We start from the raw sequence: 72,089 nt of genomic DNA on the forward strand, positions 1-72,089 counted from the left end.
GCTAAGTCTTCCATAAAACATGCGTCCTGTGAGGCACGTCCTTCACCCGCCTTCATTTCTGACACTAGCCCATTAAAAAATTATAAATCCTCATTAGGAGACATTCATTGTAATTGAAAATGAAATTTCCAATTAAAACAGCAAGTTTTTGAGTTCATTTATTTTAGCCACTGACTCATTCGCTTCTCACCAAATTTATTTGTGTGTTTTCATGAAAGTTTTACGTTCTCACTGAGAATTTATTCCCATCTTGTGGAGGAGCGAAATTTTAAGAGAAGGAATTTTGGTTCCACAGAAGAAGAATATTTGTAGAAGGCGAAGTGTTGTCTTCGATGGGAGTGAGCTGGCCTGCGAGGTGGGGAGTTCCTTATTTCTGAAGCAGAGATTCAAACAACAGAATTGCGGAGTGCTGGCATGGAAAGGAGTCTAGGATTGGTTCTTTCCAGCGATGATTTCTCGATTCACTGGAGTCTGTCTCTGGGCTTGGTCTTCGGCTACGAGAGTAATTAACCCTTGAGGGGAAAGCACATCATTTAAGTAGAAATACAGTTTTTTCGTACGTGTGAACTCACTGCCATCCTCCATCATGCTCCCCCTGGCTCCCATCCTCTGTTGAACTGGAAATACTGGCAGCAGCCTATGGCCTGATACATCTCCAGAGTCAGGAGAATAATGCTGAACTTTTAGCACCAGAGATGTATGCGTCAAAATTGTCTCGGTCTCCAAACCTGCCTTATGACCCTTAACATGGAAGACCCAGTCCCTCGGCCTCAGGCCGCAGACAGGCTGGTCTGTGGGGTTCATCTCCAGACAGGCTTCCGTGATGCGCAGCGAGCCTCTGAGACGGGAAACACCCTCCCTGGGCGGATGCAGGGCCCACAAGGGAATTCCAGCCCAACAAACAGTCAGAATAAATGTTTCTTTTTAAGAGTCAAGTTGTACATGTTCACTGATAATTATTCATGATCTTTCATGTTCTTGAGTAATGAAAACGACCTCAAGAGTGCCGGGAGCTGTATTCAAAGTCTCTGTGCTGAGCGAGGTGCTAGAGGCATGGCTGGCCTGGGCCGTCCTGGATTATGCAGGGAGCCATCTCTGAAGTAAGGCCTCCCACCCCACCGTCAGATGGAGACCGGTCTACACCCACTCAACCTCCACTCAATTTCTGCTTGAGCACCAACCCCCAAGACACCTCACTGACTGATGTCAGGAGTGACTTGCCTTCTTATGCTAAAAACATGTAAATTGTACCTTATGAAAAAACTTGTGATAGGAGTTTCTTCTTTTGTGATTATAGGAGCAAATGTTACATTTCCTGAGAAAACCTGTCTTCTTCCCCTGGAAAAACAGGCTATTGACCCCTGCTCACAAAGACCTAACTCTTGCCTTTGCTATGCTAAAAACTTTGCATTGTATTTGAATGTTAAAGATCCCATCCTTCCCCAGTGATAAGCATCTAGTCACCTACTTCAATCTCTATTGGTAAAGGTTATGCAGGAGTCTTCTACCAATCTATGATCTGGGAAACTTTTACATGCCAAAGAATTTGTTATCAGAAATCATTGTCTAAGGCAATTGCAGCTTCTGTTTTGTACCCCATGCATGTTTTTGATAAATAAAGCTGACTCTCCAGTCAGTGCAGAGATGCCTGCCTGGTGAGCAGAAAGAAGCCAAGGCTCTCTGGCTCCCTTCCACCGACACCGTCCATCCTTCAGGTAGCCTTGCACCTGCTGGAGTAGGACTCAGTCCAGGCTGCAAGGAGACTAGCAGAGCAGAGAGAGTAGCAAGAGCCATCAGGTGTAGAAACAATCCAGTGACGCCAGTCTGATCACCACCTCTTGGTTCATTCCTGTTTCATCTATTTTCTTGAAAAGGCTTTGACTGTAGTCACTTTTCATGTGCTGGGCTCCTATGTCTTATTATTCAGCCTCATGTCTACTAGACTGATGATATTATTATCCTGACTATAGAAATTTTGCTAAACTGACCACGCCCCATCTATGTGTGGGATGGAAAAAGCAAGTATGTAGAAAAGGTGAAAGTCACTTTCATATCTACTTTTTCAACGGCTTCCTTCACTCGGAGGAGAGGAATGGGAGCTGTAACTTAGTGCATGATCTCTGTAGGAAGAATTTTCTGGGGCTATGCTGTCTCTGTTTAGAGCTGATTAATAACTTTCTTGTTTCCTTGTTTCTGGACACTACCTGCCCTGTCCCCTCAAGGGCACTGCTATTTGTCAAGCAAATTGTTCTATATTTTATTTTCAAATAAAAATTACCATTTTTGAAGGTGCTTTCTTTAGAAATCATGTTCTGCTGGTTGGGGGATGGATGAGGGTAAATCAATATTTTTGTCACATGTTGCCAAGGGCATTTCCTTAAGGGGATCTCAACGGGAGATTCTCAGCTATTTCGGGACATTTTCTTTTCTGTTCTGACCATTAGGAAGTTTCCTGGTTTCAGAACACTCTAACCACTGGGTTCAAAGCTACCCATGGTTGTTTTTCCAGGTCATACTTTTTTGCTTGCTTCCATTACTCATTGGTGTGAGGTCCTATTTCTGTTTCAGTTATGATTGCAAATCAATAAAAGGATTCTAGTGGTTCATGGAATCAAAGCAGAGACTGTTTAGAATATCTTCAGGGTGAATCTTTATTGTTTGCCTGGTGCCACAGATTGAGGCCCTCTGAAGGGGATTTGATATCGTCTCATCTTTAGCGACTTATAATATAGCTGGAAAGACCAAATATAAACCCACAGAAGCAAAGTAAGAACACTAGATTTAAATGGGAATTTTCAATAAAACATCCGATGTCACAGGGTGGGGTATGCTTAGTCTTTAATTGAATAGTGACGTGTGATCTTTCAGAGATCTGTGCTAGCCCAATAATCGCTACAGTGGATGGGTCACACTGGGTGGGCTGTGTCTTTTCCCCTTTGGCTACCTTCTTTACCTTTCCTCACCTCATGCACCCTCTCCAAATATCATATCCACTCACTGAACTCTGCTGTCCGGGACAGAGCAGGGCCAGTCTGCATGAGCATCAAGCAGTGAAAGTGTTCTCGTAAGAAAGCATAGGAGTCAGAATGGACGGGCAGGACTTAAGAAGGATGACCCCGGCGTCTGGCGCTCTATTAAAAATGGTAAAGTTTGCAAGGTGGGAGTGGAGGCTTAAAGCCATCAGAATGGAAAGGGAGAAGAAAGTCAGCGAAGCACTCTGGAAGCAGTCAGGTTACAAAGGGTAGGTTATGTGGGCAAGGACTTGGCAACAGAAACCCTCGACGTAATTGAGATAATGATTTAGGATTCGTCTGCCTAGAAGTGATGACTGATGTTGTAGGAATGAATTAGATCAACAGGGAAGAGAATGTAAAGAGAAAAGAGAAGAGGCCCACAGCTTAGAGAGAAGGGGGGAGAGGACCTCTGTGTGTTCAAGGGCAAAGCACCGCGTGCTACAGGGAGATCAACTAGATTGGAAATTGGCAATGGTTTCACCCAAATGCTATAAAAATCGATACTTTTCATTAACAAAGTGCCTTGAAATTTAATTTGATCTTATTTGCAGACAGTATTACTTATAAAGGGATATTTATGCTCCTAAGGTCAGACATAGAAACTAGCATTAATCAAAGATATTAGTTCATTTTAATTTTTCTTTGCTCCATTTATGTTTGAGCCAGTGAGACCATTTGGGGATATATCTATTTTATAAAAATCTATATATTGAGAGAATGAGAGAGAGATGCTGTATGGTAAAAAGAAAAAAAAGAAAAAAATCCTTTTTGGCAATTAAGTGGATGGTTGATTCCCTTAATATTCTAAGAGCAAACACAGCCATCGTTATGAATCACTATAGTTGATGAGACTAATTCTTTTTAGTGCCATTAGAGCAGATGCTCACATTTCAATCCTCCGCAGACAGATCAATCCTCGTCATCCCTCATGTGTGTCCCAGTAGCTACACTGGAGTCAGGACGGCTGCACTGGTGTGGGGTCGTCGGATCACATTCTTGGTGAACTCGCGAGGCAGCTACCAGGGAATCCAGAACAAAACGGTCCTGTTCTTTGCAGAACTGAGTGACCACAGTTGTCTGTGAACCTGGAGATTTGGGTGTGAATAGCCTCTGCTTGGCTAATTCTGGCTTTCTGAATTTTTGTGCCTAGAAAAGCAAGTTGAGATCTGATTACTAGTCTCTCTAAACAGGATGAAAACAGAAATACCAGTCATTCCAAGGGAAAAAGGTCTTTCCAATGTAGGGCATGGAAAATGGCTGTATTTTGTGATCTGGAAGGAAAACGCTATGCACGCACACGCACACACACCCCACATGCACACACACATACTAACACTCTTGATTCCTGATAATGCCACATGAGAGTTTGGAATAAAAGGTGGCAGAAACTGCCTCAGAAAAGAAAGTGTTTTGGTGTTTGCCTTTCTGTGCAAACACGGCCTCTTCTAACCTGATCCTTGAACAATTCAGAGAATTCCAGCTGCAGAAAGTCTTGCTATTCTTGTTTCCCGAGGTTAGATGCTTGACAAAGGGCCTGTGGCCGCTTCTGCTAGTTTCTGTGGCTGCCAGGAAAAGACTGGGCGGCTTAAACAGAAGTGTATTCTCACGGTTCTAGATGCCTGAAGTCCAAGATCAAGGTGACCACAAGTCGGTCCCTTCTGAGGCTGGGAGGGAGAATGTGTTCTGGGCCTCTCTCTTCTCCTCTGGCGGTTCGCTGGAGATCTTTGCCATTCCTTTACGTCTGCTGCTTCCTTCTGATGTCTGTCTTCTTATGAACGTGGCATTCTCCCTGCGTGCACGGCTGTGTCCATGCTTCTCCTTTTTATAAGGACAAAGCCTGCTCTTCTTCATATGACCTCATCTTAGCTAATTTTATCTGCCTTTGACCCTATTCCCAAGTAAGGCTATGTTCTGAGTCACTGAAGGTTCGGAATTTGGGGAGAAGCCCAATCCAGCCCAGAACACTTGCCCCCCAGAGTTCATGTCTTCTCACGTGTAGAGTGCATCACCCCCTCCCAACATCCCGCTTGTGACTAAAGATGGCCGTGCCTTATCTTCCACTGTGCCTATGTTTTGTAAGCAGACCTTGTCATTCTGCCTTAAAAGGTGGACTCCAGTTTAATGCCTTTGACTTTAGGCTGCTCCCAACCAGTTCCAATCAAGAGAAGGTGGTGGGAATGATGTTTTGTAGGTTCTGAGGCTGAGCCTTATGAGATCTAGAGCTTCTGTTTCTGCCTTCTAGAGTGTTCTTTACTGGAGCCCAGCCCCCATGGCAGCAGGAAGCTCAAGCTGCCCCAAGGAATAGCCTTTCTGGAAGAATACCACAGCCCCAGCCCCCAGCCCTTGGGGAACTGAGGCCAGTGATTGATGTCAATTACCAGCCACATGAGGGAGGACATTCTGGAAACTTCAGCCACTCCAGCACTCCCTAGGACACCAGGAAAAGCAGAACTCCTTGGTCATACAAAGAATGGTAGCATAGGGGCACCTTGGTGGTTCAGTCAGTTGAGCATCCGACTTCGGCTCAGATCATGATCTCACAGTTTGCAAGTTTGAGCCCCTCATTGGGCTCTGCGCTGACAGCTCAGAGCCTGAAGTCTGGTCTGGAGTCTGTATCTCCCTTTCTCTGCCCCTCCCTTGCTCCTGTTCTGTCTCTCTCAAAATTAAATAAACATTAAAAAAAAAAGAATGGTAGCATAATAAATTGCTTTTGTTTAAGCAACTGTTTTGAAGTGTTTTGTCAAACGGCAATAGAAGAATTGAAACATTCTTATATTAGCAGTGGAATGCTTCAGTGACAAAAGCCCAGAGCTGACGGCACTGGCTTTGATCAGAAGCTACCTGCAGGTCTTGCAAAGCTTGGTGCAGACTGGAAAGGCCTGAGAAGACACCCCTGAAGCCTGGAGAAATTGTGGCCTGTGCTCTGGGTTGCAGACCTTTCCGAAAACCGGTGTTTGCAGACACATAGAAGGTAGAACATTAGAGGCCCAGGCAGAAAGTTGGATGTCATGGCAGGCTCCTTTTAGCTCTCAGGGATAATGTGTGAGGAAAGGAGGGTTTGGAAAGAAGCTGGGTTTTAAGCAGAACTCAAGAGAAGTATTCCAACTACAGCCTTGCTAGGCTGGAAAATAAAATCTTTGTCATTTATTTTTTAGAAATATTTACTTATTTATTTGAGAAAGAGAGAGAGAACAAGAGCTGGGTAGAGGCAGAGAGAGGGGGAGAGAGAGAGAATCCAAAGCAGACTCCACACTCTTATCATGGAGCCTGATCTGGGGCTCGATCTCATGAACCATGAGATCGTGACCTGGACCAAAATCCAGAGTCAAGCGCTTCACCGACTGAGCCGTCCAGGTGCCCTGAGGTAATTGTTATTTCTGACTTGTCCAGTGGACAAATATTTCTCAAGATAAACGGTGACTCAGGCAAAGATCAAAGACATCTGCTTCCAGGAACACATGGGCTCCAGGTTAAAGTCAAAGATGTGAACTTGGAATACTTAAGATCTCAAAAAATTTAAGAGGTGCTTGTTTCTCCTCCTGCACTGGACAAATTTCTCCCAAGAAATGTAAAGGCTTTTCCCCACAGCTCCCCAACTCACAACCCATGTGTAGGGTGCTTAGTCTCAAAACCAACCAAACAAACAAAAAACATGTGGCCTCAATGTTTGGCCAATGGACTGAATTAATGATTTTATGCACTGGAATCCCACTGGATATTTTTGGCAGCTGTATTGGTTTGGGGCAAGGGGAAGAAAGTACAGAATGGAAAGAGGCATCCTTTTCCCCAAGGATTCTGAGGCGGTCAGAAGGCTACTCTGTTGCAATCATGGAGCATTTCCTATGGAAAAGGAAGCATCATTCAGAGAAAGGAAACCCATGGTTCAAAGGGAGAAGCCCAATGCTGGGGAGAAATCCTCCCCATGAGAAAGTCTGGGTCTTCTATGAACAAGGGAAACTGATTTGCTGGATTTCAGCATCACTATGTACATAATGTCCATTTGGCTCTTTCTGATTTTGAGTGTCTCTTACCATTGTTCTGTTGCCGTTTCCCTGTGCATTCTGTGTCTTCTGTCTGACTTGTCTTTGTAATCATAGGTCTCCCTACCTGGGGGGCCCTGTGGGAGAAGCCTTCTTGACACCTGTGTCAGACCCAGATGACAAGATCGTGGCCTTTGCACTGGAGCTTGACACCATCATGGGATGGCAGTTATGGGGTCCTTGGAGGGGTCAGTGTATTTCATGTGTCAGAGAACATAAATAATTTGTGGCCAGGGCAGGGTTTCTGCTGGATGATAGATGGCTGCAAATTCTTGCTCCTCCTCTGATTGAGAAGGAGGGTCTCCAGGCAGAGAGAAGGCTGTGGAAAGATGCTGTGTGGCCTTCACAGCTAGGCCATTGTCTTCTGCCACGGCTCTCCCTCTGGAGCCCTCTGCTGGGACCTGGCGGCCAAGCTGCTCCCCACTGCACACCCCCAACCCTCCAAGGTGACACATGTGAAGCCCTCGGACTGCAACTCTGTGACCCTAGCCAGCATCTCAGGGAGCAGGAGAAGCGCCAGGCTGGGTGCTGCCTGAATCTTGAGGCACAGAACTGTGAGGGCACAGGGATAAATCAAACAACCACTTAGAGGAGACAACACGCAATGGGCTTGGCACACAGCTTGGTCATTGCCCCTCTCAGTGGGTGAAATTTTCTGACACTCCCGGCACACTGGATGTGGTCAAAGGGTACATTTTTAAAGTACCCTTAATAGAATGGAGGGAAATGTTTTAATGTCATTGAACTTGAATGATTTGGCCTTTGTACATTGACCCATCAAGAACGGATCCATTTCCCCAATATTTTATCTTGGTTCGATTGAATCAGTCATTTGACAAAATCCATTAATCTGACTATATCATTTAACTTTGAACATATTTGATGAAAACAGACAGGTGGCCAACAGGAAGCCATGTCAAGATGGTGCATACAAAGTGCAGGAAGCTGGCTCACACCGTAGAAGGGGCAGCAGCCTGTGAGTCACCCAGCATCCCACATCTTCTTGTTTTTATTGGTCATCCCATTGGTTCTTTCACGGAACACAGCATTTAGTGCATGCTACAGATGGAAGTTTTGGAAAGAACCACAAAGTACAAAGAGAAAATGAGGAGACATTTAAAAAAATTTTTTTAATTCTTATGCTTTTTCTTTATTTTTGAGAGACAGAGAGAGATAGTGTGAGCAGGGGAGGGTCAGAGAGAGAGGGAGACACAGAATCTGAAGCAGGCTCCAGGCTCTGAGCTAGCTGTCATCACAGAGCCCGTTGCAGGGCTTGAACCCACAAACCATGAGATCATGACCTGAGCCGAAGCTGGACGCTCAACCGACCGAGCCACCCAGGCACCCCCTGAGGAGACATTTTAAACAAAGACACATGTAGAACCCCAAACTCTGAAATTTCCAATGGTCTTCCCTCATTCAAAACCCATAAGCTGTAAATTAGGAACCACCTGATGCGTCAGGATTTTATCCAAGTGTTTTGCTGATCCCAGACTTTCTTTCTCTTTGCACGTCCCCTGATTTTCACTGAGGGAGCTGTGAGCGATACCCACAGTTGTTACCAAAATCGATTTGGGGTCTGCACCAAAAGCACTCCCCACTACTTTTCTGAGGAAGATGGAATATATACTTATCAAAATGTCCTGTCCGAATAAGAGATTAAGTAAAAGCCAAGAAAAACAATGTATTGGAATTCTTAAGTGACAGGAGCATTCTTCTAGTTCAAAATCTCCCCTGACCACCCCCACGTAGGGACAGGCCCGTCACAGGTCTGGTCGGCCCTCAAAGGAAGCAGGTGGCGAAAGGACTCATGGCTAGGAAGGTTGTCTGAAGAGGCAGGTACACCTGTAAGATGTAACGGGTGTGCTGTTGGACTCTCTATGGATAATTAGCTTACACGGACTCGTCATCTGTCAGACGTAAAATAATAAACAAGACTGTGGATGTGGTTGTCCGTTCGGATCAAATAGAGCCATCGGTGGATGTCAGTGGTTTCAGCGGGTTCTGTTAGAATCAGGCCTTTGCGCCAGCAGGCCCTCACTTCACGAAATCCTGCACAAGCAAGCACTTTCTCCCTCTCCACCATATTAATTAAATTACATAAAGCTGGCAGTGTTTAAATTCTGGCATCTGTATTGTCTCACTTAATTACGCCCCTGGACTCTTTTCAAAATTCTTTCATTTGCTACAGGGACATCTATCGGCGAAAGGGGAAGAAATCAGAGGCAAGCAAGCAAGTGCAATCCCGGGGTCCCCTGCCCCCCAGCCCAGGCCCACTCTTGTGGGACAAGCACTTTTCACTGGTCTGGAGCATTGCACCAGGTGCTGAGGGGCTGGGGCTAGACAGGAGATGGAAAATGCCAACGCGAGGGACACTCAGTGGGAATGAAGGGCATTTTAGTGTTGAGCCTCTTAAATAAAACACTTTTCAATATCCTTTCAACTTCTTTTGAATATGAGAAACCAGAAAGTGGACTGCAGTTTCCCATGCCCAAATTTTATGATTCATGAGCAGCCAAATAAGAGGCTCTTTAGAGTTTGGGCATGGGAGAATCTTCCAGAAGTTTGTAAGATGCGTCCTGCTCAGAGCAGTGCAGGAAGCCCAAGGGGGCGGGTTATCCCTGCCTTGGTGGGGGGTGTGGGAGGACAGGGAGAGGCTGAGCAGACAGAACACCCTGTTCCAGCAATAAAGAACTCCTGGCCGAAAAGGCAAAGATCAAAAAAAGCCCACAGATATTTTTGGACAGACTCTTTTCCTTTGTTTTAAAAAAAAAATTGATATGTTCCAAATTGAATTGGTTTCTCTTCCAGATCCACTTGTCTTATTGACCTTTTTTGAATCCTAATGAACATCCAGGATCCAAGCCAGAAATCTGGGCTCACTTTGACCTCTCTTCCTGTCCCTTATGCCTGACCCCTATTTCCGGCCTCTGCCTCTCCCTGGTCTGGCCGCCACCACTCTGGCTTGTCAAGTTCGCTCAGTGGGACTCTGTTCTCTAGATCAGGTCTCTTGGCTCTTTCCCCATGTCCTGAACCTGCCAGGATGATCTTTCTAAAATGTGAATTTTGCATGGCTGCTCCTCAGTGGCTCCAAATTACCTCCACCATAAAATCCAAACTGCTTAGCATAGAAATTGAGACCCTCCCTGATCCGGACCTTGATTCCCTCCTGGATCTCACTTCTCTCTCTATTAAATTGTTCACTGTCATTGAACCACCGAAATGGGGTCTATCGACTGAAGTTTTAAAAATGATGCTTATATTCTACTGAGAAAACAGTACTCAATCTGTTGGATTTATTTTGTTAAAGAAAAACAATGAAGAGAGAAAAATCGTAGGTTTGATTGGGAAACAATCTTTTGCTAGTTATCATGGGAATGTGATTTTTTTAAACTAACATGAATACATTCAGCAATTCAGAAAATACTGCTATGAATCAAACAGCGAAAAGTTTATCCATCTTTCTTTCATTTGTTCAGCAAATATTTAATAAATGCCAGCAATAAAGCACCGCCAGACACCTCCACGTGGAGATGAGACACCGTTGCAGATTTCCATGAGCTCAGGTGCTGTAAGAAAGGACAGATGAAATATGTGACAGAGTGTGGCAAGTGCTGGAGGAAGGTACTGGGCTTAGCCAACTTGATTAGTTAGATCTCCTTCTATTGTGGGTAGCAGAAAACTCAGACCAATCTCATTTGAACCGAGGTGGGAGGGGACAGGAGAGAAAACTTGTCATACGTAAAGGAAAATTTCAGAAACCGCTCACATCCAGTTATAGTTTGATTCAGGCACCTGCTAATGTTGCCAGACTCGTCGTGTTTGTGTTGGCTTTCTCATAACTGGCCTTCCCCATGTAGTGACAAGTACTGACATTAGAAACTCTAGGCTTACATTTTACTGGTTAATAGATTTTATAAAAATAAACAAACAAAACTTCTTTCCTTATTAATCCTATGGGACGACCTCAGATGACTGACAGTTCTAGGCCTTGCATGGGGCAGATGTCTACTCTTGACCCAAACACACGACTGAGAGAATAAAAAGCACTGTCTGAGGAGCATCATCCTTCCAACCTTGGTGTCGGAGCAAGCAGTAAGCTTCACTTGAACAGTGCAGGCGGCGGGTAAGAGAAGAGTCACTCCCGGAGGAATAATGACCCGAAGAAGGAGGAAGAGATGTTGCGTAGGACGGAAACAAGATATACTTGTCCTAATGCTTTGGCTGGATCTTGAATGATGAACAGGAGTTAGCCCACAGAAGTGTTAATGAAAACCATTCCAGGCAAAGGTGGCAGAAAAGGAAAAAGAGCTATCAGAAACATAGTACCTTTAGGTACCTCACAATGATTTCATCATGGTAGGAAACCTGTGAGCGTACGGCCTGTTAAAAGACCAGAGAGATGTTGAGTCAAAACATAATGAGCTGTGGAGTACTTAGATGTTGAGCAATCTTTCGGGAAAGTCTTAGCATGCCAGAAACATGAATACTTGTAACATTTCAGTAATGTTTGGAAACGGTTGTGTACAGCCCTGGTCTATGTCCACGGACCCATGTCTGAGCCCAGTTGAGATGACTTTGGCTACAGTCAAATGGACATGAAGGGGATTTCTGACCTGGAGACAAGCTGAGACATAACTTCTTTCCCAAGAAGTTCTCCTGTACGCAGGTAGTCATTTGTCACACCTGTCAGATCAATGTTCTAGAGGGAGAATCCACTCCTAAGTAGCAGATGGAGCAGTAAGGAAAGAGGGAATAGTTAAATTACCACCACGGCAGAAATTAGAGCCAGGAGGAACAGTAATGTAGTTACTAAGGCTGAGCCCTGCCTTGAGCCACCGTGTAGTTCTCCCCACGATATTCTGGTTTTTGTGAGAATAGGTGGTTTGGTGTGACTTTCCTTTGAGCTCAGCTGTGCAGATGATGTTGTTGTTTCTCATCATTAATCTTTACAATGAACTCCTTTCTTCTGGTGACCCTAGAAGGCTCCTGTGTCTTTCTACCTGAAGGAACTCCCATAGATAGATTCAATGCCTGGCACATGCCAGCCCATAGTCTTCATGTGAACATGAAGACACTGGAAACATTCTAAAGCAGTGTTGAAAAGTACATGTTAGCTTTGTGTTTTTCAACATATTAAACAGAGCACATCCTAAAACGGGGGTGGGAGCTGGCACACCAAATACTCAATGTCTTCCACTTACTAAGGAAGTTTTTCTACTCTCATCAAAACTTAATTTTCAGGCTCCCCAGTTGGTAAAAGTCAAAAAATTTCATAGCCAAATGTTGCTCTCGAGATCACAGCTCCCTGTCCAGGACATGCCATTTTGGTAGTCGGTTTTGCTGTTGTGATATGGACAATAGAGTTGAGGCATGTCTAAGCAGGAAAATAAATACGGCAAAATAAATACATAAAAATAAATTTTGTCTGAATAATGTCTATGAATGAACATGGGCAAGTCACAACCTCTAAATGATATTCAGTTCTTATTTGTATTATCATATTCTGTATATATTTTAGATCTGAAGCTTGAAATAGTCGGTGTGCCTTTGACTATACAAAGGTTAACAATTCTGACATTAAATCAGTGGATGAAAAAATTCTTGAAACTAATTGATATACTTTTGCTTTTGAGGATGCATTTTACAGAGAACCATGATCACTGCAAGATGAAAAACAAAACCAAAACGAAACCAAAAAAGCCTTGCTATCATTAATCACACCAAATAATTGTTCTTATAAAAGTAATTTCAACACACAAAAAAACCAAATACATTTTTCTTTCTTTGTTCTATGAAAGAGACCCAGTGAAACAGCCCACGAGAGACACCAAAGGGTGATGCTTCACAGATAATGGGGCACATTCTGGGTTTCTAATTGTGCAGCATCTCTCTGGCAGGTTATTATGATTAGGTTGAAACATTTTCATTCATATTTGTTATCTGGAAAAGATAATTAGATATTTCCACTGCAAAATAATTTACATTAATGGGCCATAACTTTCAATATGTAGTTTTAAACTGCACATTTAAATAATATAATATCTGTCTCCCTTAATTTTACTGTAATTGTCTCCATGTGGTGGCCTTATTTTTCTTTTCTTCAAAAAACACAGTTGGCTGAAGCAGCATACTGAATGTCTTTAATTTATTAGTCTGAAATTTTGGAATCAGTGACATAGAAAGTTTGTTCAGGATTTTACTAAATTCCTACTGTGGAAAGTGAAAGTGTTTTTAAACTGGAAAAACAAACAAACAAACAATGAAGGCTGGAGTCCTGGCTAAAGACAAGGATTACATAAGGAATGTGTTTGTCTAATGGGGGGGTGGGGAAGTGAATAACACATAATGAAGGATTTGTCATTTTTTAGTCATTTCTGCACATAAACCAAAATACGTATTATCTGTTAGAGGCAAAGCTTGCCTTATGTAATCATACACCTAAGCTTGTTCTCCATCCAGCATTTAGTCAACAATACTTTCTCTAGTGAATGATCAGTTTTTAATTGAATATTTTGTCTATTCACTCCTTCAACTACTCCCTCGGTTGCAATTCATGGGTTGAGAGTGTCATTCATGGGATAGAAAAAGGAAACCCCTAATGAATTCCATTTAGAAAATGAAACATCTACCTACATTCCACCTACGGATGGGCTTTCCTGGAGTAGATTATTACCAGCAACTTTACAATTATGAAATTGATTGCATTTGCCAAGGCTCCTCAAATATAAATGGAATGCTCTCACCTAGGCACCATCCGCTTGGTCTGAACCATTCTTTAATTAGAGGTAGATTGTGAGTGTTCTTATACTCAACTGATGTTGGGCATGATTAAACTATTAATTTTATACTTTCTTTTGATAATAATATAGAAAATACCAAGAGATTTCAATTTTCATGAGTTTAGATGGACAACGAAATATACATATGGGCCTTCAGAAATGCATATGAAAATATTTCAGGTTTTAGAGTTAGAAGTCATGATTTCTAGTTAGCTAGCTAGTTAAGTTAATAGAAAACCTGCCCTTTTTGAGTTACTTAACTTCTCAGAGTTTCAGTGACCTTGTTGATAAATGTATGGTATTATTGGTGACATTAAATGAACATTATATATCATTTTATATATATAAACAAATAAAGGTATAAACCCTGTAGAAATGCTTACATATTAACACTAAGAATGCAAAAAGAAAATAGTAGTAATAATAGAGAATCCCCATAAAAGGTCTTTGGAGGATGGTCAAAATAAGATGCTAATCACCCAAATCTGCAACTTTTCCCAGAGTCACATCCTTTGTAGCTTCTTTCCTATGATTTTTTTCTGAGTAATATAAACATTCTCTGAGCAAACTTGTTTATGCTACTAATTAGTCACATCTGGAATAAAGTATTTACAAAGACAAGAGTCAACACTCTGCTCTCCAAATTATGAGGTTTGTTTGTTTGTTTGTTTGGAATTTGTAGATCTAAAGAATGCGGTTTGATTCTATAGCAAATTACATGCATATTATTAACACATTAATGTCCACCATTTAAAACAAGAGGCACTGTATCATATTCTAAACAGCATCCAAATAAACAATCAGTACTTTATGTTTAATTTATTTTTATCACTCAAAAAATACCTGCAATGTCCCAATCCACTCTCTCCCAGGCTTCTCTGTTAATGGTTTCTTTGACAATGTGACCAGAAAACAACCTTGGAGATGATTTTGTTCCCAGAATATCTGTAGCATCCGCATTCTAGACCGAGCTCGAATAATTCATTGACTTTTATTTGTCAAATAATTGTGACTTTGGTCTCTCGTTCCTGCCGGCAGCACATGAGTAGCTACCACTGAAGCACCTTATCGGATAAGGAGACCATCAAAAGATGCAGTCTACTGATAGCAATTTCCGTTGTCACATGCACTTCCTTCACCGTGTACAAAGACTGTACTCATGTGATTCCAATACCCTTCAACTGGTCAAGTTCCATTGACTCATCCTTCAATTTAGAAACCAATCCTGGCCCTCCAATATAGGAAATGAGTTGAATTACATTGTCATTCATACAAACCGACATCACAATACGTTTTCATACCTCTGTATGAGTTTTCATATATTAATATGAGAAGTGCATGCTCTCTAATGTGACCTTGAACTAGTAAGTACATATTAGTGCATTTAGTGTGTGTGGCATACCCAGTGTTCCTCTAACACTGGGGATGCACAGGGGCTGGTCTCTTGGAGCAGTGTTCTTGAACGGTGAAACAGACAATACAAAGGTAAAAGTGTCAGTATCAGGTGAAGAAAATGACATGAAATAGAGATTAGTCAGTCTGGGGTTAATTGGACTGAGGAATACTCTTGGGGCACATACGCACACCCTGGGTAGTTCTAAAGAGAGGAACACTCAGATTAACTGCTTCCTCCAAGTGAGGAGGGGATCTTGGAAAGAAATGAGGTCTGGAAAGTAAGACCTCAGCCAGGATCAGAACTTTGGATTCGGTATAACCCAGAACACAGGTCTGCACATTGACTTGTGTTTTTCACAAATTCTCACATGTGTTTACATTGTGTAGGTTTTTCGTTGCTGAGTTATTTTATGCCCAAAGACAGTACTTCTCTCTGTACCACTGAAGAATATTCCAAAAGTGAACATTTTTTTTCAATAGCTTAACCTTATCAAGAAATTGTAGCATACGAAATCACTGTAAATAAAGGAAATATAACGGTGGTAAATATCTGGATGGCCGATTACAAAATTAGTAACTTCCTGGTTAATTCATATATACTTAACTTAGATGAATAATTCTTATTTTTAAGTGTTATTGGTCACTGATTGCAGAAGCAATAAATAAAAATCCATTTGTAAAGTTACAGTATTGAGAAGAGAATGGTGCTGAGGGGGAGTGCAGAAGCAGCAGTGAGATGTCTAGAACAAAGGCTTACAAAGCTGAATTCACAAAAAGCATGGAACGATATTCAACCTTACAGGTGATCAGGAAGATGGAAACCCGACCACAATGATGAGACATTCCGCGCTCATATTTGAAAAAAAAATCAAAACTCTGTGAGTAACCATTATTGTTGAAGATCACAAAGGGAACTTTGACTCATTGCATGTGCGATTGTATATCTGTGTAGGTACTTTGAAGAACAATGTGTGAATGTATTTAGTAAAGTGTAAGTAAGAAATGCATATCCTATAATTGAGTCACTTTACACATAGGTAGAAGGGAATGATCCAAGGAAGACACGAGTAAGAATGTTCACAGCTGCAACACTTTGGAAACAACACAAAATATTCACCCACAGGGGGTTATGTAAAAAAAAAAAACAAGTACTGTATTTATGCCATGGAACATGATACCACAGGGAAAGTCAACAAACTAACACTACATGTATCAACTTAGATGACTCGCAAACACAACACTGAATGAACAAACATAGTTGCCAAAGAATATATATGTTATGACTCAAGTTACCGAAAGCTGTAAAATATACAAAACAATAATGTATATTGCTCAAGGGTGTGTGTAAGTGGCATACGGCATGAAAATTATAACCATGCTATAACCAAACCATGCTTTGCTACAGAAAAGAATAAAATTACAACTTCTGTTTTTGAACCTTAACTTCTGCCAATTTGTCAATGTCTCTCAAATGATCTTTGCGTGTTCGTGTTCAACAGAGTAAAGCCAGATTCGCTCATTTATCTCCATGAATAGTTGAACAAGGAATACTCTTTATTGACCTTAATTTCAAAGTTTCTTTAACATGAAATAAGGGATATAGCAAAATTCTCTGAGATAGTAAATTTGGCAGAGATTCATAAAACCTCCATTACATCAAAATTTTTAAAAATGAAAATACTGGGTCTTTATTTCTTCAGATTTGATTCTTGAAGCTTTTAAATGTCTCTGGAGAAAAGAAAAAACCAAATGCATTAAAAAACTTTAGCAGAGAATGTATTATAAGTTACTCTCATTTTTTGTCAAAAATTCAAACATGACCTTTTGTCCAAAAATCAGAGAAGATAATGAAATGAAAGCAAATATTGCCAATATTTTATTTACTGCTTCATAAAGAATTATCTGTTTCTGGCTGAAAACAAAGGTATTGAAGCATTGACTAATTTATTTCTGGCCATTCAGACCAACAACTTTGGTCATTCCTTCGAGCATTCTTCAAAATTTGATTTTTTCCTTACTATGTATGTTCATTTCATTATATCTTATTGTGGCCACAGTTATTTGCTTTCTCTGTAATTTCAGTGCACTGAAGCTAACAAAACACCTAAACAAAATTGTGTTCCACTGTACCTTAATCCAGATTGATACTACTAAATTTCATTCAGTAATTCCACAATTTTCAATTCCTACATGTATTAACTAAAATTTATACTGACAAAACAAAAGTATTAGACCTCACAATTTGCATGGTTTTACTGTTTTACATTTTATATGCAATGAAGTCTAAAAGTGGGCACAGAATAAGAACTGGAGTAATTTGAATTGAATGTTTTCCCTAGTAGATTTGTGCTGTAATTTTCTATTCCACATCCACCGTTTAAACACATGTACATGGGGGTGCCTGGGTGGCTCAGTCGGTTAAGCCTCCGACTTCGGCTCAGGTCAGATCTCACATTCTTGGGTTTGAGGCCCGCGTCAGGCTCTGTGCTGACAGCTAGCTCAGAGCCTGGAACCTGCTTCAGATTCTGTGTCTCCTTCTCTCTCTGTCCCTCCCCCTCTCATGCTCTGTCTCTCTCTGTATCAAAAATAAATAAAATATTAAAAAAAATAAACACATGTACATGTGTTACCACAGGGTATGGAGACATGAAATCTACCCAAATGAGCTTAGATCTCCAAACTTTGCAGACTCACAAGCAGGAAGCTCAGTTCTCTGGAATAACTATCGTATAGAATGCAACTCACATTAAGAATATGTGATTTTAAAAATGCTCCGTTAGTACAACTTTGGCTCAGTTCATGATCTCCTAACTTGAGGGTTCGAGCCCCACTGACAGCTGACAGCTCAGAGCCTGGAGCTGATTTAGATTCTGTGTCTCCCTCTCTCTCAGCCCCTTCCACACTCATGCTCTATCTCTCTTCCTCAAAAATAAATAAACATTTAAAACATTTTATTAAATGCCCCTTTAAGGCTTACATGTAGAGATTAAAGTTTGACAGTAATAGAATTTAGACCAACACACTTTTTAAGAGAACAAGTATTTTATCACTAAAATAGTTTAACATTATACCCTTTTGGTGGTTGTAAAAAGCAACCAAGGGCATGGGGGAAATGGGTGAAGGTGGTCAAAGCTACAACTTTCCAGTTATAAGATGATAAGTTCTGGGGACCTAATATACAGCGTAATAACTAGAGTAGACAATGCTGCATTGTCTTTGAAAGATGCTGAGAGATTAATTCTTAAAAGTTCTCACCATGAACACAAAAAGATAACCATGTGAGGTGATGGAGATGGTAACTAATCAAAATCATTTTGAACGTAAAGATGGGAACAAGCTTTCCCATACAGACATTCTAAAACACTGTCTCTACTACACTCCACACTCAGGAGCTTAGTAAATTTGCCTTCAATTTTTAATAAACTTTTCATATTAAATATTATATTGGAACATTACAGGAACTATCACTGTATTTTCTACAATATTTAAAAAACCAAATTGTGTGCTTAAAGGACAGGAGTGAAGAGAGAAAGGACTTAATTTATAAGCCATTATATTCATGTGAAGTTGATAAGCCACAGGTTATTGGGCCAAAAATCACTCTGGAAAAGGCTCAGAATGCAGAGAGATTCTGACCTCACCAAAGAGATTCTGATCTCTGATACCTGCGTGCAGCAAGCATCAGAGACAATCCCACCACCAAGTCATCAGGTAATATTGATACAGGTGATCTTTGGACCCAAACTGGAAAACTTTGTCAGGGCAATTAATATTTTGTACTGAATGTAACAGTCTAAGGATCTTTGAACATTCCCTACTTGATCAAACTGACCCTGGATTTATGAAGCAAAAATATTGTTCAAGACCATTTAAGTGAGCAAATAAATATTAAATAAAATGATGTATCTGAAAATGTTTTATGCAACAGAATTCATAAGACTATAGCCAAACTAAATAAAGAAAAGAGAGAAAGGATGGGTATTACTAGTGTCAGAAATTAGAGAGGAGACATCACTACAGATTCCATGGACATTAAAAGAATAATCAAGGAATATAATGAACAACTGTATGCTCACAAATATAATAACCAAAGTGAAATGGACCAACTGCTTTAAAAACACGATCTGCCAAAACTCACACAAAAAGAAGCAGATGATATAAATAAGCTTGTGTTTATTAAAGAAAGCAAATAAGAAGTTAATAGCTTCCCAAGACAGAAAGTAACTGGCTAGATGAATTCAGTGGTGAATTGTACAAACACATAAGAAAAAAATTAGACTAGTTTTCTATAATCTCTTTGAGAAGATGGAAGTAGAGGGAATATTTCCTAACTAATTCTATGGAGCCAGTATCACCCTAATACTCAGGCCACATTACAAGGAAAGAAAATTACAAACCAATATTTTTCATGAACATAGATGCAAAATCCTCAACAAGATACTAACATCCTGGATAAAAAATAGATAAAAAGAATTATACACCGTAACTAAGGGGAACTTATCCAGGGTATGCAAAGCTGGTTCCACAACCGAATATCAAATGACGTAATCCATCCCATCAGCAACTAAAACATAAAAATAACATGATCATATCAGCAGATGGATCAATGGAACAGAAGAGAGAGCCCCAAAATAGGCCCTTATGAATAGTCAACTAATCCTTGATGAAGGAATAAAGGCAATACAGTGGAGCAAAGGTGGTCTTTTTCACATGCAAAAAAAAAAAAAAAAAAAGAGCTTTGACACAGGTCCCACATCCTTCACAAAAAATTAACTCAAAATGGATCACAGATCCAAATGTAAAATCCCAACTAAGACCCTGGAAGAGAACATAGGAGAAAACCTAGTTGGCCTGGGGTATGGCAATGCCTTCTTAGACACAACACCAAAGACAAAGTCCATGAAAGAAATTATTGATAAGCTGAACTTCATTAAAATTGAAAACTTCTACTCTGTGAAAGACATTCTCAAGACAATAGGAATACAAACCATAGACTGGGAGGAAATATTTGTAAAAGACACATCTAATAAAGAACTGTTATCCAAAATTTGCAAGGAAATATTAAAAGTCAGCAATAAGAAAACAAACAACCTGATTTTAAAAATGGGCCAATGACCTTAACAGACACATCACCAAAGGAGACACAAGGATGTCAAATGAGCCATGAAAAGATGCTCCGTGGCCAATGTCATTAGGAAAACGAAAACAAAAATGATGAGACACCATGACCCACCTATCGGAATGAGCGAAATCTGGACGGCTGACACCATGAAATGCTGGCAAGGAAATGAAGCAATAGAACCTCTCAGTCACTGTCAGTGGGAATCCAAAGTGATATAGTCCGTTTGGAAGAGAATTTTGTGTTTCTTACAAAACTAATGTACCCTTATCATATGATCCAGCAATCGTGTTCCTTGGTATTTACCTGAAGAAATTGAAAACTTATGCCCACACAAAAAATGGAACCTGGAAGCTGATGCAACTTTACTCATAATTTCCAAATCTTGAAAGCAGCCAAGTTGTCTCTCAGTAGATGAGTGAATGAATAAACTATGATACTTTCAGACATTGGAATAGTATTTAGTGGTATACAGAAATGACCTATCAAGTCTTGAGAAGACATGGAGGGATGTTAAATGCATATTACTAAGTGAAGGAAGCTGATTTGAAAAGTCTGCATACTACTTATTTTCAAGTATATGACACTCCAGAAAAATAAATTATGGAGTCAACAAAAAGATGAGTGGTTGTCAGGGTTGAGAGGAGGGATGGATGAATGGCAAAGCACAGACGACCTTCATGGTAGTGAGAATACGCTGCAGGATACTATGTATAGTGATGGATATGCGTCATTATGCTTTTGTGCAAGCCCAAAGAAGGTACAGTATCCAGGGTAAAGGCTACAGGAAAGTATAGATTTGGGGTGAGTATGATGTGTCAAAGCAGGTTCACTCTTCATAAAAAGTGTACCACTCTGTTGAGTGACATTGACAAGGGGTAAGTCTATGTGTGAATGGGCATAGGAGGCAGATGCGAAATCTCTTCTCAGTTTTGTTGTAAACCTAAATCTGCTCTACAACAGCAAGGTCTTTTAAAAAGAATAAAAAGAAAAGAGAATGTTTCATAAACTATTCAGCACCATGCAAACATAAGACTACTGTTTTCGCACTGAGGGTGGTGTTTGACAAAATATTTTGTAGGTCTGGGATTGAAGATTAAAGGTGGTGGTTAAAGCCAGGGGACCTGATTCCCAAGTGTAATTCTTAAAGGGATGGTTTCAATACATGTGTTTACACCAACTTGACAATGGTGTGAAACAAATGTGCGCCTAATCCTGGTATCTGAGACAGAGCTGAATTTTCTCAAGGTCCCCAAACAAGATCTTTTTTATATCTGCAAAAATGGCCTCAGAAAGTGGGAAGGAGAAATGAGATTTAGTTTTGCTTGTAAATAAGAAATATCCTGAATCCAAACACATATGCTCTATGCTAAACTCTCCTCAGATTAGCATAATCAAAAAGTGGAATTTGTTAATTCCAGATCAAGGAAGGAGTTGTAGCCCATCTGTTTCTTTGCAAAATTTGAAGACCTATTATAGTCTCAGTGAGAACAGAGCTCGGTGTTTATTGCCATTTTAATAATTTTGTCCTTCATGGAGCACCTCTCACCCAAAAGTCTTTTCACGTCACTGCAGGCAGGGAGGGTCCCCATTACCCAGTTTGTGGGGGAGAATGACATGTGACAGCTGTTTCCCATGCGATATTAAAGAACAATTCGAAATCCAAAGTGGAGAAGAATATTGCATTCACATTAGCAGTGTAGAGGAGATAAAGAACACAGTCGTCTCAAAAGATCCAGGACTAAAATTAATCCCTGACTAGTGGAAAGAGTAACAGGGGAGTGGGGACTGTTAACTGTGTCTTAAATCCAAGCAGCTTTTTTTTCCCTACCCGGCAGCTGTCTGCGGCTTCCAGGGCTGGATGTCCATTTGGCAGTGACCGTGAAGGACGAGCACCTGGCCCTGATTATCAGCAGCACCGGAGGACCTTCCCGCAAGGTCTCCTCTCCCACAAGCAAACAAGTTTCCTTTGCGGTTCGTGCAGGAGCCGGCAGGTCGGAGGTGCACGGAAATAATTGGCAAGTCAAAGGACACGGCGGCCCATGGAGAAGGCCACGGCTCCGAGGCTGAGCGTCCGTCCTGACGTTCCTTTAACAAGCCTCCTCTGCTCCACTTGAAGTCCTGATTAAATACCGTTCCTGATGAATGAGCCGGGACAGTGCGGCACTGGGGACATCATTTATTTCAGATGGGAGTCAGAAGGGCACGTTTAAGGGTATTACACAGGCCACTCCACAGCGAGGCCCACGGAAGAATGCGAACATCGGAGAGCCCTTCGCCTTTTCACCAGAAAATTCACTCTTTTTCCATTAAAAAGTGTTGTTGATTTTGTTTTTTTGTTTTTTGCTTTTTTCCAAATCTCCTTTCCTGATGGATGCTGTAGCCCACCTCTGGCCGTACATTTGTTTTAGCGTTCTGAATTACTGGCATCTGAAACCTCCTGGTCCACGCTTTATTTACTTAGAATTGGCAGGAAATGAACTTTTTTTTTTACATACGTTCCACGTGGCCATCAGACCTTACTCCCTGGGGTGGTAATATTAATGAAAAGATTATACTTCCTTTTCGCTTTCAAATCACCTGTGAAATATGGTTTAATAATCCCTTTATCACTCAGAGTTCTAACTCTGAGAATCAGTTTTTTGGCTCACCAGACAGCAATGCAAGGCGCCCCTGTGAAAACAGGGTTTTCGTAAGCTTTCTGGGCTCTCTACCTCCTGGCCCCTCTGGCCCAATCCTACCCTTGCTTCTATTCTTCTTCCCCTTTCCATCTTTAAGGTACTGCATGGCCACTTATTTTCAGAATGTGTATAGAGTAAGAGGAAATAACGGTCCTGTGTGAGCGTGGGAGAACTAATTGATCATAAAACCCATGACTGCAAGTCGTCTCTATGTATTAACTATAAGTACACAGTTATTGAAAGATAACTATCTTCCCTCCTAACCAGATTGATTTTTGAGCCAATAGTTAAGACTGCTGGTTACATCGCCCCCAAAAATGCAAAATGGGGCTGTATGATATTGCCTCTCAGTTTTGAGCTTATTGGTATAAACCCTTCTGAAACAGAACTGAGAACTATATATATTATATAAAGAGAACTGAATAATATATAATTATATATAATTTATACAATTATATATAATATTGTATATTTATATAACACTTTTATATAAAGAGAACTGAGTAATATATGTTATTATGTATGTGGAAAATGTATATGTATGTAGTATATATATTACTTGTAATGATGTAATAAAATATATTTGTACATATGTGTATATGCATGTATACTTGTAGTAATATGTATTATGATAATATATACTCTGTATTAATTTTAGTAGTGCATAGGCCTTATTTGACAGCAATATTGAAAATAAATACTAAACTAAAATTTTCAATTTCAAAAAAATACATCTATGAAAGAAGTGCTCAATGCGGTACCTCCATACACAGCAGCATAGTCTGGAATGGCAAGTGGCTAGAAACCACTTAACCGTCCCAAATAAGGGACAGTCTGAAGGGACAGTTGAACCACGGTTCATCTTTGTAAGGGAATAGTTAACAGCTGTAAAACAAATAAAAGCAAAAATTAAAAAAAAAAAAAAAAGGCAGGTGAGTCTTTTACGTAACCATATGGTATGACTTCTATACTGGAGAACGTAGGCCAACCCGCTGTAGAAACTAAGCGCACAGAACATCATCACGATCAAGGTCATTCTCACTCTCCTGGTTGGCAGGCACCTCTCGTCCACAAGGTATGCTTAACTGATCTTCACTGAGGTTACACGAAGACTTGACCTTGCCTTACATGGCCCCATGACACTCTAAAAGCTCCTAGTGTCTGCATCCCAGCAATAGAATGGAGTGGAACACGGTGGACACAGCTGCTTCTTAAAACTTCTGACCTGAAAGGGCGTGTGACTTCTCACACTCTCCATCCCATGGCCATACCTAGATCCTGGACAGTACAGGTCCTGACTGGGCAGCTCCTTGGAGCCGTACCTGCTGTTCTGGAAGGGGAGAATGTACTTTGCTGGACTCTTAGTCTCTCTGTGACCATCTCATTTACATATAATTACATGTAATGAGTAATGGAAGGAGGAATATACATTTGTATTTTCTTGTCACATGTATTGAAAAAACTAGTAACCATGGTTACCTATGGAAGAGGTTCTGGGAATTAGCAAATGCTAGCTAAGGCAGAAGGGAAGTTTCACTATATACCTTTATATACGTCTGATATTCTAACAATGTGAATGGAATTACCTATTCAGAAAAAAATGAGCTGAAGAAGAAGAAAACGGTAGAACGCTACTGATCTAGACAGAAGGTAAGAAACAAGACTTCTAGACGCACTGTAGACCCATCTGGCTCAGGGCCCTCTCATCCTACAGGCAGCGTAGGAGTGGCTGAGGCCATCTGGGAGCCCCGTGAGGAGCTGCAGTGTTGGAGACTGTGAGCAAAGTGTAGGCGAAAATGTACCAGAACTGATGTCATGATAGGAAACCGGCTTTTCTTTGCTCAAAGAAGAGGCAGAAGTTTATAGAGTGAATATCTCACTTCATACAATCTGTGAAATATACATAAGCAAAGCAGGTGTATTTTCATAGTTCTCCTTCCTTGCAACAAATATGTTTCTTACTGACCTCAGTGAATTAGAAGTATCTTTATCACAGAGAATGGAGCACTGATGTCACTTCAAGTGCAAATGTTCCCCAGAGCCTCTGGGTATGAATTTAGAAAGATTAGGGTGTCCATAGGCAGTATCTATAGGAGACTAGTGGGGTGTGGATAGGTAGCTGATGGAGGAGTAGTTACCTGGCTGCCTACCAACTACAAGGCAAGATGTCCAAAGGACGTTTCATCCTCATCTTCAAAATTTTTCCTGTAGGACTCCCAGGAGCATCAGGAATCTGCTATGAGGAAGGTTGTAAATGAGAAGGCTCCCTGAGACATGAACATGAACTTCACATACCATCAACTCATTACCTCCATGGTTTAATTAGTTACCCAGTCCCAATCACTAAATGAGTCAGTGGGTTTTCCTAGGAAAAAGAGGCAAGAAGGATCTGGAGAAGGGGCAGTGTCTCAGGAGGTTCACAGTTTGGGGACATGAGCTTTTAACAGGAGAGAACATACTTCACTTCTTAGCCAGGAATTGATTCTGCTGTTTAGTTTCAAAGTACAGTGTCTCTGCCATTCAATGACATGCAGTTATCCAAGTCAACAGAGAACTCTTTACCTTAGTTACTTATAAATAATACACTCTTTTTCTAACAACCCAATGTTCACCATTAGTTGGGTTATAATTTCCTAAATAAGCCAGCAGGAGAAAAGTTGTAGTGTCATTTCTTTGGAAATTTCCTTATTTTGCATTCCTGGTGTGCAAGCCTCCACTAAGATCTTGTAGGAACAGTTCACAATTTGCTTCCACAAGGGAAGAAAACTCATGGAGGAGACAAATACTGAAATTAATAGGATCAACTGTAATAAATATTATAATAAAAATATACACTTCTGGTTCCCAGATTTTTGGTTTCAGTAATCCATAAAATTAAAAATGCAATAAAATACAAAGCTGCCGTTATTTACTTTGCCAAAAAAAATCCTTTATAAAACTACCACTTAAAATCACCACCACTTCATAAAATAAAGGTTATTATAACACAAAAAACCCTGAAAGCTATGATATCAAGAGGAAATTAAGAAAAGTAAGTCCTTATATTTCAAAATTCAAATGCAATTTTTACCTTAAAATTTCTTGACATTATGATTTGTTTTTTGATACAAGTTTGTCATTCTGTTTTCAATTTGGGGACCTGTATTCTACAGTACAATGTGAAATGGAGCTTGAGTGTTCAATTTTTTTTCTAGTAGATATTTATCACAGCTATTTTGGAAAATTGATTCATGTAGGTATAATGATGGCAATTGAAGTAAAATTCTTAATGCTATTCACTGAATTCAGCTTACAAATGCCAAGTGAGTTGACATAAATCATAGCCTCATTTTTGTAACTACTTTTCCTCTAAAAAGCTAATGTCTTTTCATCAGGAAATGTAGGAAAGAGACTTCAGATGCTTGCATTTGGATGGTCACAACATCTGGGGCTGTGTAGCATGTGGGCTGTAATCTCCAATGTGAAGAATTCAGGGCTTTTTCTAAAAGGAATGCCACATATTGGTGAAAATGACCTGGGTCTACACAGGTCTACTCCCTGGCTTTGGGAAAAACTGGCATGAATATTCTTGAGTAGGAATCATGGATAAAAGTTGATTTCCTTAAAGCTGGAAAGAGTCTATGGTAGGCTGCATATATTTGGGTCTTGTTGTTTGTTTCTTGTTTTGTTTTGTTTTGTTTTGTTTTATAAATCCATCCAGCCATTCCACACCTTTTGTTTGGGAAATTTAATCCATTTACACTTAGAGTAATTATTACGGGTATGGACTTACTAATACCATCTTAACTGTTTCCTGGCTGTTTTGTAGTTTCCTTCCTTCTTTCTTCCTCTCTTGCTGCCTTCGTTTTTGAATTGATGTGTTTTAGGGGATTTTTGTGTTTTGTTTGTTTGTTTGTTTGTAGCAGTGTGCTTTGATTACTTTGTTTATCTTTGTTATCTTTCATGAATCTATTGTGGGTTTTTGTTTTGTGGTTGATTCAAGGCTTACCTAAACCACATTACAAATATAACTGTCTATTTTACAGTGATAACAACATAACTTTAATTGCATACCTTTTTGCTCCACTGCTTTTATATTTTTGATGTCACAATTTTCCCATCCCCTGGTTTATGGATGATTCATTATTCAGGAGGGGGCCAACAAGAAGTTAGCTTCTTTGGCAGCTCCCACACAACCGGGGAACTCAGTTGCTTGCTCATATGGTCTCTCTTTCCCCTGTGAGACCACAGACTGAAAAGATCTGTCCTCCCCCTAATGTGTGCCACCCTGAGGGAAGTGTGCTATTGGTAAAGTTAAACTGCACTTCCCCCACTTCCAATGCATCCAAACTCATTCTTTAATTTTGTCCCAGTGGAGTGTTGGAGCTTCCCCTTCTGCAAACCTGGACTTCCACAAAGGTTCTCTTGTCCATGAGTGATTGTCCAAGACAAGCTTTCTCCAAGAACTCTTGGATTATTCCCATTCCTGTCTGTGCATGGTCAGGTGAGAAAGCTCATTTGTCCCCTTCTGCCTTCTGTACCAGGTTTTGCTAATTTAGCCACTGAGGTCTTCCTTTTGAGAGTCTTGGCATTTGGCAAGTGTTTCTGAGTTGACCTCTGCACAACTCTGAGATAGGGGTTTATTAAAACTCATACCCTAAGTCAGTAGGATTGGCAAATCCTCTAGAACAAATTCTGGAGTCTTTTACCTCTATGATATCACTTTTCTTCAAGTGTCTAGTTCCTGAAAAAATTTCTACTTGTTTACATCTCAGTCATATGTATGGATTTAGGATATACCAGGAAAGGCTTCTCTAACCTTTGCCCCTCGAATAGTTACAGACTGAATCCTACATGTAGTCTTCACTCTGGAGTTTTTTAATCTTTGTCATGTCTTCAGGACCATCTGATTTTTATATAAACATATCTGTTCTCATTCTCATTGCTTACTACTTTGTTAATATACTGCTATCTTCAAGCTCTCTTTGCCAAATATATAAAGGTTCTTGAGTAGCCCAACCACTCATGTCTCTCTCCTTATTATCTTTCTTTCTCATTTATTCTTGAGACTGATGATACTTTATTTCAATCACTGTTTTGATTTTATCCTCAACTTTCATATGCATTTGGTAAGTATTCAACCCTTGATTAACATTCACTTTTTTGACCACTTAGCAACATGATAAGCAATCTTCTTCATTGGACACTGTTGGAAAAATTAAATCACTAAAGAAAATTGTTCCTCATGCCTCTATTTTTGTTCTTTCTATCCCTGTTTTCTCCCAGCCATATACCTCACTATGTTCTACTGCATTTTCAATGGATTACCTTACTTCTTGGTTCACACACAAAAAATAAAGATCATATGACATGGATTCTCTTAACTTCAAACCACCTTCACCATCTCCTCACCTATATATAATATTCCTCTGGTTCTTTTACATAATAAGAAAATAGGGAAAGAGTCCTATCGAAGACTAACCTCAATGCTTGTTCTCTGGTGTCCATATTATCACATCTTTTTTAGGGAATCTCAAATTCATTCATTCATTCATTCAAGAAACATCTCTTGCACCAGGGATTGTACTAGCCATGGACAATACACTGATATTCAATCCTTGATCCTAAAAAAATTAGTGTCCATTGAGAAGACGGGAACCTGTAATTGTCAATTATGATGCAATGACCTTGTAATAGCTACCAGAGATGCCTCACTCTCTGTTTATGCAAATTAACCCTTGTTTAAAAAAAAACAAATAAGTATGCTAATTTTCAAGGCACCAAATTATTGTAACAATCCTAAAATCTTTTTACTACCTCCTTTGTTCAGTTGTCATTGAGGTATCTGAGTACTCATAAGATAAAATTTGACTGGATTCTTATGGCCTCAGCTTAGAATTATTAGCAAAATGAGGAAGGAGAAAGTGTGAGAAATAAAGGTGTTAATGTTGCACACCCAGCACTTCAAGTAGTGTGGAAGACCAATACCCTCCCAAGTACCGAATTTAAAAACCTTCCTCCACCATCACTGCTGCCATTAATTTGGTTTCCATGCACTTCAGGTTTAAAGTGTGTTGTCAGAATGCCTCAAAAATGAAGTGATTAAGTAGCAACACCCTGAGTTGTTTGTCCAGCTTCTGCTTCCTGGTGAATGCTTAATGGGTTTGCACTGAAAGAACCATGATCTGCCTATTCTTGCCATTTTTACATATGTATGTGTGTATTGGTGTATACACACACACATGAATATGCACACATGTGCATGAATACACACACATACATACAATCGCAACACACATGCACCCATCCACACGCATGCATCCACACATATGCATCCACACATGTGTACATACATTTCTATTCTTGCCTTTATCAACTTGGACTTGAAGCCAAGAGTGATTTTTTTTTCTTGGTAAAAAGGATTCAGATTCCTCCAGTCATCACAGCATATGATGCCAAAAAGTGCACAGAACAAAGCTGAGAAAACAGGCTCAGAGGAACATAGTCAGCTATGAAACAAGTTGTGACATCACATGACCTTCCATTAACTACCAACCTGGATGTAATGGGCTGAATAGTGGTCCCCCAGAAAATATATGTTGACCTGGAGCCTCAGAATGTGGTCTTATCTGGAACAAGGGTTTATGTAGATCGTAAGGCAAAGATCTTGAGATGAGATCATCCTGCACTAGGATAGGCCTTAAATTCAGTGATAAGTGTCCATTAGAAGAGGCAGAAAAGGAGATACACACAGAGACAGGGAGGAACCCACGAGGAGATTGAGGCAGAGGTTGGATTGAAGACAAGCCCAAGACACCAAGGATTGCTAGCAGTCACCCTACTCTGCAGGAGGAGAGGAAGGACTTTCCCTAGAGTCTCAGGAGGGAATACGGCCAGGCAGCACCTTGGTTTTGTACTTCTTTCATCTAGAATTCGGAGAAAACCAATTTCTGTTCTTTTAAGACACTGTGTTGCTAGTAATGTGCTACAACCATCCCAGAAACCTCATATAAAAAGGCTGCCAGCATTTGCTACAAATATTCAGGGACTACAAGCTTCCCCCAGAGCCAATCAATCGACAAGGATTTAATACTCCGAGATTGTTCTGTGAGTAAAGAGTAAAAGCTTTACCAAGTCTTTCATGATAAGAATGTTGGAGCAGGAAGTGGACACACCTATATTCATGGCGTGAGATGATGGGACAAGACACAAAAAGCAAGTCTTCAGGTCAGGCAGAAGGACCATTTAGAGCATGACTCAAACATCAACCGTAATGAATGTCTTGTGTTCAGTGGGAAGGATTCATAGAGGGTGAGTCATGAAATGGTAAAAGTTTCTCAGGAAATGAGACGGCAGGAAGTTTCTCAGGAGAAGTGACTGGATTTCAATTAGTAAATTTAAGGGGTGCCTGGGCTGCTCAGTCGATTAAGCATTCGATTTTGGCTCAGGTCATGATCTCACGGATCCTGGGTTCAAGCCTTGCATTGGGCTCTGTGCTGACAGCTAGCTCAGAGCCTGGAGCCTGCTTTGGATTCTGTGTCTTCTTTTCTCTCTGACCCTCCCCTGCTCACACTGTCTCTCTCTGTCTCTCATAAATAAAAACAAACAAACAAAAAAACATATACTAGTAAATTCAAGGAAACAGTGGAGGTCAACTGACCTTAAGAAGAAGGAAAATAGACACCACAATGAGGGGCTTTGCTTATTTGTAACCAACGAAGGTGAAGCTACAGAGAACAGTGGGGACCCAGTCCAGTCAGGTCTCTCCTTTCCATGCTGTGTCTGTCTCTATCCTGTGCCTCCTGCAAACAGGACCTCCTCTTGGTTGTACTTGCATTGCAGTGAGGTCAGTATTCTTATTAGAGAAGGAGACATGCACTTAATTCACTCCACCTTATCACTTGAAGGAAGTCTGGGGAGGAATTTGGTAGAAGTTTGTGCCCCGAAGAAGGATATCATGAAGAGGAAGAACCTGTTTTGTACATAAAAGTTTAAAATGAGCCATAGTGAGAGAGAGACAGAGACAGAGAGACTGAGCTTCTGGTGACTGCACATCTCTTGCATTGTAGCAGAATTTGTTTTGAGGAGGGCATTATCTGTTCCCTTTATAGCCCCCATTTGTTCGGACATTAAAACCAGGAAGGAGACACCAGAGGTCTGAAATTTCCAAAGAGAAAAAAGTGGAGGAGCCGTTCCTGATACTTACATGAGATCTTGTAACATGATGTTGGACACAGCCAGCTTCTTGGTTGCCTCCTCTCCTTGCCACAGAGACATGGCATGATCATCAGCTACCATCAGTTCTGTCTTGGAGACAGGCACACACAGCCACTCCAGAGCCCTTATAAGCAGTTTGTCAATATGTACAACAAGAAGCATGCTGTTCTTACTCAGTCATCCTCAATGAATCATTTTGCTTCTCCCTGAAGTCCGCATAGATCACAGCAATTAGATTGTGCTATACTTATCCTTGATCGAGATGAACATCATCTGGCTATTAATAATAAGATGTTGATGCTCAGTGTGGGCAAAACCAGTTAAGTAGCCACCCCTCACGGAGCTCCATCCCACGTCGTGGGTGGGCATGAAGGAGACATTTCAAATCCACAGGGTGGACTCGAAAATGTAGCACGGGCTGTGAGGTCAGATAGACTCGCTTCCTGTTCTAATTAAACCTCCACCACCTGCTTATGATATCTTCTTAGAAACCAGTTCAGTTTCCTTATTTCTAAAGCTGGAACAGTACTTTGTGATATTGCTTTTCTTAAAATAAAATAATGACTATGAAGCACTCAGTGGGCACCCGAAATATACTAGTCTCCTTGGGTCCCTTTCTCCTTAGGTCAGTGCTGTTCATAACAGTGAAAAAGTATGAAATGCATCCCTGGAGCAAAGGGAGAGCACACACAGGCCCTTTCATCCTAGAGCAGGGAACCCACAGAATTAGCCACCTTTAAGTGACAAGCTCTTTCATGTCTCCTAACTTTACATGAAACATTCATATGCATTTTGTAACCCATTGCATTCTAGAAGCTCTGTCCTGAGGAGTGGGTTTCCCTGGGAGCCTTCCCCAGTGCAGGCTGATTTCTCTCCCAAACTTCACCCCAGTGCCTGGAGTAGAGGAAGATATGTGTTCAGCCATCGCTGCCAACTCCAGATCGTACCCCCTCCTCCCGCCACAGCCCAGGATATAGAACCTTCACCTGGGGCAGCCACAGAGCCCAGGTCACCCTCCACCATTACTTGAAGATTGTGACTTCCAGCTCATTGGTACTTTTTCCAGCATTCGCCATTATTATTACTATTTCAAGAATCACATAAAGCAGTGGCTCTCAAAATATCACTATAGAGACTTCCAGTAAATGTTCAGTAATCATAATTGGGTTATACACATGCACACACATACACATTTCAGAAATACTTTTTATTCATATTAGGCACAATGGACTCACGTATTTTCTTTTCTTGTATCATATAATATCATGTAGTATTCTCTTTTATTCTTACTCTATTCTCTCCTAGTTCAAAACAGATTTGACAATATCTATTCGATTTACAATGTAGCCCACTAGTGGTTATAAACTGAAATTGGAAAACACTCTCGCAGATGATACTTAAGATATTCTGGCCACTCAGTTCAATGCCTTTCCTTTTCAAAGATCTTGTGTTGCTTTCCTGTGAATTTTGGGGAAGGAATAATTTCCCTCGCCCTTCAGGGTCTTTTTCAGCTGGACTGAGAGTCAAGATATGAGACAGATCAACAAGAGAAAATAAAATTTAATAACATACATACAGAGAATCTCAAAGACATAGACACAGACAGGAAGTCCCAAGGTCAGTGAGGCCACAGGAGGCCTCTGTGAGCTAAGGAGATGGGGAGGGTCTGAGGATGCAAAGGGGAGGAAGGGCATTAGCTGGAAGGTAAAAAGGAGCTGTCTGGAGAACAAAGGTTGCCCTGTGGTGCAGAGAAGTTTCTTAGGTAAAGAGGAATCTCTGTGACCAGCTCTCTCTCCAAGACAGACAGTTGAGGTGGAGCTGAAGAGCTTTTCCTAAATCTGCTGATAAATGATGGCTCAGAACTTAAGACATGTTCATGCCAGGGTGATCCACTTTGGGCTGACCTGCCCTTGGCCCCTACATCATCAATATCTGCACCTCTATGATCTTAACTGCAGGCATTGCGTCCCCAGTAAAAATTCCTATTGGTCCAGCTGTGCCCTTGTATGACCTTGAGTCTAACAACGGGGGCTCTCTCTTAGTCCATCACTGTAATGAGGAAGCATCAGAAGCTAGTCTCGCAAGACACCAGTCCTGGTTAAATACAGTCTTGCCCCACACTTAAACCCATACATCCAACTGCAGCTGAGAGAAACACACAGCCAGGTTGGCCAGGCTTATTTTAAATTACCACTGACCTTAGTGCGTAGTATGAGACTTCTCACATCTCTGTAGGCCATTCAAGGCCCCCTCTCCTCCAGTCTCCTCAGACTTCCAACCTCCAACACTTCCAAAATCCCGATTGACATCTTTGCTTCACTGAGAAAGCTGAGAACTGCCATCTCCAATTTTCTTTCCACCTGGGTTCTGGGACTGCTCTCCTCTTATTCCACTTTTGCTCACTATGTGCTCTATCTGGCTCCGTGTCCACCTTCTCAACACTGAAGCACTCCAAGTCTCAAAGTTCAGATCCCTTTTGTAACTATGCCCCACCCTCCACCCCCCACTCCCCGGGATTGCATTCCACCAATGGCTTTCAACCAATAAATGCTATGTATTTATATTCCAATGACACTCAACTTTATCTCTTACCTTGATATTATTTCCTGAAATTGACTCTTGTATTTAATTACCAACCCAACGTATTTACCAGGGTTTTGGTTTCTTTTTTTAAAGCCAATTTAATGTGTTTTAAAAGTTTATTTATTTATTTTGAGAGAGAGGGAGGCAGCCAGGGAGGTGGGCAGAGAAAGAGGGAGAGAGAGAATCCCAGCAGGCTCCATGCTATCAGCATAGAGTCCAACATGGGGCTCGATCTCACCAACCATGAGATCATGATCTGAAATGAAATCAAGAGTTGGAGGCTTAAGGGACTGAGTCCCCCAGGCAGCCCTCTACTAGGGTTTTTAACAAGCATCTTACACATAATATGTTACAAAAGTAATCCTAGCCTCCTTCTTCTTTCAGCATTCCTGGGACCCTCCTGTCTTCTCCATTTTTGTTCAATGAAAGTCCATCCTCACTTTGGTCAAGGCCAAATCCTCAAAGTCACCTGTGATTCCTCCATGTCTCCCATGCCTAAAATGCCAGCTCACTCCAGTTGGCCAGGACTTCCTAATTTTCATGCTGCGAGTCCCAAATCCTTCAGTGCCAGATGGTTGTTCACAATATTCACTTCCCACATCCACATCCTCATAGTGTTCCAGATCACTCACCTTCTGAAGTATTATATATTTTCTTATTTATCTCTTTATTGTTCACCCCACCCCCCAACCTGCAATGAAAACAGGGTCTTTGTTGATTTAGTTCAAGCTGAATCCTCAGTGCCTGGGACATAGCAGCAACCTTAAATATGGGTGGAATAAATATATCCGTTGGCCTCTCTACAATACTGGTTCAAATATCCATCAGGTAAAGTTAATGTTCTATATTTTATTGATCTGGTGGCTTTGGCCACCTTAACCAGAGTCTTAGGTGTAAGGGGCATAAAAAAAGAACACTCTGTCGGGAGTTTCTATTGCCTTATGGCCTATGTAAGACTCTGGGATAGAAATTAAAGGAAGCTCTTACCTCGATCCCAGAGTTCCAGTTTGGAGTTGAAGGCTCAGCCTATTCTGAGCCCATTCCCATCTGGTCTCCCATCCTTTGTCAGAAGTGTGCATCTCTGTCTACTTTTACGTGTGTGTCTCCTTCTACTTCCTCTCCACTAGAAGATTTCTTTCTGTAAGGAGAAATGTTCTTTGTTAGTTACCCTAGGAAGCACCACGGAGCTTCGCAAGCAGCATTTCTTGAAATAAACACTATTCAATAATATTTTTGAAATGGAAATCCCAACAGTAGAGCAGCCGAGCTTCCTGGGAAATTGCTTCTGGGAATCAAGTGGGCATACAGTTGGTGCACACTGTGTAGTGTGAAGTCTGGCTGTTGGGAGGCCAGGGGAGCGTTGGTTGCTGGGTTTGCCCATTAGAGCTTAATTGACTGCATATCTCGTGCCTTTAGGCTCGTGCAAAGGGATGTTTGCAGCCCAATTAGCCTTCAGGTTCCTTGGATTTGGTTTTGTAGATATTTAGACCCATAATCTACAGTAGGGATGATGCATAATTAGTGAAGTAGCAGTGAGTCACTCTCCACAGAGGTGGATCTCAGCTTCCCACAAAGATTTCTAAGAATAGCTGCTGCAGACATGCTCTTAAAGAGAAAAAACGAAATGCTTTGTCTATAAAGATTCCTCTTGGTGTCTAACAAGGAAACCATGATAAAAATCAAGGAAAATCATTCCTCAGCAAGTGACCTATGTACCTGATATCCTGGAAAAGCAAAAGAGTCTATTCCTATAGTTACACTGAATTTTTTATGATAAAGAAACATTCTAGTTTGCTGTTCATTTCGTAGGCAGAAGGAAAAGAGTAGACAGTAAGTTTTACTTTTTCTACAACTTCCAAAAGATTGTTTGCAGGAGATGAAGGGAACCAAGGACAGGCCACTACTTATCTGTCAGTTAATTATAGACAAATACTCTATTTTTCTAATATATAATGCTTTTTTCATTTGTCCTGTATTCAATTAGTTAAGTCATTTCATAGATATTTTAAATGAAAATTATAATGTGTAAAGAAACTGTGAAGAATATAGACTTGGATAAAAACTGAGTTTCTGTTCTCTGGGGGTTTATAAGCAAGTGAAGGAGAAGATATAAATAAATGCAAGTAACTCCAACAGAAGGTAGGAAAATCAAACAATATCTAATCCAGGTCCTGGGAAGGTGTTTTTGTTTGTTTGTTTTTTGGGGGTTTCTTTACACTGAGCCTTCACTTTAAAAATTTAGTGCTCGGGGCACCTGGGTGGCTCAGTTAGTTAAGCGTTTGACTTCAGCTCAGGTCATGATCTCCTGTTTTGTGAGTTCCAAGTCCCACGTTGGGCTCCCTGCTGACAGCTCAGAGCCTGGAGCCTGCTTTGGATTCTGTGTCTCCCTCTTTCTATGCCCCTCCCCTGCTCATGATCCGTCTCTCAAAAATAAATAAATGTTAAAAAAATATTAAAGAACTTAGGACAAACTGGAAACAAAATCAAACCAAAAAACCCAAAAACACCTGAGGGGAAAGTATGTTTTAAATATGTATTTAAAACACTATAAAATGTTTAAAACTTGTTACAACATTATCTACCAATGTGGGCATATATTTTTAATCTTCGTTTTTTTAATCCTATATATTCAGTCACTAACTCAACAATGAGTATTAAGAATGATATATACATCATGTTCTGTGTGGGGTAACATGGACATAAAATACATCCATGGTCAAGAATCTCTCAGTGTAGCAGGAAGTGATGCACAGATATTGTTGAATACATACATGTTGAATAAGTACAGTTTCTTTAAAATAGAGGGGTTGGGGTGATACATGAGGAGAGATAAGACATTTAGGGAAATCTCTCCAGAGGAGGGAAGGCTTAAGCTGAGTCTAACAGAACAATGCATATACCATGTAATATTTACTGAATGATTTCTATGTGCCAGCAGAATTAGAGGCCTTCTGCTCATTAGAACTCTTTGAATTAAGTGGAATTATCCACATTTTGAAGGTGCTAAGGCTTAGGAAGGTTAATTGGTATGCCCAGATTGTAAGTGGGGAAATTGGGAATTAAGAGCAGATCAGACAGATCCTAAACGCTGTTCTCTTCATGGAGCTAAGCACATCCTGAAGCAGAGCAGCTTAGCCCCTGGTCATGAAGGACATGATCTCAGACCCAGAAGTGGGCACAGGCCCAGACCCAGGACATGGGCAGGCTGGGATGCTCCATAGGTATTCCCCCTGGCGAACGTGACCAGCCCACAGAGGTGTAGATGAGGGACCGGGGATGGTTGGTGCTGAGGTCCGAGGACCAGACTTGAAGGACATGTATGACATCAGGCTGAGGAGTTTCGTCTTCTTTTATCTTGGCAGTAATGGGTAGATGCTGGAAGATGTAGACTGATAGCATGATTAGACTTGGGTTTTTACAGAGAAAGATCACCCTGGCCCTGTGCCTCATGGACTGCTCCCCATTTGGGCCAAGGAGCCCTGAACAGGGGAAATTGCGGGACCCCAGGGGTCTGAGACTTCTGAGCTTTGGGGAGCCCAGATCTCATGTGTAAAATCACACTTTCACTTGGAATCTATAGGAACCCACACAGTTATTTAGACACTTCCTTCATTTTACAGATGAAAACAAGTCAAGCCCTTGATGATGATGTAAGATCCAGAGGCTGCTAAAAATTTTATTTTTTACTCTTTAAAGTTTATTTATTTATTTTGGGAGAAAGAGAGAGCTCACACATGTAAGTGGGGCAGGGGCAGAAAGAGAGAGAATCCTAAGCAGACTTTGTACGTTCAGTGTGCAGCTCCATGAGGGGCTTGAACCCACAGACCGTGAGATCATGACCTGAGCTGCAGTCAAGAGTCGGATGCTTAACTGACTGAGCCACCCAGCCGCCCTGAAGATTTTAGAGTGTAGAGATTTTCTGGCTTCAGGGAGTTGGAATCATTTAATTGCTCTGCTGTCCCGTGGCCCTGTCCAGGCCCCAGGAGCCCGGAGGAGGGCTGAGGGGCACGCCCGTGTGCAGCATCTTTCTGTCTCATTCATTCTCCCCGCTGCTGTTTGCCCAGTTGGGGTCCACGGGGTCTCAGCAAGCAAATAAGATTTCCTAACAAGGTTATTGAGCTATGCAATAATAAGTAAATTTTTCATTTTTACCCCATTAAACTTTTATAATAAAGTGTTCCATTTGTCTTTGTCACTGACAGGTGGTATCTCGTTCACATTTTAAATTCCTTTTCTGTATCAGATATTCAGGGCATACTGTATTGTATTTGGTGCAGCACAAAATACCTTTCCAGAAACGGTTGCCTCGGGGTTCACTCTGGTTAGGCCACTGTGCCTTGGGGAAAGAGCTCAGGGTCAGAGGCCCCAAGCCTGGGACTTAGGTCCTCAGAGAGCAGCCCACGGGCCAGGCTAACCACCTTGTCTGTCTCACGCTGTTTTTAACCTGTAAAAACCTGCCTTGCAGCCCTCTTCTCAGTTTTTGAGCATGAAATGAGATGATAATGAGATACGGTATATATAAGATAATCTGTTTACAATTTTTAAAAACAAATGTTAGGGAATAATATGTCTGGTGATGAAGCAAACCATCTTTGGGTGTAAGCAACTTGTAAAGTGGAGATATATGTATTGCTTCGTGTTGAGAGATACTAGAAGAAGTTAGCAAAATTCAACAGCAAACTGAAAAATAACCATTAGTGTTGACCAGGACACTTTCACAAATGTAGACATTTCGCACTGTCTTGGTTAAGCTCCGGGGGGTCGGGATATCTATGGATATTTAATGTGTTCCAACGGTTTAATGCATCCTCTGCTAAGAGATTGTCATGCATACGCAAGCTTAATGTCCACCAAGGTTGGTAGATAATAAATCTGGACAAATTAGCTCAATCCTATTCCTCAACACTCTCACAAATCAATTTTTAGATGCTAGATGCTTGGGAATATTCTGTTATCAATATCATATCCATGGCCCCCGCTGCTAACATTGTAAATGTAGATTAGGTTTAAAGCATACTAAAATGGACAAAGCAGAATTCCCAGTATTAATTCGGAATGCCCACAAGCACGTGGCGCGTGCGCACACGTACACCCCTTTAAATGACACCACAGTAACGTTATCTTAATGGGCAATGCTGTTTTCACTTCTGGATCTGCCCTGAGGGATGCTATTACTCTCCATTATTATGCTAAAGACCATCGTGGTCATCTCCTTCAGCAGTGTAATTGACAGCCGTTTCCCTACCTGGGAAGACCCCTTCTTGCCTAAATTATGCCGTGGTTCCCAGACTCACAGGCCAGTGTTGGATTTCAGAAGAAGCACTAAACAGCTGTTCTACCAGATGGATGATCTTTAGTTGTAAGGTTTATCCATTTGCAGGACCGGAAAACATCTGGGCAGTGGCAGTAAAGAAGGGCTCTTGTTTCTCTGCTCTGGTGACCAAAAAATATTTCTTTTAGAATATTTCCAAACACCTGAGAATTTTGGTCTAATTCAATTCCATAAATAACGGCCTACTTGCAAATTGGAAATCAAAATTTGCATTGTGTCATGTCTTTCAAATTAAGACAGAAAATGAACCCTGCTCACAAATGCAAATGCAGAACAGAGCAAAATCACCTTTGTCAATGTCTTCTACTTCCAAGGAAACGGTTTGATTGGAAAGACAGTTTCTTCCCCATCTTAAAATTGTTCTTGCTGATACGAGCATAGTCCCTGAGTCTGATGGCCGAATGTGGGGGCCTCTGGGCAACTCCCCTTGGAGCTGAAGGCTGGTTCCTCCTGTGAACAGTCTGCTCTCTGCCCTGCTGACTTATGGAAACCTCTCACACACTGTGTCCCTCGATCTTGGGTTTATTACAGTGAATATTGGATGTTCAGAAACTAAGAAGGATGAGAACTCCACCTCTAATAGTGTGTATTATTCAGATCCGATGGACTACTGATTCCTTTCACAAAATCTAGGTAAGCAGGTGATGTGGAAATGCATCAAATCCCAGGGTCTTTGCATTGGAAGGGAACCGACCTTGGTCTTCTCCGCAGTGATATCTATTGGGGAGGTCATGCAGTAAAGAGTCAACATTTTTAAGCAATGAGTTTAGATTTTAGAACAAAATAATTTCTTTTGAAAGTTTTAAAATGAGCATTCTTGGGTAATTGCTCCCTCCTACGTAGTATTTCTTTTATGTTAGTGATCTGTGCCTAACACATGCTTGGAGAGAGAAGAATGCATTTTTTTAAAGCACCATTTCCTTTGGATGACACATTTTCATTTCAAATATCTCCATGAAGTGATTGGGGAAACAGGGTGGATGTGTACGTGTCGGAGGGGATTCTATGTAGCACCGAACAAACTAACGGCTACACAAACCCTGGAAAGCAAGCATGCTGTCCTTGCATGAAAATGCTGATCTTCAGTCATTGCCATTCTTCTGTGCTCTTCCTTCCCCACACTGTCTGGTTTCTCTGTAAACCTGTGTTCTCTTTACATACCGATGTCAACATAATTCACTGGAACAGAAAACATTCTCATTACAACTCAGTGAATTGTCTATATGAGAAAAAAAAAAGCATGGAATCCAAACAGCTTGGACTTCAGGGATGAACCCCAACACGTGCTCCTCAACCCATCAGAGCTGGGGGCATCACAGCACTGGAGAAACAGAAGGACAGAGAGGGTGGAAGACATCTAATATGTTGACCTCTGATACCATCTCTATGTGATGCTTTCAGATCTAGTTAGTTACCTGGTGGTGTGTCTTGAAGCTCTCATGCAGAAGGCTGATAGAAGCTGAGTGGGCAAGTGCAGGGCAGGAGAAGAGTTTGGTTTCTCTCTCAAGTCTAGTGGAAACCTAGGGACAAGGAGAATGTTCCGGCGACCTCTTAGGGAATGCGGATCAAGGAAATAAGTCATCTAGAGGCATGTGCCGTCTACTCCAGTTCTGTTGCCCCTTCATTGTTGTTCCGTTTTATTTCCTTGGATAAATACATTGGAACATGTAGCAGGTGGGTGTTAGTGGTCTCTTGTTGCCCATTCACTTTCCCCCAGTAATGCTGCATGAAGATCCTGATCCTTATCCAAGCAGTGAAAGATGTTTTGGCAAAGATCGTTGATATTCTGGAAAGTAACATGTAGCTACCTCTGAGTAGCTGAATTATGATCCAGGTGTGTCTCAGAGGAAGTGAGAAATATTTGTCTCATTTGGGATTTTGATGAAAACAAATAATCTTTATGATTTCAGTAATTGAAGATATAATGTAAAAAATTCCATGAAAGTAACAAATACTGGGGACTAAACACAAATTGAAGGCACATTGGGAAAATAATTTTAAGTGGCCACAGATTGTAGGGTGGAAAGAAGAGGGGCCATCACTGGATTTATCCTGGCATAAGTTTGACCTCTTATGGTCACAGGGATGCCACAGCTATATAAATTCGGTTAAATATCTAAAGATTCTCACATACAGTTTTACGCCTAGAATGGATTTGACCAGAAACAAAAAACAGTACAATTCTAAACATCTTAGCATATGAAACAAGACTATCCTATGGAAAGGCTCTTACTTGTAAGCAGAGTGTCACCATTTAGGATAAATATCACAGGTTATGATAGGCAGGTGTGTGCCAGTAACAACAAGCTTTGAAAAGAAAGAGAATGCATACATATGGATCCATTCACATGTGCAAATTTATTATAAACTTTACTGATAACAGAGATGAGTAGCAAGTAATCTACAAATAACATATAATACCCTACTGTAAATTTCATATAGGAAATTGAATCTCATAGGCTGCTTTCATTGAGTTTTTAAAGTGTTTCCATAGTCAACCTACCATTTGAATTGACTACCCAGTGCAGTCATGACATGAAGGCTGGTTAAGATTTTCATTTACATAATGAGCAAGGTGAATGTGACACAACAAAAATGTGTGAAGACCTTTACTCATTCATCAATAATATAAGAGACCACCTTTCTCAATTGGAAAATACTTTTAAATTCTAGAACAACATTTCCTTAATTTTTTGTGCCATTTATAATGTAACAGCTACTTACACAAAGTGCTTTTAGGTTTAATCTGCTCTATTGATGTCTTCCCACACGTCCTTACATCTAGACAACCAACAAAACAGCAAGTCAAGCCCCAACTTGCAGCATCTGCTGATTTCAGTGGTGTGAATTCTTACTTGAGAGCTGATGTTAACCTGCCAACATGACTCTAGTACACACAGAAATGAATTATTACACAGATTAATTACACAGAGATTATGCAGAGATTAATTATTAATAAGTTTCTATTAAACAATAGTCTTTCCAAATTCCTGAAAATTCAACAACCTGCCCTTGAACTCTTCATAAGATGTTTTGCTTCTTGAATACCAAGATTATTGGTTTTGCAACTCTGAACATTAGAATGAAAATCTTGTTTCCTTTGGTCTTCACCAAGTAACCAATTTAAGATAAAGCTATCTTTTCTCTGAGATTTGGTGCTTACAACTTACTTACACCCATATCTGTGACAGTTATGATGCATTGCTGTAGTTTATGTTAAGGGTGAGTGAATGAAAGTTACTCAGTTGAAATCCTAAGAAACACCATTTGATATTCCTTTCAAGTTATTAGTTTCCTCAAAACAATGCTGATAAAGGATAGTGAAAGACATTTGTAAAAGTACACAAACTTTATGAAAATCCACAACTACATTATTTCTTCTAATTTAAAAAAATCACCGTGAATGTTCACAATTACATTGGGCTGGTCTCAAAACTCAGAAGAAGTGATTTGTTACATGCGTGCATTCATATATGCTTGTGCTCAGAAGAAGGAACGTTCAGATGTCCTAGAGAATACATCACAAAATGACAGGGAGGCAGGCGTACCAGGGACACCAGTGATCACAGTGGAGAGGACACATTCTTCATTCCACTGTAAACTAAGTATCTGACTTGGTTGAGCTTTGAATAAGACATCTGAGACCATTTGTTCTTTATGAGATTACTGAAGCTAGCTGATAGAGCAGGATGGGACCTTAACAACCATGTCATTTCATTTTTTTAATATTTATTTTTGAGAAAGAGAGAGAGAGCACCAGCAGGGGACAGAGGATCTGAGGTGGCACTGTGCTGATAGCAGCGAGCCTGATGTGAGGCTCGAACTCATGAACCCTGAGATCATGACCTGAGCTTGAGTGAGACACTCAACCAACTGAGCCACCCAAGTGCCCCATGTCATCTCACTGTTAAGTGCACTTGGGCTTTGAAGAGTGAGATTTCTATCAAAATCATTGATTGATATTTAAATTCTACATTGGCAGAGGCACCAAAAAAATCACAGATAGTTTCCCAAAAATACTAACACAAAAAAATCCCTTTTTGCCCACAACATTTACATGTTTGCCTCCTCTTAGACTAGCCAGAGCAATTACATCAGATTTCTTTCAGGAAAATTTACATAAAAACCTAACAAATGGAGACAGAGAAGGAACTGCATAGCAGACAGAATTATTTTAGCCTTACAAATAGGAGTATCAGCATATTTTCAAGTCTTGACTAAATCTCAGCATCTAAGAAGGAGTAGTGATGTGGAAGGGTTATTTACCTAATTTCTTGGCTTTTGGATACTTTTACAACTCTCTCTCAGGGCTGCTGCAGTCTTTTGTACCATATCCTGTGTAGACATGGTAATGGATTAACAGGTGAATCAAATATGCCTGAATAATTCAAGCAAAAGGTCTGTTATAGAGAGAGGCAACAAGGAAGTAGAAAAAAGGAGGGACCCTCTTGTTTTCCAAGTGAGTTGCCATTTTAAAATACACTGTAAGGTCAACAGATAAGGAAATTATTTCTATTGAAAGGGAATTTATTTCACATCCTTTCCTAAAGGACAGGTGCGTCATGTTGGCGGAGCCACAAGGGAAAGCTTCTCTGTAGGCACGAGGCAGAGGAGGGGTAAAGCTCTGGTTAAAAGCCTTTATTGTGGTTTCTTGAGAAGGAATGGGGAGACAAGGGAAGCAGGTCTAGGATTGCATAGTTTGAATAATTTCAGTGGGTTCTGGGGTAAAGGAGTGTCTGGAGTTGTCTGGGGGGACCAGGGCAGGGCCCGTGGGTGCAAACAGATGGAGCGATCACGATATGGACTTCTGATTGATCAGTTTGTGTTTGAAAAGCACTTTCAGGAGGAGGACTTCCTGGGAGGTGGGTCCTGAGGGAGGAAGGAGGTCAAGGCAAGGAGGCTTAAGCTTCTGTCGGATGCATGGAGTCACACGAAGGTATCATTAGGAACGTTTCAGACGCTAGAAACATGGTTGATACAGTCACCGAGAGTCCAAATGTTTTCAATAGCGTTCTCACCTTCTGTTGAGTGATTGCAACTTTTAGGTTGTCCATCAGTAGATTTGGGTGAGAATTGAACATGTATACCTTATGTGAGATTAAAAGAGAACTCATGAAGCAGCAGCTTGTATTAAACTCTAAGAGCCGTAGGGTAAAAAGTGCAAAACAGACTCAGTGCTTAAAATAGCAACAGCATGCAACCAGCATAGACGCATGGCCGAGGTTAATTCCATAAGCCAAAAAGCTAATGTTTTGAGTGAAAAGGGGGGGAATCATACATTTGTACTTGCCATTGTAAACAAGAAGGCATGCTGGGTAGGCAGCCTGAAGCCAGCTGAATTAGAAAAATCCTTTCTGAGACTTTCCTTTCCATTATTTATAAGTAGAGACGATTCATTGTTTGCAAAGCAACAGGGGCGGCTCTTTTTCTACATCCATTGACACAGAAAAATCTTCATGGAGGATTTATTTGAAGTCCTGGAGTGATTTTTTTTCCTCTCGTACCTGGACATTTTGAATATAAGAAAGTCAAATAAACACTACACTTGGTACCAAATCAACACTGAAAGGAACTGCTCTTCTGGACAGGGTGAGTAAGGTCAGGAAAGCGAAAGAAAGAATTTTCAGTAATACATAGAAAGTCTAATTAGTGGAAAATGATTTACGTAATACTTTAAAATAGTGTGTTTTTGTTGTTGTTGTTTTGGTTTTGCTGACGTCAAATGTCAGTATTGCCAAGAACGTGTTTATTCATTTTTCACGTGGGATGCCTGCCGAGGTGAAGCTGATCTTATTTTGTTTCTTTAAGTTTATCTTATTTACTTCAAGAGAGGAAGTGAATGTGAGCAGGGGTGGGGCAGAGAGAGAGGGAGAGAGAAAGAGAATCCTAAGCACTGATAGTGAGGAACTCAAGATGGCGCTTGAACCCACACACCATGAGATCATGACCTAAGCCGGAATCAAGAGTAGGATGCTTAACTGACTGAACCACTCAGGTCTCCTGGTGAGGCTGATTTTCGAAGAACATAGAAAGTTAGAGTTCTAGAATTCAAAGTGTACCCAACTCGTGTGACAGGATATACCTTTGGCTGTTGATCCCTCAAAAAGTGTAATTTCTCTAGGAATCTCCAAGCCTAGGTTCTGTCCCAGAAGAAATTTCTCATAGTGGGTTGCTGCTGATTTGCTGATGGAAAATCTTATAGGAAAATCTCCTAATTACTCCTAATGATTGCCAAATTCAATTTGAAGACCATGAAATGAATCCCCAGTCCATAACCAAAATAAATGTCATTACTTCAGAAAGATCCATAGAAAAATTTCTAACTATTGTCCCAAGTTCTAATGATTTTTCCCCCCAACTTGATACCTTTTGTTTGAAAAGGTCAGAAACATCCCTGTATTGTTGTGAACCAAAGCTGACGATAAAGTGGACAGACCTCAGGACAAAATCAGGGAATCCTAGGTGACCACAGTTCATCTTTGCCTCATGGAGCATATCACCTTGATTCTTCTCTTGTCTGCAGAAAAACTGCCTTAGTTTATGTGATCCATGTAGGAGAATTAAAAAAAAAATGGTCACACGCAACTCCAACATGGATCTGTCACTGGTTGGTCTCCTAAAGAGGGCCAGATCAGCCATCAACCTACTTTCAAAGCCCCCAGAGGATGGGCCTCATATGTCTAGATATCCAACATGGGGATAGCAAGAGATTGGGGAGCCGGTGCAAAGGGCTGCCACCACCCAGTCCTGTGAGTGGGGAGTGCCAGACCCCAGGAGGGGGTGCTTGCCATCCTCAGTGCCTGAGTGAGCGCCCTCATAGCAAACACAAAGTGTGTGGCATTGGAAGCAAGTGGTATCAGAACCGTCTTTTTTTTATGAGTTCCCTCCTCTACCTCCCCCTGTATTACTTTGAGAAAAATGCATCATGTTCACCTAGTTCTTTCTCCAAGGATATGGATTTCTTAAAAACCAACTCAGAAAAGACAAATAATCTCTTTAGTTGCCTCTTTTCCTAACATAAGTGGACTCACAGTATTTCTTTGGAAATGTGGATTTGGGTGATTCCCCTGCCCTATTTTCCCTCTGTTCCCTGCTCTTTCAGGGAATATGGGGTCCGGGTTCTGGACCCCTTAAGTTCCCATGCCTGGCCATCCATTCACATGAGAACCCTTTGAAATGAGAGGTCTTCATATGCCCGTTTTCTTGAGGTAGGCAGGCACACTCCATTTTCCAGAATCGCTTACCACTGAAATACCTCCAAACCCACACTTACACATCAGATCTTTCCTAGCTACTAGGGGCCACCTCTCTTGAGGATGTTTACTTCTAATTTTCCAGCTATTTCATTACCGTTTTAACACATATGAGGAAGATGGATGTCTCTGGGGGAAGTTTCTGGAGAGAATTCTCACGCACATGCTGAGTTTTAAGGCACTAGTAGAGGGCTCTGGCCTTACTCCGTGAGAGCGTCCCTTTCCTTCAGGGACTGTTGGTGAAGGTAAATAAAGTTTCGAATGCATTACTCATTGGGCCACTAATTGATTGTTTGATGTAAGACTTCATAGGCTAGGCTGGAGCATGTTGTATAAACTCCAAGCTACAGGGGGAAACCCTGTCTTCGTGAACAGAAGCACACAGGCTGGAAGAAAGCAGGTGGAGGAAAAAAAAAGCTAATCCCCAGACATGTTATTTACCGGGACCCGAACAGAAGAAAAGTAAGAAAGATTCACATTTTTCATATAGTAACTGCCCATTAAAACATGTGGACACGTCTGTATCCTGGAATGTGACCAAATCATATCATATTCTCCTCTTTGAGAGGAGAATGAAGGAGTCCTTCATCTCTCTTTCTCTGTGTCCCCTTCACGCAATGTGCTCTGTCTGTCTGTCTGCCTCTCTCTCTCTTTCTCTCTCTCTCTCTCTCTCTCTCACACACACACACGTTACCATGACCATCATGATTACGGAAGAAGTGCAGCCATCACTTGATAATGTAGTTTTAAAATACCAGAGTGGATTTAATGCTTAAAAAAAAATCTTTCCATACTCAAGCTGATATTGTCAGTAAATGCCATCCTCCCCCCGTCCCCCAGTAGAACAATAAACTTGGAACTTAGATGTGAGGATTACAAGAGGTGATCAAAAATAGAGCCTTTTACAGTATCTTCTGGGTTGTTTTTATCTCCATCTCTGTTTTAGGTTTTAACTCGTGAACTATTGCAATTCGCATTTCTGGGATCTTCCGTCCTTACACATTTACTCCACTCATTGCCTCTAAGTGATTAGCTTGAAGAAATACCGTAAGAATTAACTTTTTTCTCCCTTCTCCTTCCTAATTTCGCTTGCCAGATTGCCAGCCTGCCCATGTTGTCTGAAGTCCCTCACGTCATTCAGAATTATTCAGTACTCCATCTCAAATTTGGAGTCTTTCCCTGCCTCCTTCCCCAATCCCTGCCTCTTTTGACTGCATTTCCTTGTCGGGAACATACACTTTTATCTTTCCATATCTTTATTATTTTCTGTATTGAAAACAGCCTTGTGACTAGTATTTCTGTTACGAGTGCCTCTATTGGCCCTCTCTTCTTGTCTATACAGTCGTCTCGTCTCATTCATCAAGAATGTTCTCAAAGACCACCCGGACAGGCGGCTTCGTAAGGCGAGAGAACACACACGCGTTACTCACCCTTCTCTGGGGGCACCTAGCAATTGTTCTTTATCGAGACGGAAACTGGATGGAGTTTGGTGCCAACAGAAAATAAACATAAAATTTTCTTTGCCAAAGTACTCAGAATAAACATGGGAATCAACAAAGACAGGGTAATGAGCTTTTTATTTAGGATGAGTGGATTTTTATACACGTGCTAAGGATTTGTCAGTTGCATGTACCTTTTGAGCTCCTTTCCCAGTAGTGAAATGGAAGTTACAGGGATTCATTCACCCTCTCCTCCATCATGTCCTGGCCCTGGAACTGATGGTATGTTTGGTTCTGATGGTTGGCTGGAGTTACTAGGGAAGTGTGTGGCTGTAGCAAAAAGCAATGTTTTTGCTACAGGGGGAGCAAATCCATGACCTTGGGTCCCAACACCATAACAAGTTTGCCGATTCACAGAGCTAACCTGCTGCTAAGTATGAAAGAGGCGTCTTGAAGACAAAGTCCACCATCATGCTAGAATTTGTGTGCCTGGAGGAGCAGGAATTTTGTTGTAAGTACTGCCTAATCATTGCTGGAACCCTATAAATATTAAACAGTAAGCACACAGCTCAACGATATTGCTGTCTGCAACTTATTTTGCATGCATAATTAGAATAAATGGCAAATACATGTCAGTCTGTTCGGAGAGGGTGCGCATGGACAAAATTAATTGTTTAGTTTAAAATCTGAAGTGAAACTTGGGTAGTTTAATAGTAAAATGGCATTATGAATCATCCGACCCATCAATATATATAAATCTGGGTATTAAAAGCAAGTCAAAATAGTTTTTACTTAATAAAACATGACACATTGTCATGATGCTATTAATTATTGTTCTGTAGAATATTTTACTGTGTGTCTATGAATATTAAACATCTTTCTGTTGCTCAAGAATTTTGAGCGTTTCATGTTTCCTGTTAAAGCGGCCTTCTAGCAACTGTTTTGCTGTGATTTAAATCGTTATTGATTCTTTTCAAAACAGCACACAGCAACCTCTAAAGAGAATGAGTGTTTAGAAGCTGCTAAGTGACTTCACGGGAATTGAGACTGGATATCCTGGTGAACAGCGTTTCTTATTCTAAGCCCTTAGCAATTTCGTGTGTGTTTGAAGAGAGGAATAGAGTGAAAAAACAGGTACAGGCTAGGGATTTTGTTCTATGACTTATCAATTGTGTGACCTTGGCCAAGCAAATTAGCCCCTTTGCTTATGCTTCCTTATCTTAAAAAACAGGAAGCCATTTGCTTTTCCTGCTTCAAATGTAAGGATAAATGAGATAACTTATGTAGGAGTGCTTTGTAAGAGGCTCTGGAAACATATGATATTTGTCTTTAAATAGTAACACGTACCAGAAGGGAAATACTAGGGTGTGTTGATCTCTCTTAAAGCCTAGCGTCTTCTATTTGAGTATGTCCCACCCATAAGTGGTCCTCGAGTTTGCACTCGGAGAGGTGTTTGGAAGTTAAATAGATTTGTGGGCAGTAAGGCTTAGCTAGGTGTGTGCTCACGGATAGAGCTCTTGCTGTAGAATTAGGGAAAACTTATTTCCTAGAGGAATAAAGACCTGCAAGTGTCTTAATTTAAAGACTGTTAAAACACGTTATGATTTGATCTTCCTAAAGCAGCCAAAGTTTGCTGGTAATGGCGATCTTACAATTCTAGTGTAGATAAGATTAAACTGTTAATGAAAATTGTATTTTTCGATGAGAATTGTGGTAAGACGTCTCTAAAACAGATTCTTTTTTGCTTTGTTACTAAAGGTCGGCTCTATGGGATCCCTTATTATCATTGTTATTTAAATCAATGAATTCAAGAAGCAGGGGTTTAACAAACAATTACCTATCTATGCCGTGTAATGAGGAATAAAACATGATCTTGGCCATCTGGAACTTTATTGCGCTCCTACTTCACCGACCCAATTTTTTTGATGATGGTTTCTAATTTGGTAAGATAAAGGGAAGATTCTGGAAAGCTTCATAACCACCTTTTTTTTTTTTTTTGTAACTGCAAGAAAGACAAGGTCCACTTGTTACTCTACTAAATGTTAGTTTCACCCTGTTTTTTCAAATTCAATTTAAATAAACATTGAATTTTTTTTTTAAATTTGCTCAAATGTCCACTCCTCAAGTATGAGGAAGCTTAATGAGCTGTCAGGATTTCTGGGGATTCTTTTATAGAGTTTACGTGGTTTTTAAGCACTTCTTTTTTTGAGTTCTTGTTTCTGCTAAATTTGTTCTGTAGTTCAGTAATTTCTGCAAACATATCTTATTTGTTTTCCATGTGTTACCTATCATGGGGTGCCCAAATTCTTTTCCAGCTTTCTAAGGTGCTACAGTGGGTGTTGGGGCAAATTTGTACTGAATTTCCATGACACAAGAAACTTTACACTGAAATATTGTAGACAACTTGACACTGAATTAGAACAAGCAATGAAACTTTGGGAAGAAAATCTAAGCGACCCTGGATTCTGTGATGAGTCTTTACATACATCACAAACAGGATAATCCATGAAAGAAAAATAAATTGATAATTCAGATTTTACTAAAAGTAAAAACTGCTCTGACAAACACACTGTTAAAAGAATGAAGGACAAGTTGCAGGCAGAGAGAACACACTTCCAAAACACGCATTTGATGAAGGACTCATGCTGGAAATGCACAAAGAACACTTAAAACTCAACCATGAGAAAATAAGCAACTCAATTAAAATGTAGGTGAAAGATCTTGGATACTAACCCTTTTTCTGATATGTCATTTGCAAATATCTGATATGTTATTTGCAAATATCTATCAGATGAAGGGTTAGTATCCAAAATCTATAAAAAAACTTAGCAAACTCAACACCCAAAAAACAAATAATCCAGTGAAGATATGAGCTAAAGACGTAAACAGACACTTCTCCAAAGAAGACATCCAGATGGCCAACAGGTACATGAAACGATGCTCAATGTCACTCATCATCAAGGAAATAAAAATAAAAACCATGATGAGATACCACCTCACGCCCAGCAGAATGGCTAACATTAACAACTCAGGCAGCAACAGATATTGGCAAGGATGCAAAGAAGAGGATCTCTTTTGCACTGCTAGTGGAATGCAAACTGGTGCAGCCACTCTGGAAAAGTGTGGAGGTTCCTCAAAAAATTAAAAATAGAACTACCTTATGACCCAGCAATTGCACTAGTAGGTATTTATCCAAGGGATACAGGTGTGCTGCCTAGAAGGGCCACATGCACCCCAATATTTATAGCAGCACTACCAACAACAGCCAAAGTATGGAAAGAGCCCAAATGTCCATTGATGGGTGAATGGATATAGGAGATGTGGTATATATATATATATACAATGATGTATTACTCGGCAGTCAAAAAGAATGAAATTTTGCTTTTTGCAACTGCATAGATAGAACTAGAGGGTATTATGCTAAGTGAAATTAGTCAGTCAGAGAAAGACAAATATCACATGACTTCACTCATAGGAGGACTTTAAGATACAAAACAAATGAACATAAGGGAAGGGAAACAAAGATAATATAAAAACAGGGAGGAAGACAAAATCATAAGAGACTCTTAAATATGGAGAACAAACAGAAGGTTACTAGAGCTGTTGTGGGAGGGCGGATGGGCTAAATGGGTCGGGGGCATTAAGGAGCCCACTCCTGAAATCATTGTCGCACTATATGCTAACTAACTTGGATGTAAATTAAATAAAAATTAAAAAAGTATATATAGGTGAAAGATCCAAAAAAGAGGTCACTCCAAAGAACATATACCATTAACATCTAACTTTAGGGATTATTAAAAAACACACAAGATACATACAGTAAGTTGGTAAAAATAGTATATAAAACCAAACAAAATAAAGTGCTGAACAAAACATTAGGAAGAAAAGTTGAAATAATGATGACTTTTAGATTTTAAAATACAGTTATAGAAAAAAGTTCATAAAATCCAAAGCACTAAAGGACAACTGAATAGGACAAAATAGAATTCCAAAGGGATGGGGACAGAGAAATGAAAACATGAAAGAGGTAAAATAAATGGAAAGCATAAAGAAATATGGTAGAAATAAGACAAAATGTACATGTTACTGTTGTACAAATTATCCATTGTCAATTGGATCATTACAGCCTCCGTCCCTTCCTGTCTGTAAGTTTCCACTCTGACACTGAGAAATTATGGCTCCCGGCCTCCCCAGTCATTGGCATAATCGTTACATTGTGGTGCACATTCATAGTACCAGAAGTGCTAATTGATGGGAAACACCCTTATCAACTAGTGTATGTACAGTTCTGACATAGAATTTATTTTAATTAATTTATTTGTATAGATTTGACTGATTTCCAACGTTATCAAGGTCACTACCTTTCTCCTTGTCCCCTCTAGGGAGGTTGTTTCAAAAACCTGTCATAAGGTTAAGTTCTTTCATCGCATTCTGACTCCCATCCTGAGATCCTGATGCTTTAAAGTGTAGCCTCAACTTTAAAATGTTATTTTTCAATTTTCTTATAACGGAGGTGTCTTTTCCCATTTTCTTCTTTTAAGTGTTTCATTGGAATTGTGTCAAGTGTAGAGAGAACCCTACCCCTAGGTCTGTGTGACATCTTCATTTAGATGTTTCATGGACATCTCATCTCAAATGCAATACATTTAAATCTAATCTAATTTTCCACTTCTGACACCAGTTTCCTCCCTTCTCCACATCATTGCCAGTTTACTTTTATCTCCTCTTATTTCGAGTCTTTCAAACATGGAGATTTCTTAACTCCCAGAGAAATAAACTGACCAGCACGGGAAGAGTATGCTATCAACACACAGTCCAACCGACCGGACTAGGCCTTTGGAATTAAAGGAAACACTGTACTCTCAGAAGGATAACAGAAGCAAAGTTTTTGAGAAGGAATACATTGGATAAACAAGCCAAAGGGAAAAAAGTTGCAGAAGAGTCTCTTATAAAAACTATGTCACTGAATTCAGTGATCATCTTTCAGTTTCATCGTATTTGACCTATGAGCAATATTAACAAATGTAACATATTACAATTCCCTCCTCCTGGATTAAAAAAAAAATGGCTTGAAGAACATCAAGATCAAGGTTGACCGCTTTTCCTTTAACCCTACAGATTGCTCCTTCTAGCCTCCTCTACTAAAGTTCCTTTTCTCCTGATCTCCAAAAGGTGACATGATCTCTTGTCACTTCTTTCATGATCTTATCCAAACCTATTGCTTCAAACTACATCAGTTGGAGACGAGACATACCTCAAATCCTAGTCTCTAGTCTCCACCTCTCCTTTGAACTACATTTTCACGTGCTTTGCCTGTGCAGCACGTTGCTTGTATATCAAACAGGCATCACGCACTTCACATCTCCAAAACTGAGCTCATGACATTTTGCCCCAAACCTGTTCTCCTACAGGCTTCTCCATTTTAGTCACTGGTGAAAACATCTTTCCAGTAGTTGAGTCCAAAAAGCCGTAGGTCATTCTGCACCCCTTGCTCTCACACACTCCGTGTCCGTCTGTCGTCAAATTCTGCTTGCTCATCTTCTGACATATCCGAACTCTGATCGCTCACCTTCTTTACTGCCACCGCTCTTGTCTGCCACCTCCCTCCTACATTGTTGCAATAACTGGCTTCCACTCTTGCTCCAGTTCAGAGTCCTAAATACACAGAAGTCAGAGCCCATCTGTCTGCGTAAAAACCACTGGTGGGGTCGCCTGGGTGGCTCACTGGTTAAGAGACCAACTCTTGATTTCGACTCAGATCATGATCTGTTGGTTTGTTAGTCTGAGATCCGCATCAGGCTCTGTGCTGACAGCCTGGAGCCTGTTGGGATTCTCTCTCTGTGAGTCTATATCTCTCTAAAAACAAACAAATAAATAGACATTTATAAAAAACAAAACCATGAGTGCCTGGGTGGCTCAGTTGATTAAGTGTCTGACTCCTGATTTCAGCTCAGGTCATGATCTCAGAGTTTGTGAGTTTGAGCCCTGAGTCAGGGTCTCTGCCCCCCACCCCCAACCCATGCATGCTCACTTTCTCTCTCTTTCTCTTTCTCTCAATAAATAAATAAATAAATAAACTTTAAAAATTAAATAAACAAAAAGCAAAAAAAGCAAAAAACAAAACCAACCAGTGACCTCCAAGTAACAGAAAGAACCTGAAGTCTATCCTCTGGATGGACATGTCCAAGCACATGTTATGTCTACTTCTCTTGCTTTTCTGCATTCTTTCTAGATACTTTCTTGAGCACATTAGACCTATTTCCACCTCAGGAAATCTTCAGCCTGTGCTCTTTATCCATATATCCACTTGACTCACTCTCTCATCAATTTTGTGCCTTTCCCCCAAATTCACATTTTCTGTGAAGCCTTTCATAGCTACTCTACATAAAATGTGATACTACCAAACATTTCCTATCCTCAACACAGACTTTATTTTAATTTTTTGTAGGGTTTATTTATTTTTGAGAGAGAGAGAGAATGAATGAGTCGGGGAGGAGCAGAGAGAGAGGGAGACACAGAATCCAAAGCAGGCTCCAGGCTCTGAGCTGTCTGCACAGAGCCCAATGTGGGGTTTGAATGCACAAACTGCAAGGTTATAACCCATGCTGGTGTTGGGTGCTTAACCGATTGAGCCACCCAGGCACCCCAACACCGACTCTGTTTTGGCACATAACACTACTCACTGCCACCATCCACTGATTGTGCTACTTCATATGGTTTATTGTCTATCTTTCCCACCTGAATTTATGTTGTTTGAGGGCAGGAAGTTTTGTATTTTTTATTAACCATGTTATTCTGAATTCAAGAACATGTCATAACACATAGAACTCTATAGGCATTTGTTAATTCAATAAAATAAATGATAGTTTTGATTCCCACAGCAACCTTATTCGACACATATTGTTCTCCATTATTATTTGAGGATGCCAGTTTCAGACATGGTGTCATTGTTTTCTTACTCTGGTGAGAAACAGAGGCGGCGCTCAGCTTCAGGCTTTTATAGCTTTGTAAGTTAGAGCCTTCTTTCACATTATTTTTCCCGGTAGAGGCCTGAGATAATGCCTTAAATCTACTGGGTAATCAGTAAATTCTTGCAGGCGGTAAAACATTAGGTATTTGTATGTCTCAGGATTTTTAAGCTTGGTTTGTATCCTGTTTACTTCACTTAAATGCTTTTGTCTTCTCCAAGAAGGAGATGAAAATTTGTTAGTTGGCTTCCACTGCACTCTTATTTTCCAACTTAAAAAAAACAACGACAACAATATGGACTTCCATCCTTCCCTTGCTTCATTCTTTGAATTGAGCCCTGAGAAATCAATAAAAGATTTTTTTTTAATGCTTCAACCTTGGTCTAGGCACCATAAACTAATTTTGTATTTCTGATTTCCCCTCAAATCCCCTCAAATACCCACTTCTGAAAAAACAAGCCAAATCTCTCTGCTTTCTTCTGCTTAACAAGTGTTGGATTGCTATATCAAAAACTTGTATTTCCAAGTGAACTCTTTCTTTCCTTGTACTTGCTAAGTGTCCTTGTCTTCCCCTATCCCAGGTTTCTGTGAGGGGATGTTCATTTAACTATTGTGCACTGAGAAGCCAAGAAGCTGAGGCCCATGATTGATTAAGGCTGCTGCCATATATAAACCTGAAAATTTGCTCTTGTGACAAGATAAGGACAGACAAGAGACTTGATCAAAAGTCAGCAGCTGCTAGATGTTAAAACACACATTTTGGTCACAATTTCAAGGATGCTAACCGGTTTTAGCACAAAGGGGGTCTCACGTGCTCTCCCAGGGGATGTGATATACCAGGGATGGAAGGTTAGTAACATTTTAGACAAGACTGATCTGTCTGATTGCTATGAAAACATCACCCTTGGTAATGGCGTCCTAAGACCCTTTCATCAAAATGAGGTGTTGCTGTTTGCCACCCACACACTCAGTCGGAGTCCAGACATCTATTGATGAGGGTGCTGTGACCACTGAGGGCTGGAGCCTTCAAGACAGATTGTCCCTGAGCAAAACGCACCACTCATTCGCTTCTGCAGGAGGAATGGCTGGAGGAAGTCATTCTGTTTTTGATTCATGAGCCCTGGGGATAAAACAAAGCTGTGGTTGGACCGTCACGCATTAATCCCTAGCATGCTTGCAAAATTAAAAGCCTGAAGTCTACTAAATGGTCAACTCTCTCAACAAGAAAAGCTTGCCATGGAGAGAAGATTATGTCACACGAATAGCACAGGTTTCTATTAAATGTTAAAAGTTAAACAAACAAACCAAAAGGATTTTAACAAATGTCCCCATAGCTAACAAAGATATTAATTTGCCATGACCTGAATCAGGAAAACAAAATACCCATTCTTTATTCTCCACCTACCTTTTCCTTTCTCCCCATCAAAGTGCGGGTTTAAAAAACCCAGAAAGTCATTGAAAGGTGAACCTTATTTCACTTTATAAAGAAATGCCTCTCTTAAAAACATTTTTGTTCATAGGTGCCATGAAGTTCTTTAGGAGTACAAATTATTCTCCTTTATCACTTGAGTAAAGAGAGAGAGAGAATACAGGCCCATGTTTATAAAGTGTCTTCTTTCAATAGGACTGGGTGTACTTTCCCACTGGGCATTGTGCCCAGCTCGTTGTAACTAGCCATTCATGTCCTCCCCCACCCACTAAATTGCAGCTTTTATTCCAGTCCCTTCAGAGATAATGGGACCACGAATCCTATTATCAGAACAATTCTGCTCTTCATGTAAGTTCGGGAGGATTTCTGTAGTATAAGTGGTGCACGTTCCCATTCTCTAGCCTGCAGACTCAGACCATCCTGGACACCCATGTTCCAGGTCTCTCTATCTGTTACAAACACCTGCACTCTGCTTCCGAATGTCAACTCTAATGTCATAACATAATGAAGGAAACTCTGGATTCTTCTTCCATGCTTCCTGTACGCTTTCTTGAAAATGCAGCTAGAGTAATTTTCCTTCTCTTGTGAGGAATATTTCAAAATGTTGAAGAAAATAACAGGCGATGTAAGTTGACAAGTCAGTGCAATGAAAAGAAGAGAGAATTTTAAAAATAAACTTATATATATATATTTAAAAATAAATGAGAGAATGTCTCATCTGTGAGTGGTTGCACCAAGTTACTCAACCATCCTGGGTCTCAGATTTATGCTTTATGAACTCAAATTAATAATATTTACCCTAACGACATTACACAGTTACTAATAATAATGCCCACCATCTATTTGCTGTTGGGAAATCTAGAAAAATGAAACTCAGTGGCCAGAGTGAGCAGACAGGAAATCGATCCTTGGGTTGGATGATTAATATTGAGCTTGTTCTGATCACTTTGTTTTTTTTGCAACACAGTTAGAAAAGGATCCTTTCCTATAATGCTCTTTTTTTTTTTTAATTCAGGAAGATGAAGGAGATTTTCAGTGGTTCAGTTATCCATGTGCTATGGCTTCTTGTTGCAGTCTGTTTTGACTTCTTTGGAATACAGATAATGAACTAATTTGTTACTTAGTGACAAATGAACTGGCAGCTTTATCAAGCGGTAAACCACTGTGCCTACAAATTTACATGAAGAGACCCTGTGCCAGGAGTCAGTAAGATCCAACTCTCCAAGGTAGATCCAATAGAAAGGGCATCATGTGAGACATCTATTAAGAAATATGTGAAGGGCAATTCCTGTGGGGGGAAGTGGAAGTACAAGTGTGTGTGGACTCTCACCGTCTCTTTGTAAACACATACAGAACTGGAAAGTGAAGAATGGGCACAGAGTCCCTGAGGAGGAGGCAGGACACTGGGCAGGTGGGTGGCTGTCTCCTGAGGAACTCACTGGGCTTCTTTCCCTTGGGAAATTCCTTTTTTCTAAAATTTTTAATGTTTATTTTTGAGACAGAGAGACACAGACACACAGGGCATGAGTAGGGAAAGGGCAGATAGAGAGAGGAAGACACAGAATCCAAAGCAGGCTCCAGGCTCTGAGCTGTCAGAAAGCCTGATGCGGGGCCCGAACCCACAGACTGAGATCATGACCTGAGTCAAAGTTGGACACTTAACCAGCTGAGCCACCCAGGCGCTCCTCCCTTGGGAAATTCTTATGATGTTAGGTGCCCTTGGGCCTCTTAAAATTAGGGATCAAACGTGATGTTTAATTTGGGAAGGATGTTTACAGATCTGTGTTGAGCTATTAGCGTGTCTGTGTGGCTTGTATAGCGAGAAGCAAAAGAAGATAAACCATCGATGATGTATTTAGGGAGGACTTGAGTCCTTCCTCTCCTATCATAATTTCTCCCTCACACTCAGCCTCTCGTCGCTGGTGGTCCCTCTTCGATTACTCTCTTCCATCTCACCGTGGTCTTCTCCTTTTCAACAAGACTGCTGCGGAGGCCTTCCTCTTCCACATCTTCACAAGGCCTTGGATGAGTGCCACAGCCTCACCACCGGCCTCTTTCTCTTCTGATGTATTCTTATGCACTCTTGCTAGGTAATTCTACCTTATTATATTTTGTGCAAGACACCACTCATTTTTGTCACAAGCCTGCCCCCAAGCCCTCAGTAGATTTCCTCTTGCGTAAAGAATCTACAATCCAGACTATGTGATTTGATATTTATTGCCCTTAGTGAACTGGGCCCCACCTACCCAGCTAAGCCTTCCTTCTTATTTCTCCCAGTTTGGGTTGGTGGCCCAAGGTTGGACTGGCGGTCCCTTCATGCACAGAGAGCCTCTCTAACAGCTTGTTTGGCCTTACGGGAAACGAAGCAAAAGATCTCCTCCGTCCTGACATTCAGGTTGAACATCTGACTTCAGGGCCTGGCCTCAATGCCACATCCTCCCTGTCTCCTTAACTGCTCCACTTCCGCTGCCAGAACTGGAGTCTGCACTCCTTCCTCTAAATCCCCACAGTGATCTGTGCAGCTTGGGTGTTTAGGGATTTTTCTCCCAGCTCTTAGTGTATATGTATAGCTAATATGCTAAGACGCATAATGTACTCTTACCTTGCTTTTATAACTATACACGCATGCCTTACTTCCTCTCTTACTGAATAAGCTCTGTATGGCCAAGATCTAGCTCAGATATATTTTGTGTTCCTCTTTCAGCTTGTTACATATAGTTGACACTGGGCAAGTCCTTGTTGAGTGGGGGGCATTTCCATCTCACTCTTCCATATTCTGATTTGGGAGTGCCAAGGTCCATGGGGATGCACTCTTCATTGGCAAAAAGCTCTGTGCTTTTCAATTCTGACCTGACACAGAACTTGCGATGATGACATTATAAGATATCCATCCAGCAGTGTCATGGTAGCTCATCCCCAAGACTTCCTTAAATGGCTTAGCTGGCTTAATGGATTACCTTCGTTTTAAGGATCATTTAAATATAATCTTCCTCCCCTCAGATTATTTCAATCACCGTGAGCTTTTGCTGACCTACTTTTGAAGCAGTGGGGAAAACCTTCCCAGAGCCAACATTTGTAATTACAGAGTAGACAGTGTAGTGTCACAGTGGTTATGGACTCTTGTACGTCATTTTCCTCACCAAATCTAAATTACATGAGAGGATTCAGGTTGGTTCACACATCGTCTCTTCAGGTTCAAAGGGATCCTCCCAAACTGCATATTTCTTTTTGCCCAAATTCTAAACTAAGGAATCAGGCAGTTGGGAGAACAGAATTTTGCCATTAGTACTACCAAATCTGATCATGGAGAAAGTGATTTACACTTGTAGACAAATGGTACCCTTGTGTTAGAATCCCCATCTCAGGACCTGACAATAGCACAGGTTCGCTGTGGGTAGCAGCCAAACTCAGAGAGAGAGAGAGAAAGAGAGAGAGAGTGACTGGCTGAGCCACCTTGTAGCTTTCCAAGCTGGGCAATCAGAGAGAGTCACTCCTCCCGTACTGGCTGGAGCTGGAAGAGTTGGGGCTGACCAGTGACCGCGAGTGTGACAGGTAAATGCCGATCAAGCCAGGAACGACAGGATTGGGGAACGACTCTCTCTCTGGCCACCCATGTGCTCTCTACATGATCATGTTATACAGTGGAAACAATGACCGTGTTTTGGGTTTTATTATTATTATTTTTCAAAACAAGACAAACATTTGATTCTTCACTTCACAGTTCCTGACTGTGTGACTTCAACAAGTCAATAAACATCTTGGAATCTTAAATTCATCAAGTGTGGAATGAGGATAAAATAACAATAATAAGAATGAGAATAGATCATATTTATGAAAGCACTTTTTAAAGTGAATGAAATCTTCACAAACTTCAGTTAGAAATTAATACAAAATTTATGCCAGTTTTTATGTCAATTTCTACAGTTGTCCATAAGATATTAAAAGTTTGTTATGGACTATTTCCAGTTCTTTTGAGATTATTTGAAATAAAAGCTAGGTACTCCTTATTTCCTATTTAATGAGACAGAACACATAAAACTAAACATATTAATCAGAACAAGCGTAAGTGAATATATTACTCTATTAAAAAATAAAGACTCTCAGATTACAAGAAACGAGAGTTCAGCAGTGTGATGCTTTCAAGAGATAAACTCTTGGAAATGGACAGGGAAAAGATGGACCAAGGATATGCAATAAAAAAAGAAGATAAAATTCACCAAAAAAGAATTATACACACAGTATTTAAAGTTATATTTTACAAAAAAGATATAACTATGGAAAGTTTGTACCTACAAAAACTCGTGACATTCTTAGGGTAGTATGAGTCAAAAGAGTGGACAAAACAGATTGTAAAAAGTACTTGAAAAACAAAAATAACATTCTAGAATTTATGTACATGAGGCTAAAGACTTGTGATATATCAGAAAATCCATTCTGGTTTCTTTTTTTTCCAAATGCCTATTCAATGACTCACTGATACCCTTGTAATCTGACAGTCTTTCTATTTTAAAGGAGTGAATACACATGCACTTATATGTACATAGCACAGCCACTTTCAAAGACAGTTTGTTGGTTTCTTTCAAAAGTTAGCATCCTTTTATCTTATGATCCAGTAATTTCATTTTTTGGTATTTACCTAACATAGTTGAAAACTGATAGCCATACAAAAACTTGCATACAGATGTTTATAGCAGTTTTATTCAGAATTTTTAAATCTTGGAAGCAACCAACATACCAGTTATGAAGTGAATGAATAAATAAAGTGTGGTACATCCGTACAGTGAAAAATTATCCAGTGCTTTTAACCGTGTGGAGGAAAAGTCAAGGGGGGACTTTAATCCATATTGCTAAGTGAAAGAAACCAATCATAAAAATCTACTTACCATATGATTCAACTATGTGACATTCTGGAAAAGGCAAAAAGATATAGAGAGTAGAAAGATCAGTGGCTTCTGGGAGTTGTGGGGTGGATCAGGAGGAATCAAAGGATAGGCAAATCACAGAGGATTTTTAAGCAGTGAAAATACTATGTATAGTACCATAATAGTAGATAAATTTCATTACATATTTACCTAAATCCCTGGGGTGTACAACATTGAAAATGAACTGTGTTGTAAACTATACACGTGGAGTGACAATGTGTCAATGCAGTGTCATCAATTATAACCAATGCACCAGCCTGGTGGGGGATATTGATAATGGAATGTTGTGGCTGTGTGGGGACAGGGATATATGGGACACCTCTATATCTTCCTCTCAATTTTTCTGGGAACTGAAAATGGCACTAAAAAATAAAAATCTGATTTTAAAACATCAGTCTCTGCAACTCCCTCCATTAGAAGAATCAGAGGAGAGTCTCAATATGTGGCCAGAAGCTATTTGATAAGATTCTTCACCCTTTCATGATTACAACACAATAAACCTTCTTGCACCCTGGGGATGAAAGAAACTTTCTTCAACCTGATAAAAGATATCTTATCTACCAAAACCAACAAGGACAAAAAAACCCAGACAAACAAAAACACCCTGCAAGAGGCATCACACCTAATGGTAAAAGCATTGAATACTTTCCCCTAAGATCAGGAACAAGACAAAGACATGAAACTATATCATTTTTATTCAAACCATATCAGAGGTCCTAGACAGTATAACAAAGCAATAAAAATATAAAAGTCCTACAGATTGAAAAGGAAGAGTAAAACTCTTGATAGACATCATGATTGTCTGTATCCTAAGGAATTCACCAAAAATTTTCTAGAAACAATAACTGACTTAGCAAGGTTGAAGGATATAAGGTGAGTATATAAAACTCAGTAATTTCTCTATGGTAATATCAAAAAGTATAAAATTCTTAGAGATTAATGCAACAAAACATGTTACATGTAAGATTTACCATACAGGAAAAACTACCACACATTGCTGCTAAAACTAAGGAAGTTCTAATTAAATGAAAAGATACACCATGATCATGGGTTGGAAGACTAAAGATCCTTGTGATGTCAATTTTCCCCAAACTGATCTAAAGATTCTCAATCAAAATGCCAGCTGGCTTGTTCACAGAAATTGATTCTAAAATAAAATGAATTCTAAAATGTATATGAAAATGCGAAGGATCTAGAATTGCTAACAAAACTTCAAAAAAGAACTAAGCTGTTGGGCTCACACTACCTAATTGTAAGACTTACTATAAAGGTACAATAATCCAGACAGTGCAGTGTTGGTATAGGAAGGGGCCGATAGATCCATAGAGAGAATAGAACCCAGAATAGAATCTGTACGTATGTGGCCAATTGATTTTCCACAAAGTCGCCAGGGTCCTTCAATGGGGAAAAGACAGTCTTCTCAGTAATGGAGCTGGAACAACTGTAAATCCATAAACCTTCTCTTATTTTACACAGAAATTACTCAAAATGGATCACAGACCTAAATGAAAAGCCTAAAACTATGTAGCTAATAGAAGACATCACAGGAGAAAAACCTTTATGATTTAGAATCCAAATATACAATGATAAAAGGAAAAGTCAAGACACTGAACTTCATAAAAATTAAAAACTTATTCTTTCAAAAACACTGTTAAGAAAACAAAAAAGCAAAGCATGTACAGGAGAAAATATCCTCAATACACACAGGTGGCAAAGGTTCATAGAAGACATGAAAACTATTGTAACTTAGCAATGAGACAAATAGCCTGATGAAAAAATGGGTGAAAGATCTAAATAGGTACCTCACAGAAGAACATGTGCTGTATGATCCCATTTCTATGAAGTTCCAGAACAAGCCATCTCAGGGCAGTGGTTTCTTGGTTGCAGCAATGAGGGGTTTGAGCTTTCTTTATTGTTCTTTTTTGACCCTGTGTTATGGGCTGAGTTGTGCCCCTCAAAAGCATATGTTGACATTCTATCCTCAGTGTCTTAAAATGTGACTGTATTTAGAGATAGAACCTTGACAGAGGTAATTCGGTTCAAATGCAGTCACTAGGATGGGCTTTTATCCAAAGTGACTTATTCCTAAGAAGAAGACATTGGACCCCAGATGCTGATAAAGAAAAATGATGTGAAGACACAGGGAGAAGGTGGCTACCACAAGCCAAGCTGAGAGGCCTCAGATGGAACCTTCACCTGGGACTTCTAGTGTCCAGGACCATGAAAAAATAAATCTCTGTGTTTAAGCCACCCAGTCTGTGATACTTTGTTAGGGCAGCCTTTACAAATGAATACGCCCTATCCTTAGAGTTAAATTCAATAAAAATATAAACATCCTTCATTAAATAAGCAGAACTACATTGTGTTTTCCTGTTAATCTGATTCTTTAGTTTATTCCCCAAATATCTCTGAAACGGAAGAAATGCACATTAAGAAACACACACATTCTCAATTTTACAAATCAGTGAACCTGGCTTTATCTTGAGTTACTATTTATAGTGTCACTGTTTATGTCACATTATGATAGCGATTTGAAATATGTCTCTAAAATATGCAAGCCTTTTGAATGAAGAAATCTGCAATCTCTATTTAGCATTCTCAGAATGTCTTCGTCTCTGGTCTAGTCTAGTTGACATGCTGGATCAATAACAGAACATTGTTTAGTGTCCCTTTGACATTAAAGAAACAACTCTTGGTCAATCTCTAGTACTGCTGATTGGTCACTGACCGTGGAAAACGATGACTTGTCAGTAGACTCAGCTTACTGTGGAATGTAAAATCAGTTTTACTGCTTTTCCCAGTCAGTTGCCTTTTGTTGGAAAACAGACCATCCCAAAACTTAGTGGTTTAAGTAGAGATGCATTATCTTAGTTAGCAGTTCTGCCCTGGACTCAGTAGAATGGTTTCTCCAGCCTGGGCTGAACTCCTTTCTGCCAGGTGCATTGTGAGCTGTCTGGTAGAGGCGATTGTCAGCTGAGACAATGCACCTTACATCCTTGACAAGCTGCAGGGCCCGTCCACGTGGCAGATTTCAGTTTCCAAGAAAGGAAGTGAAAGTACAAATCTTGGGAACAAATCTCAGAACAATACAATTCACCAAGATTTAAGGGGTAGGAAAGACCCCATTTCTCGATGGAGGAGAGGGAAGGGATGCTTCAGAGTCACATTACAAATGGTCGGACACAGGAAAATAACATATTCTGGCTATTTTTGCAATCTACTCCAGATGGTAGAAAATACTCATCGTCTCAACTGTAAGGGCAGTTTCTCACCATTTCTTTTATTTGCAAAAGTGAGTTTTTTTTGTTGTTGCTGTTTGTGTTTTTGTTTTGTTTTTTGAAATGAAATGATTGTCCAAATTCCAGAAAGAGTCACAGTGCTCCTTCTTGTAATCACTTAGCTCAAAGCCTGATGTTATGACTAAATGTTCTTGTTCTTGTTTTTTCAGATCACTGGATCTGTATTTCCAACTTTGTAAGTTACCAAAAATAGCAGCTAGTGTTGATTTCAGGCTACGTACCAGGCACCGAGCTAAGCATTTTGCAACACTGGCTCCTTTGAAATGGTCACTGTCCATGAGGCTTCCAGGAGATTCTGAGAGGCCAACTCTATGACAACCTTCTCACCATGAGTGGGGTTCCTCCCACTGCACCCAGTCCAGCCATATGGATGAGCTGTCTTGGGTGACAACACCGTAGATAACCATCAAGCATAGCTGCCTCCCAAAACTGATTCTATTTAAATTGTCAGTTTCCCCTGGAGGAGATATCAGAAACTCATTAAAAAGTCTTCCCATTCTTTCCTGGTGTCTGCTTTCTATAATTGATACAGCTGATTTTTAGCACATTGAGTTGAGCTAGAATTTCAGTTGCTTATTTTTTCTCCTCCTTTTTAGTCTGTGGCAGAATATTATGCTCAGAAAGCAGTGAGAATAACACCTTAGCTACTCTCTATTGATTAGTAGCTCAATTTTCTATTTGAGGCAAATCACCGTGGTTAGACGTACAGGGTAGCAGGAAAAATTACAGGCAGACCTACAGATTGTCAACTTATGAAAGGAGATTCTGATATATACACTAGGATGTTACATTCAGGTTCCCCAGGAAAGCCACAAAACTGTAGGCAACATCTTAGCAGTTCTTCAGTCACAGGTAACTCAAATAACTGGATATGGGGGGGGGGTTGGCAGAGACCCACTGAGCCAAAAAATTTGAACAATCATAATGTTGGCTGCATGTTTTTTATGTGTCACTGTAACAGCATTATTGGCTACATTCAATTTTCTGCATATTCAGCACTTACTTAAAACATTTAATAGTCTAATGGCAGGAAGGTGAGGATCAGCTCAAACATTGAATGACCACTCACCAACCATCACACCATGCTTTGGCTAAAGAATTAGCGAGATGATGGTAGCTATTCTGATGAAGCTTGATCTTGACCTAGGCTTGGTCTCAGCAGCACTAAGAGCCCAACTCTTCATAACAATTTATCTTTGAATAACACTCATTCGGATAGAAGAACGTCACATTTAGTACCCATTTTAATCCTCACAACAACCACAGTAGACTGATAGCTATCAACTCCCATTTTAGCCACAAGGAAACTAAGGTTAGCTAGGCTGGGTGACTTTCTGCCATGCCAAGATGAATATGTAGCATTGGCTAAGAAATGCTAAGATGTGCTCTGTACAGTGGCCAGAGCACAGAAACTGGATTCATTCTACTGGCATTGAACTTGGGATTTTTCTGCTTACACATTGTGCAAGTTATTTAATTTCCCTGTGCCCCCAATTTCTTCATCTATTGAAAAGGAAGAATATTAACCCCTTTCTCACAGGGCATTCTGAGGATTAAGTGTGTTATCTTTTCTAAAGCCCTTAGGACATATAGCATGGTTAACTCAATAAAATTGTTAACTATCCTAACAGTTCTTCATTCTTTAATCTACCATCATAATTTTCTGTTCTTTCTTGAATCAGATCCCATGAAATATTTTTGAAGCACAAGAGCACATTGTGCACACAGTAGTTAATGGTGATCAACCACGAAACAATTCATCCATGTCTCTCACAAGAAAATGGTTAAACATGGGATATAGTAAACTGGGGACACAGAGTTATCATTTGTTTGACCATAAATATTAAGAAAATAATCAATTGCCAACATCTAAACATTCAAAGAATTCCCATAAAACATACATCTGTCTTGTTTTGCATAAAAATTATAAGAGCTAGCAACACAAAGCCACATCTGTTTGAACAGAATTACAATTTCCCATCCCCCAGACTTTCACAAGGACACGGTTTTCCACTCTGGCCTCCCCACCATTTTGTCACTTCTGGTTCACTTCACCCATATTGATGTTATCTTCTTGGTTCCTGGAGCCGTTTGAATTTGTAAATTTTCTTTAGAAAACAGAATATTTCGAAACAACATCTTGATGATGAAAATTTAGAGAAAAGAGCAAACACTTGCAAAGACTAGACCATGATACTCAGCAAGAATTGAGGACATCCAACTTTAAACTTCTATGCAATCCTTTGCTTTCTATAGAACCAAATTGATTTTTGAATTTCTGACCTAATTTAATATGGTTCTCATTTGTGTTTCTTCTTGCAATTGTAATGGCAGAGAACAATGTTTTAGAAATAGAATCGTAAATAAAATTGCAACTGCATATAGTTTTTGTCTCCTGAGACCTCCTTCATAGGCACTCCTACCTAGTTATCAGGGGCATCTGTAATGAGCCTCTGGGCCCGTGATTCATATAGTAAAGAGCTTAAAACTTTATTGTTGTCCAGCTCATGACCTCAGATGACAAAGCATGTCCCTGCTTCCTAAGTATAAACCCTGTAAAAACTCCAGCCAATTGCTACTTGTATTACTGTTGTCTTGTTTTTGTTTTGAGAGAGAACATGAGAGAGAGAGAAAGAGAGAATCCCAAACAGGCTCCACACTTAGCCAGGAGCCCTACCTGAGGCTTGATCTCACAGTCATGAGATCATGACCTAGTCTGAAATTAAGAGTGAGCTGCTTAACCAGCTGAGCACCCCCACCCCCTCAGCTGCCCTTGTTTTTGTTTCAAAATAAGGACTTTTTAGAAAAGAAGTTAGAGGGTGCCTGGGTGGCTCAGTTGGTTAATCACCAGCTTTGGCTCAGGTCATGATCTTGTGATTCATGAGTTTGAACCTCGCATTGGGGTCTTTGCTGACAGCTCAGAGTCTGGAGCCTGCTTTGGATTCTGTGTCTTTCTCTCTCTATGCCCCTCCCCCACTCATGCTGTCTCTCTGTATTAGAAATAAATAAACACTAAAAATTTTTAAAAAATAAGTTAGATATCTGACAGGTAATTGGCATGATGACAAACAATGTATGCAAGACAGAAATGATTTAAATGGAGGCCCTTGGCTTTCATTTTACTTGTTTCCCCTCTTTAAAGATGTTACCTAATTGGAAATCTGGGAAGCACCTTCTAAGTGCCTTGCAAGTGAGTCTACTATAGGCAGAGGAACCTGTTTACTGATAATCATATGAGAAAATTTTTGCATGAAATTCTTACTCAAGAGAAGAACTTTCTAGTATCCCAACATTCTGCTAACCTACTGGATGTGACATGTACACATGGATCTATCACGTTCACCTACACTTGACGATTTCCAGAATTAAAAACCATGTCTACCATCCCTAAAAATAATTCTGGGGTCTGTGAATTATAGACTGGATCAAGCATGCTCCTAGTCACCAAGAATCATCCTAAATTTGTTCCTCTCATCTCCAGTCCATGTCTGATCATACAGGTTTAGTCTCTAAAATCTATATTCTTTTTTTAAACTAAAATCTATATTCTATTTATGCCAGACACTCCCAATCCTAGTGCAGAACCTCTTCTCTCTGGCATGAATTGTGATATGCCAGCCTATCTTTCTGCTTCAAATACCTTTGTTCTTTAATCCATCAAGCTTATCAACCAGACTCGCCTTTCCAAAATGCAGACAATAATCACTAGGTAGAAAACCTTCAGTGGCTTCTTGTTATCTCTGACATAAAACCAAATTTTAGAATGACAATCAGGGGAGGGGCCCCTGGGGGGCTTACTCAGTTAAGCAGCCGCTAAAGATGTCATCTCTGGTCATGACCTCACAGTTTGTGGGCCTGAGTCCCACATCTGGCTCTGTGTTCACAGAATAAGCCTGCTGGGGACTCTCTCTCTCTGTCTCTCTTTCTGCCTCTTTCCCACTCATGCATACTCTCTCTCTCTCAAAACAAGTAAATAAACATTAATTAAAAAAAGAATGACAGTCGAGGGTTCTTAGATCTTATCCTTTTTTTCTCATCATGTTTTTTCTTTAATTTATTCATCATTTAACAAATGCTAACCAGACTTATTGTGGTGATCATTTTGCAATATTGCATCATTGAGTTGTACACCCGGAGATAATACAATGTCAATTCTGTGTTCTGTGTCAATTATATCTCATTTTTAAAAAATGTTTATTGACCAGGCACTACATGTCAGGAGCTGCTCTAGAAAGGTCCTGTCCTCATGGAATCTGTAGGTAGAAACCTATGGCCATGCACCCCTGTTTTGTTAATAAGGTTTTATGTGAACATGAACACCCAGTATTTTCACCCAGGCTGCTCTCCCACTAGAGCTGCAGAGGTGAGTAGTTGCAGTGTAGACCACTTGCACTGCAGAGACTGAAGTATGGTTCTTTACAAGAAAAGTTTGCTGACATTGTTCTCAACGCATATGGACAGGCTAAGCGATATTCATGCTGTCCTACCTCTGGGTTCAAATTTCCTCACTCCAGAATCCCTACTTTCCTCTCTCTCTTAAAGTCTTCTTTCATATTTTCTCCATTATAAAGCCATTCTTCATCTTCTCAACTCAAAACTGCCCTCTTCCTCTTTATTCTAGTACTACACTCTTCTTCCATTTCTTTTGGTCTTTGTTTTCTTCTATTGATCTTGTGATATCAGAAATTATTCACCTGTCTGCTTCCCTTCCAGATATGGGGTTCCAGGATCATGGGCCATATCCTTACTCATTTTACCTACATTCTCTACCTCCAACAGACTAGCAAATAATCGGGAAATCAAGTACCCAAAATGTCCCAGGGAAATTTTTCTGGTGGAAATTAATCTAATTATTGGTGTTATAATTTTACACACTTTAGTGCGCTGAGATCTAGAAATTGTACCTAAATGTGACTCTGTGATATCTGAGCCTGAGACACTAACTGCGGATTTCTTCTTGGTCAGATGCCACAGTGGGTTTGAAATTCTGCAAAGCCCTCAGAGATGTGGCACTGACTGTTGGATTCTCTAGCGCCACGGGGTGATCAATAGGATCCCGTGGCTCCTCCCACAGGTACCAACGCACTGTTAATATTTTTGACTATTTTTAAGTTTATTTTTAGTATTTTCTGATCAGTTGACTCAGCAATGAGTCCATTTTCCCCTTCGTGCCCTCCAAGATCATTACGTAACCCAAGATTCCTGCAGATGAAAATGACACTGGTCAAATGAGTGCAGCAGATACATGTTCTTGATCTGAGCACCTTTCTGTCTCTAAGAAAGCTGAGTTTTTGTTTGGCAAAAGAGTAGGCCCTCACTTGCCTTAATGACTCTGTAAACTCAGAAAAGCTTCCTTGAAAGCATAAGTTATAGGATTTATGGAAGGCAAAGTAAACCCCAAAGATGTCATTTAACTCTTTTTCCTTTCCCAGAAACATAAAGGAAATTTGCAGGCTATTAACTCAGCTTTGCAAACAGTTTTCAAATAACATTTGATTCACAGAGGCCCTGTGAGCAATCAAAATATGAGTTGGCTTTGTTTCCGCTCAGGGCTCTGCCCTTGCCCCCATCTGGCTTTGCCATTTCTCTCAGCTGCCTCCGTAGCTTTATTCTGCAAAAACAGACACCTGGCCGCAACGGGTAGACATGGAGTCCCCACAGAGGCGGCGGTCCATGGCAACCTTCAGAAGATCTGCAGCAGGATTCCTCTGTGTTTTCTGGAAAGCGTGTACGTTTCTTACAAGCAATTACACTGACTCTACAGTGCTCCAAATGGCCTCTTAAACCAGCTGTAACAACCAAACCAAGAGCTATCACCTGATAATTCTGGCCATAGAGATATAGATTTCTGCGAAAATGAATCAAGCGGGTAACACAACTGAGAAGCTAAATGGTATGTTTAGTAGCATTTCCAAATTGCTGTCATCTAGAAGTGGAACAGAGTGACATGGGTTGATTCTTGCATGCAGCAATAACTTGTTTAAAATATTTTCTAAGGTAGTAATCTTTTGTATGTAGATATACCATGTACGTATTAAAGGGAAGGCACTCGTGTTCTCGTAGAATTTTAACTTCTAACATTTATCACTGAACAGCCTTTATTACAAATGTTAACAAGAATAAACAAAGACATTATCTAATTTATTAGCTAGCAGACTATAGCGACCTCAATCCTGATGCCACAAGATCTGCATCCGAACCCCACTAACAGTGAACATTACAATCAGTCCTACGTGCAATTGTAATTGTTGCCGACTGTTTTACTAATGTGCTTTTTCCCTAGTTGTTTCCTAACTTAACTGAGTTTCTTATGGTATGGTAACATTTTGGGTGGCTTTTGTTTTTCATCTTTATATCCTAATCTGAGTCTTTGTACAGCATACATATTGGCCTTATTGTTATGGGTGGAATTGTGTCTCCTGCTAAAAAAATGATATGTTGAAATTCTAACCCCTAAGATATTGGAATGTGCCCTTATTTGGATATAAGACTGTTGCCAATGTAATTAGTTGAGCTGAGGTCATACAAGAACAGTGTGGGCCTTTCTTTCAATATGATTGATGTCCTTATCAACAGAAGGCTGTATGAAGAGACAGAGACATAGAGCAAGGCCACATGATGGCAGAGGATTGGAGCAATGTGTCTGTTGGCCAAGGAATGCCAATGATCACCAGAAAACCACCAGAAACTGGTAGAGGCAGGGACAACCTAGATTTCAGACTTCTAGTCCCCAAAACTTTGGGAAATAAATTCATGTTGTTTTAAGCCACCTTGTTTGTGGGGCTTTGTTATGAAGTCCTAGGAAATCAGTTCAGGTCCCCAGGCCTGGAAATGCTGCTTTGTTCAGTCCTGTCTTCCACTGACCTCCACTTTCACCCTCTGCCCTACCCCAGGAGACTCACCCAAACTAATGCAGTCAACATACTTGACTGCTGTCTGACTTTCAAATGGGTTTGGCTGTTGGGAAGCCCATGCAGGAGACTAGAGAGAAGGAAGGTTGAGGTCAGTGCGTTTGTTACCCAGGTTCCCTACCTGTGAGAGAATTTGCTTTGTCTCCTAACTCAGAACCATGAACACAGAAAGTGATTTGTGAGCCTCTTTTTCAATCTCCAAAGATGATGCGTAAGGTGGTGCTATTCTAGGTACACAAGAGAGGAGTTAATTCATTACATATGATGAAAGCCAGAACACGAGAGGCCTAATTTTCTCAGCGCTCAAATTCTTCTCAAAATGATCTTCTCTGCACTAATTTTCTGTTTTCCAGTGACTGTTCCTCCTTAGCTGTAGGCGTCTGCTGCCCCACTGGTATTATACCCACAGGATAGCACTAACCATTGTGACTCCCCTGTACTCCACTCACATCCTTGTGAATAGACTCATCAGTAAATCTTCTTCTATTTACCTTAACTTGATTCAGGATAGCTCCATTTGCTGTCACATCATCTGTGTATTAGACCCGTGATTAAAACATGTCCACTGTCTTCCGTTTCCTCTTGTGGAATTTCTCTCCCCTCTGCAGCCATGTGTCAAATCTGGCAAATCTTGTTTGAGAAGGAGTTTCAGGTCAACATTCACTGAAGTCTAGTCTGGGAAGAGATCTGAACAAAGCAAGAGATAAAGGTTGGCTGATGAGTAAC

This window comes from Suricata suricatta, chromosome 7 (assembly GCF_006229205.1).
Source record: "Suricata suricatta isolate VVHF042 chromosome 7, meerkat_22Aug2017_6uvM2_HiC, whole genome shotgun sequence".
In the NCBI taxonomy this organism is placed as follows: domain Eukaryota; kingdom Metazoa; phylum Chordata; class Mammalia; order Carnivora; family Herpestidae; genus Suricata; species Suricata suricatta.